The sequence below is a fragment of the Bos mutus genome, chromosome 13, assembly GCF_027580195.1.
Source record: "Bos mutus isolate GX-2022 chromosome 13, NWIPB_WYAK_1.1, whole genome shotgun sequence".
NCBI lineage: Eukaryota > Metazoa > Chordata > Mammalia > Artiodactyla > Bovidae > Bos > Bos mutus.
This window is the reverse complement of record NC_091629.1, coordinates 51,488,875-51,560,109: the sequence shown is the minus strand read 5'-3', so window position 1 is coordinate 51,560,109 and position 71,235 is coordinate 51,488,875. Positions and strand designations below refer to the sequence as shown.

The window sequence follows — 71,235 nt, the reverse complement described above, 5'->3', positions numbered from 1 at the left end:
GTGACCTCATATTTTAAAGTTGAACAGAGAAAGCCTTCTGCTTTTGATAAAAGACTGTGATTACTGTATAGGTCCATTCATGTACAAAGTGCAGAGCTGATCTTTGCTGGAAGAAGTAGGGAGGATGGTCACCCTTGAGGGACGGGTAGTGCCCGAAGGAGATGTGAGTGGACTCTGAAAGGCCAGTCATGTTCTGTGTATTGATCTGGAAGCTGGTAAGTGTGTGTGCTCAGTTTATGAAAAAATTGTAAAAACTCCACTTACAGTTTGAGCACTTTTCTCCCTGTATTGACTTCCACAAAAACGTTTTTAAAAATGAGATCAGTTTATATGTGATGATAGAAGAAAGATCTCCAAGGTATACAGGTTACAAAAGAATAATGTCTCTACTATTACAGACTAATGTATATATTCATAATTATGCATATTCACATATAATCACGAACAAAAGTAATTACATATGTGAATGTATGGTAGTGGTGGTGGTTTAGCTGCTAAGTTGTGTCTGACTCTTTGTGACCCCATGGACTGTAGCCCACCAGGCTCCTCTATCCAGGAGATTTCCCAGGCAAGAATACTGGAGTTGCCATTTATTTCTCCAGGGGATCCTCCCAGACCAGGGATTGAACTCCTGCATTGCAGGTGGATTCTTTTACTGATGAGCCACCAGGGAAGCCCATGTGAATGTATATTCATATGCTTATGTATGTATTTATTTATATTTGTACATGCAAAGGAAGTATCTTAGAGTACACACTCAAAACAGAGTTTACTTCTTGGAAGAAAATTTGGGGAGGAAAGGGGACTTTTAATTTTTACTTTTAACACTGCTGCTCCATGTAAGGTTTCATAAGATACATATTAATGTATGCACTTATAAAAATTAATGAGAATCAAGGATGGGTGGAGTGCCTTACCTGGCAGAGTTTGAAGATAAGGCTGTAGCTCAGAGGTCACCGAGTCCTCAATAATTTCGCAAATCTAAAAAATATGGGAAAAGAAAGCCCGAGTGAGTTTGCTGGCTTTTGTCTCGCCCTGTGCTAACTGCTTCGGTCCCATTTCACATCTTTGCTAGTTGGTCATTGATTCTACAAAAATTTATAAGTGCTTATGATATGGCAGGTACCGAGAAAATAGAAATGATCAAAAACATGTCTGCCCCCATGTGGACCCCAGTAGGGTCCAGTTGGGCCTGTTAAAGTCCATCACAGGACTGGAGATCGGAGCTAGGTAATTTGGCTGGAGGTACCGCCTGAAACTCTGTCATGAAAGACCTATTCCTTTGGGAAGCCCTAGTCTCTCAGGGTCTAGAATTGGACAGCAGAATTAGATAGTAAGTAGCAATAGCCACACAAATAAGTGTACACTTAATGCAGATACTTCTTAACAGATTAGCTGGATGGATCAATAGTCCTTGTGTTACCGAGTCCAAACTCGCTCTGCTTGCTGAACGCTGAACGTCAGGCCAGTGGATTGGAGACAGGTAGTAAGACAAGGAAATGTTATTCGGAGAGCCAGCTGAATGGCTGGCTAGAAGATGGCAGACTAATGCTTCAAAATAACTGTCTTCTCAGGGTCTGGATGTGGGGTTCTTTTATAGATCAGAGATGGGGGAGATGAGGAAACAAAGTAAAAAGGCCATCGATCTTGCAAATATCTCCTAGAATGGCAAGTCTTGGAAAGGGGATATGTTAATTTCTTCCTTCATGCCATCTACTAGTGGACTAGGGTTCTGAACAAAAGCACTTTAATTTAACAGTCGGGCAGAGGGGCAGGATTCTCTGAGGCAGGCCATTATGTACAATAACAAAAGCAAGGAAAAGCAAGTCAAAGAAACAGTTCCAACACAGAGTCAGAATTGGCTTTTCCCTGCAACACTTATTTCCCCAGCTGCTTGTGGAAGACTGAATCCTCCCATCCAACAGGCTACCACTCATAGTAAACACTCAGAATTTGTTGCCCCAGTTAAACTGTGTGCTTCTCAAGAAACGGAAATGCTCAAGAAATGTTCTCAAACCTGTTTGCTTTCCTTGCTATTGCAATCACTCAAATTATTTCTTATGTAGGGACTTCCCTGGTAATCCAGTGATTAAGAGTCCATCTTGCAATGCAGGGGATGTGGGTTCGATCCCTGGTTGGGGAACTGAGATGCTGTGGGGCAACTAAGCCTGCCTACCACAACTACTGAGCCCGTGTGCCACAACCAGAGAATCTGTGCACCACTACGAAAGATCCCACCTGCTGAAACCAAGACCCGATGTAGCCAAATAAATAAATAAATATTAAAAGTTATTTTTTATGTAAACCCATGAAATAATGACTGAGAAAAGAATTGTTTGTCAGAAAAACCTAAGGTAAGTGCTTTGGAAAGATGAGTTGCTTAAAAAAAAAATGTCAGTAAACTGCTGTGGACCAGAAAAGCTTCCCAGGAAAACAATTATAAAAATAAGGAAGGATTCTGCATGGAGGACGCTTTGCAAACATCTCTAGATTCTCACTGTGGTTAAAGAAATCTGAGCCGGAACCTGTAGCCGATGCATGTTAAATGTTGGAAGGACAGTGCTAGGCCAGTCAAGAGACTGTTTACAAAGAATGGTCCTGCGTCTTAGGTCAAAGGAATGTACGTTTACTGTATCTTAAAATATTTGGATCCGTATGTAAATATTTTCTTTGTTCAAGGCTGTGTGAGTCCTCTCCTCATTTGTTCCCCCATTTATTTATTTATTTTTATTTTTGGCTGTGCTGGGTCTCCATGCTGCACACGGGCTTTCTCTAGTCACAGAGAGCCGGGCTTACTCTTTGCTGCAGTGCACAGGCTTCTCATTGTGTTGGCTTCTCCTGTCGTGGAGCACAGGCTCTAGGGCATTGTGCTCAGTAGTCGCGGCTCCCAGGCTCTAGAGCACAGGCTCAACAGTAGTGGCCCACGGGCTTAGCTGCTCTGCAGCACGTGGTATCGTCCCAGACCAGGGATTGAAGCCTTGTCCCCTGCACTGGCAGGCCAACTCTTAACCACTGGACTACCAGGGAAGTCCGAGTCCTCATTTTAAACAACTTTTTTTTTTATTAACTAGCTATCACCTATCCTCCACAGATATAGTGGAGGAGAGGGACTTATGGCGGGGGGAGGTGTCCTAGAGCATGCATGTGGTCCTGGCCTAGTAAGAGGGTCACTGATGGCTCCTATGAGGAGGTGACATCTTCAGGGCAAGCTGTAGCTCAGATGGTAAAGAATCTGCCAGCCATGCAGGAGACCTTGGTTCACAGAACTTTTATTGTATAATATTGTTATTAATCATTATTGTCTCCATCATCAACAGGGCGGCATAAATCCACACCACTGAAGAATACTAGGTCCTACTAGAAACGCATGGAAACATGGCAACGGGGCGCATGAGGAGAGGACTGGCGTGTTTTCCAAGCTCACTTAGACCCTGGGACCTCAGAACAAGAAAAGGAAAGAACGGCTTGCCACGTCCAATCCTTGGGGTCTGCATGCTATTTTCACTTTAACCACCAGGAGGCACTCAAAGCCAAACCAGACTTGGATCAGGAGCGGTGTGTGTACCTGTGTTTCCCCTTTCCTCTTCTTTACTTTTTCTCTTCCCAAGCGGTCATCACTACAAATGCAGCTCCAGGTAGATGATACACCAGAGACAGGATTTTAGGGTGAAGTAGGTGAATGAGCAATGGCACCCCACTCCAATACTCTTGCCTGGAAAATCCCATGGATGGAGGAGCCTGGTAGGCTGCAGTCCATGAGGTCGCTAAGAGTCGGACACGACTGAGCTACTTCACTTTCACTTTTCACTTTCATGCCTTGGAGAAGGAAATGGCAACCCACTCCAGTGTTCTTGCCTGGAGAATCCCAGGGACAGAGGAGCCTGGTAGGAAGCCTTCTATGGGGTCGCACAGAGTCGGACACAACTGAAGCGACTTAGCAGCAGCAGCAGCAGCAGGTGAATAAGAGAACTGAAAGTTAACATAAACCTCTTTATTTTAGCTAGAGATTCCAAAATTTGGAGATTTCACAGGATTTTTTAAATGGGGAAAACTGACACTGTTGCTGTTTATACAAAGCAATACAAAGCAGGTGTTCATGAGTTCACCCAGGTAGGAACCAAGGGATCCTACATGGTCCACACACTCCCAAAGCTTCCTGCTTGGTCTCCACAGGCACCTAAGTGTTGATTTCCTTTTCGGCTTTTGTGGACTGCAGACCTGGGGCGGGCAGTGAGCAAGGCCAAGCCGACTTTTTCCCTGTTTTTTGACCCTTGGCCAAGCATCTGACCATTTGCTGTCTAACTGAACAGACTCGGCATCCAGACACCTACATCTTGCCCTCAGCTTTGCTGCACACCAGTTCCATGACCTTGATTTGTCCTCTCTGGGCCTTGAGCCCAAATATGCCTGGGCCAGCCCCTAGGGCTGTTCAAGTCCAGAGGTCACTGAGGACTTGCACCCAACACTTGAGAGGCTCAGCAATGCCAGCTGCTTGGACAAGCTTACCTTGCTCTCCAAGACCCTTCGGAACCTGGACTCGATCTGGTTATGGAAGAGATTCAGCAGCCACCTGGGGAGGGAAGCAACGGTGGATGGTCAGCTTGGTGGCACTGAATGCAGAGAAAGCGGGGCAGCAGGGAGAGTCAGGCCAGTTTCCAAGAGAGGGCTCCCCACCCCATCCTGGCCCCTGCTGTGTTCCAGAATCCTGAATGGAATGAGCATGCAGACTCCCATTTCCCAGCATACCCCATGATTCAGTGCATCTGACAGCCCAGCCCCAAATTCAATAGATTTAGAGGAGGGATTGGAGACCCCATGCGACTTTCCAGGTGGCTCAGTGGTAAAGAATCTACCTGCTAATGTGAGAGACAGGGAGACACAGTTTTGATCCCTGAATGAGTAAGATCCCCTGGAGTAGGTAATGGCAACCCATTCCAGTATTATCGCCTGGAAAATTCCACAGACAGAGGAACCTGGTAGGCTACAGTCCATGGGGTTGCAAAGAGTTGGACGTGACTGAGCACACACACACCACCACCACCACCACCTGGAGAATCCATGTTTTTCTTTTCCTTTTTGGGGGGAATATATCTTTATTTATTCTTATTTTTAAAATTTTTGGCTGTGCCTCACAGCAGCTGGGATCTCAGTTCCCCGACCAGGATCAAACCAGCCCCTCCTGCAGTGGAACCGCAGAGTCTGAAGCACTGGACCACCAGGGAAGTCCCAAATTCATGTTTTTCTAATCAAGGAAACTGAGACTTGAAGAGATTGGCTCAAAGGTTTGTGTATTTTTCACAAGCTCTCATTTGACCAAAAGCCTTTGTGTTCTCTCCGTAGCCAAACTGCACTTGTCTGATGGTGGTGAAGCTCTTTATTTTTTGGTGGAAATGGCACACCAATGCCTGCTCAGTCGTGTCTGACTCTTAGCGGTCCCTTTGTCTGTGGCCCACCATGCCCATGGGATTATCAGGTGAGAATACTCGAATAGGTGGCCATTTCTTTCCTCCAGGGGTTCTTCCAGACCCAGGGATTAAAACTGTGTCTCCTGCAGCTCCTGCACTGGCAGGCGTATTCTTTCTTTACCATTGAGCCACCGGGGAAGCCCGGCACACCACCAATACTCTGAGCTTAAATCTGCTTCTGTTCATCTCAGCAGGTCCCCCAAAGGATTACCTCCAAGTGCACATGATGGGCCCATGCAGTACCCTGGACCGTCGTGCTTATCAGAGGCCTTGGGCCTTGGGTTGGATAGGCCTCTGGCTCCTGCCAGGGGTCAAGCTGGTCAGTGTCCCCACAGTGACTTACCCCAAATCTCCTGATATGTGCACTTCCACATCGCGGATGTGGCTACTGCAGCTGGAGACAGCCACTTTGGGTCTCCCAGAGGGCTCACTGTCCAAGAGAAGATTGACTGAAATGGTGATGCCCTTGACCTTCACGTCAAAGGAGCCGTCTAGTCTCCTAGAGAAGAAAGGAGAAGTAGTAAGTGATTCGTAGACTATGGTCAGCCACCATTTGAGGGAAAATATAAATCTCAATTTCCAACTAAATGAAACCAGAGTAAGAAGTTAACTACAGAAATTATTACAAATATAGTTATTACAAGATAAAGATTTGTTATAAACAAGACCATAAAAGATCAAGAAGAAAGCTTGGGTCCATTTATTTATGGTCAGGGATGGGCAAAAGCCTTTCTAGGTCAAATCCAAGTCTCAGAGGCCATAAAGGAAATGGTTATGAGCTTAACAGCACTGAAAATTAAAACTTTAGAGAACAACAATGGCATATGCAAATTAAAACAATTGCATCGTGAGCTAGCCAAAGATCTAATTTGCTTAACACATGAGCTAATATATGAGTTAATTTCCTTAATACAAAAAGAACAAGCTTATACAGAGTAACAAGGAAAGGACAAAAGAGGAAAAAAAGAGAGGTTCAAGATGTTAACAGAAAGTTCAATTACAAATAAGCACATGCTGCTGCTGCTGCTAAGTCACGTCAGTCGTGTCGGACTCTGTGCGACCCCATAGAAGGCAGCCCACCAGGCTCCCCCGTCCCTGGGATTCTCCAGGCAAGAACACTGGAGTGGGTTGCCATTTCCTTCTCCAAGGCATGAAAGTGAAAAGTGAAAGTGAAGTCGCTCAGTCGTGTCTGACTCTTAGCGACCCCATGGACTTCAGCCTACCAGGCTCCTCCGCCCATGGGATTTTCCAGGCAAGAGTACTGGAGTGGGGTGCCATTGCCTTCTCCATAAGCACATGAGACGTGATTAAAAATGAAAATAACGATGCCAGTTTTCATCTATTGGAGAGATAAAAAGTTTAGCAGATTTTCATACCCAGTGCTTGTGAAGATATGAGGAAACCAAACACTGGTTGAGAGAACACATCAGGAACACAGATTGGTGGGGTCTATCCTTAGAAGAAATGGAGGAGTCCTCATAGTCAACAAGAGTCTGAAATGCAGTACTTGGATGCAATTTCAAAAATGACAGAATGATCTCTGTTCATTTCCAAGGCAAATCATTCAATATCACAGTAATCCAAGTCTGTGCCCCAACCAGTAATGCTGAAGAAGCTGAAGCTGAATGGTTCTAGAAGATCTACAAGAGCTTCTAGAACTAACACTCAAAAAAGATGTCCTTTTCATTATAGGGGACAGGAATGCAAAAGTAGGAAGTCAGGAGATACCTGGAGTAACAGGCAAATTTGACCTTGGAGTACAGAATGAAACAAGGCAAAGGCTAATAGAGTTCTGCCCAGAGAACACACTGGTCATAGCAAACACCCTCTTCCAAAAACAGAAGAGAAGACTCTACACATGTACATAACCAGATGGTCAATACCGAAATCAGATTGACTATATTCTTTGCAGCCAAAGATGGAGAAGCTCTATACAGTCAGCAAAAACAAGACCAGGAGCTCACTGTGGCTCAGATCATCAACTCCTTATTGCAAAATTCAGACTTAAATTGAAGAAAGTAGGGAAAACCACTAAACCATTCAGGTAGGGCCTAAATCAAATCCCTTATGATTACACAGTGGAAGTGAGAAATAGATTCAAGGGATTAGATCTGATAGAGTGCCTGATGAACTATGGATGGAGGTTCATGACATTGTACAGGAGGCAGTGATCAAGACCATCCCCAAGAAAAGAAATGGAAAAAGGCAAAATAGTTGTCTGAGGAGACCTTATAAATAGCTGAGAAAAGAAGAGAAGCTAAAGGCAAAGGAAAAAAGGAAAGATATACCCATTCGAATGCAGAGTTCCAAAGAATAGCAAGGAGAAATACAAAAGCTTTCCTCAGTGATCGATGCAAAGAAATAGAGGAAAACAATAGAATGGGAAAGACTAGAGATGTCTAAGGGAACATTTCATACAAAATTGGGCACAATAAAGGACAGAAATGGTATGGACCTAACAGAAGCAGAAGATATTAAGAAGAGGTGGCAAGAATACACAGAAGAACTATACAAAAAAGATCTTCGGGGCCCAGATAACCACGATGGTGTGATCACTCACCTAGAGCCAGATATCCTGGAATGTGAAGGCAAGTGGGCCTTAGGAAGTATCACTACGAACAAAGCTAGTGGAGGTGATAGAATTCCAGTTGAGCTATTTCAAATCCTAAAAGATGATGCTGTGAAAGTGCTGCACTCAATATGCCAGCAAATTTGGAAAACTCAGCAGTGGCCACAGGACTGGAAAATGTCAGTTTTCATTCCAGTCCCAAAGAAAGGCAATATCAAAGAATGTTCAAACTATTGCACAATTGCACTCATCTCACACACTAGTAAAGTAATGCTCAAAATTCTCCAAGCAAAATTCTTCAAAGTACTGAGAATTTCCAGATGTTCAATCTGGATTTAGAAAAGGCAAAAGAACCAAAGATCTAATTGCCAACATCCATTGGATCATCAAAAAAGCAGGAGAGTTCCAGAAAAACGTCTATTCTGCTTTATTGACTACACCAAAGTCTTTGACTGTGTGAATCACAACAAACTGGAAAATTCTTCAAGAGATGGGAATACCAGACCACCTGACCTGCCTCCTGATAAAACTGTATGCTGGTCAAGAAGCATCAGTTAGAACTGGACATGAAACAACAGACTGGTTCCAAACTGGGAAAGGAGTACACCAAGGCTGTATATTGTACCCTGCTTATTTAACTTCTATGCAGAGTACATCATGAGAAACGCTGGGCTGGAGGAAGCACAAGCTGGAATCAAGACTGCCAGGAGAAATATCAATAACCTCAGATGTGTGGATGATACCACCCTTATGGCAGAAAGTGAAGAGGAACTAAAGAGCTTTTTGATGAACGTGAAAGAGGAGAGTCAAAAAGTTGGCTTAAAACTCAACATTCAGAAAACTAAGATCATGGCATCAGGTCCCATCACTTCATGGCAAATAGATGGGGAAACAGTGGAAACAGTGAGAGACTTTATATTTTGGGGCTCCAAAATCACTGCAGATGGTGACTGCAGCCATGAAATTAAAAGACACTTTCTCCTTGAAAGAAAAGCTATGACCAACCTAGGCAGCATATTAAAAAACAGAAACAAAAGTCCATCTAGTTAAAGCTATGGTTTTTCCAGTAGTCAAGTATGGATGTGAGAGTTGGACTATAAAGAAAGCTTAGCGCCAAAGAATTGATACTTTTGAACTGTGGGTTTGGAGAAGACTCTTGAGAGTCCCTTGGACTGTAAGGAGATGAAACCTGTCAATCCTCAAGGAAATCAGTCCTGAACATTCATTGGAAGGACTGATGCTGAAGCTGAAACGTCAATACTTTGGCCACCTGATGGGAAGAACTGACTCATTGGAAAAGACCCTGATGCTGGGAAAGATTGAAGGTGGGAGGAGAAGGGGACGACAGAGGATGAGATGGTTGGATGGCATCACCGACTCGATGGACATGAGTTTGAGCAGGCTCCAGGAGTTGGTGATGGACAGGGAAGCCTGGTGTGCTTCAGTCCATGGGGTTGCAAAGAGTCAGACACGACTGAGTGACTGAAATGAGCTGAACTGATCCTGATTGTAACTACATAGCTTTGGTTCAGTAATTTTACTTCTAAGTCTTTAGTCTGTGGCTTATCCTGTCAAGATATTTGTGTGGGGAAGTTCACTGAAGCATCATGCGGAATAGCAAGAAATGAGGAATTAAGCTTAAATGTCAACTAGTCAGAACAGGTTCAATAAGTCGTGGGCATCTATGTGATGAAGCCTTTACAAAGAATGAGGTCAAATGTGGTCCAGTTATACAGTGAAATATTACTCATTCATACAAAGGAATAAAGCACCGATATGTGCTGTAGTGTGGATGAACCTCAAAAATATTATGCTGCATAAGGGACTTCCCTGGTGGTTCAGCGGCTCAGACTCTGCACTCCTAATGTAGGGGGTGTGGGTTTGATCCCTGGTCAGGGAGTAGAGTTTACTACATGACGTGGCTGAAGATACTGTGTACCATAACTGAGACCTGGTGCAGCCAAATTAATTAACCAATATTTTTAAAAAATATTATGCTGCATGACAAAAGCCAGAAAAATACGTGTGCTGTATGATGTCATGTATATGAAAGGTCCCAGATCGGCAAATCTATAGAGACAGAGGCTGACTGGCAGTGGCCCAGGGTTGGGGGAGGGGCAAATGGGGAGTGAGTGCTTAATGGGTATGGAGCATCTTTTGGGGAGATGGAAATATTGTGGAATTAGGCAGAGGTGGCGGTCGCACAACACTGTAAATGTAATAGATGCCACTGAATTGGGTACTTTAAAATGTCATGTGAATTTCACCTCGGTAAAAATATTACATTAAAAGAAGTTTAAAAAAAGAATGAGCTAGATATTCATATGGTCATATGAAGAGATCTTGAAGAGTATGGCCTGATTCCTGTCAAGGAAATTGAATTAATATGCAAATATTAATGACTGCTGACAAAGGTTCATGTAGTCAAAGCTATGGCTTTTCAGTAGTCAGGTTTGGATGTGAGTTGGATCATGAAGAAGGAAGGCTGAGCGCCAAAAAACTGATGCTTTTGAACTGTGGTGTTGGAGAAGACTCTTGAGAGTTCCTTGGACTGCAAGGAGATCCAATCAGTCAATCCTAAAGGAAATCAACCTTGAATATTCATTGGAAGGACTGTTGCTGAAGCTGAAACTCTAATACTTTGGCTACCTGATGTGAAGAGCTGACTCACTGGAAAAGACTCTGACCCTGGTAAAAATTTAAGGCAAAAGGAGAAAGGGTTGATAGAGAAAAAAGTGGTTAGATAGTATCACTGACTCAATGGGCACAAATCTGAGCAAACTCCAAGAGAAGTGGAGGACAGAGGAGCCTGGCATGCTGTAGTCCATGGGGTCACAAAGAGTTGGACAGGACTTAACTACTGAACAACAACAATTGATGACCTATATGAAAGTGTTAGTTGCTCAGTCGTGTCTGACCCTTCATGACCCCATGGACTGTAGCCCATCAGGCTCCTCTGCCATTGAGATTCTCCAGGCAAGAATACTGGAGTGGGTTGCCATTTCCTTCTCCAGGGGATCTTCCTGACTGAGGGATCGAACCCAGATCTCCCACCTTGCAGGCAGATTCATTACCATTTGAGCAACCAAGGAAGCCCAATATACTGATCTACATATTGAGCATCTTTCTAAAGCAGTGTTGTCCAACAGAAATACAATGTGAACTACATGGGTAAATTTAAAATTTTCTAGTAGCCACATTTAAAAAAAGCAAAATTAAAGGAGTGAGAATAATTTGAATAGTATATGATTATCATTTCAAAATGTGATCAACATAAACATTATTAATGCGATTTCTTATGTTCTTTTTTGTACTAAGTCTTCAAATCTAGTGTTTTACACTTACAATTGATCTCCATCTGTTCCGGCCACTTTTCATGTACTCAGTAAGGACGTGGGGGCAAAGGCTACTATATTGGACAGAGCAGGTCTACAGTGTCAGCATGGCCAGGTCACCCGTATTTGCCCTCCTGTTACGGGTTGAATTGTGTCCCCTGAATTTGTATGTTAAAGGCCACTTAGTTCCCGGAATTTGACCGTATTTGAGATAGAGCCTTTAAAGAAGTGATCCAGTTAAAATGAGGCCATTAGGGTGGCCTAGAGTCCAGTCTGTCCTCCTAAGAAGAGGAGATCTGGACACACAGAGAACCACCAGGGGTGCAGGCTCACAGAGGGATGGCCATGTGAGGACATGGTGACAGCAGCCATCTGCAAGCCCAGGAGAGAAGCCTCAGAGCAAACTCAATCTGCCCACATCTTGATCTTGAACTCCTAGCCTCCAGAAGTGTGAGAAAAAAAAAAATTCCCATTGTTTAACCACCCCTGCTCTGGCCCAGTCTGTGACATTCCATTATGGCAGCCTGAGGAGACTAACCCACCTTCCATCCAACGACCTCAGAAGTCAGAGAACAGTTCAAAATGCTGAAGAGGTCAGCCCACCCTTGACCAACGGCAAACAGGAGACTGGGGTAACTCAGAGGTGCGCTCTGCCTACAATGTCCCCAAGACGGTTGTCCCTGGGAGGGTTGAGCTCCAGTGGCTGCCAAGCCGACTCCTTTCTTCCCCACCTCACTTCTGTACAGTCCTTGGATGTTTCCCTGAATCACTCACCAGATAAAGTACTTGCACTTGAATTCTTGCCTTGGGGGTCTGCTGTGGGGAAAGCTAGGAACACCCTGGACCCAAGAAAGATGGAATGAAAGCCAAGGTCAAGGTTCCGAGGGCCTGGGAGCACAGCCAACTTACAGTATCCTCTTGCGCACCTTCCAGTCGCCCGTGACCTGGATGAAGGAGTCGGAGATAGAGAAATGCAGGCCCTGATTGGGGAGGAGCTTCAGAGCGGAGCCGAGCAGCTTACAGCTCTGAATGTTCAGGCTGGGGAGAGAGACCCACAGAAGAGGCATCAGCGTGGAGGCAGAGGCAGGTCTAGTCTCTGCAGGGGTCTTGCTCTCACCCTGGGACCTGGTACCCAACTCCTACTTACCTGCTGTGTGCCCTGAGCTAACCATGCAGCCTTGCCAAGTACTTTGCATGCACTGCATCACTTGGTCTCACAGAGGGGGTCAAAACTGTTCAGGTTCCCTTTTCACACAGGGGGAAAGAGAATTTCTTGGAAGGCATGCATTTGCCCAGAGTCACACAGTCAGGATCAGAGCCCACAGATCTCACGACCCTGGCTGGGACTCCAAGTAAGGTGCGAGATGCAGCCCATTATTGCTTTCCTCTCCACATGCAGGGGGGGACCTCATTCAGAGAAGGCTGAGGGAAGGCTCAAGAAGAGACACGAAAGGCCTGGGAGAAGCAAACCCAGACCATACGCATCCTCGGGCTGTCGGTGGGAAAGGAATGGTCAAGTTCCCTTTTCTTTGCCTGGTGCACAGTGGGTGCTTGATAGATGTTTAGTGACGGACTGAATAAAAGAAGGACTGGAAGAAGCCATCGGTGGTGAGCAGAGAGGGGTGTGATGAGTCATGGGCTCAGTTGTCCCTGCTCCGTTGTCAAGCCTTCAAAAAGTGATTGATGTCTTTTTAGAAGATATTTATTTATTTATTTTTGGCTGGGTTGGGTCTTCACTGCTGCATACAATTTTTCTCTGGTTGCGGTGAGGGTGAGTTACTTCCTAGTTGCGGTGCGAGGGCTTCTCATCACAGCGGCTTCTCTTGTTGCAGAGCACAGGCTCTAGCGCTCTCGGACTTCAGCAGTTGCAGCACACGAGCTCAGTAGTTGCGGCTCCCGGGCTCTAGAGCACAGCCTCAACAGTTATGGCACGCAGGTTTTGTTGCTCCGAGGCATGTGAGATCTTCCAGGATCAGAGATTGAACCCGTGTCTCTTGCTTTGCAGGTGGACTCTTTACCACTGAGATACCTGGAAAGCCTGATGCCTTTCTTTTTAAAGCATCAGCTGCTCTGGTCTAAATATCCTTTGAAGACTCAGGTGAAATGCCACTCCCTTCAGGAAGCCTTCCTTGACTCCTCCAGATGTGCCAACCTCAGCTTCAAGAGTTGGGTTACTATATCTAAATTTAAAGGTTTATTTACAAAAAAAACTTAAGGTCTATCTTCCCTTCCAGACTATATCCAGTGTCAGGCCAGAGCCTGGATTATCACTCCAAAGAGGCAGAAAGTTATCCCCATTTTACAGATAAGGAAACAAAGGCTCAGGTCACATAGCTAGTGGCTCTTCATTAATATTTGTTGTATGAGCAAATGAAGGGCCCAAGTTCCTTCCAGAACTTCCCTCTGAACTCTTTGAGGAGCCATCCCACCACTGCCTGCCCCAGAGAGGTCTTAAGCCATCCTGGGGATCTCTCTCCCTTCCTGTCTGGACACCACCCACAGGCCCTGCTCAGCCACCTCGGAGCCTCACCTGTGGAATCTATAGTCCACACTGCCAAAATGTTTGATCCTGACGTCCCCGTCGAAGTTGGGCAGTGTGACTCTGTGCAGCTTACTCTGCAGAGCCAACAGCTCCTCTTGGGCCACTGAGGACACAAAAAGGCTGGGAGTCAGCTTGATTGGCCTGCCTCCCTCCCTCTAAACCCTTCAGTGGCTCCTACCTGTCCTGGGGAAAGAGGTCAACTTTCTGTTTAGCATTATTATGGTTGCAGGTTATTGAGCCCCTCTAGAGCAGGGGACTAGAGGGGAACTCCATGGGTAAGCAATCTGCCTGCAATGCAGGAGTGGCAGGAGCCATAGGTTTGATCCCTGGGTCAGGAAGATCCCCTGGAGGAGGACAACCCACTTCAGGATTCTTGCCTGGAGAATCCCCATGGATGGACGAGCCTGGCAGGCTGCAATCCACGGGGTTGCAAGAGTTGGACACGGCTGAAGTGACTGAACACACACGCATGCCCAAGAGCACCAAGTGGCAGGAGAGATATTCAGGAGCATCTCGGCATTGCAGGTGGGGTGGTTATGTTCATGCCCATTTTATGGATGAGAAAACAGGTCTGTCTTTGTCAGCAGCTCCACGAGAGAGGAGTGCTGTGTGCTTGGTGGCTGGGCCTCTTTCCTTTCCTTCACATTGTCTGCCTGTGTAGAACAGACTGCAAGGATTTTAGGGCTAGGATCCTGGCATTTGTGTCTTTCTAGCTGGGTGACCTTGAGCAAGTCCTCAACCTTGGCATTCTCTGTCTGTCCAAAAGCAATGACAGCAATACTTTGCTCACTGGGGTGGCATGAGGATTAAAAGAGATCACTGCAGGACTGCCGTGGTGGTCCAGTGGTTAAGTCCTCCTGCCAATGCAGGGGACATGGGTTCAATCCCTAGTCTGGGAAGATTCCACCTGCCGAGGGTCCCATGTGCAACAACTACCGAGCCCGTGCACTTTAGAGCCTATGGTCCACGAGAGAAGCCACCACAGTCAGAAGCCCATGTGCCACAACGAGAGAGTAGGCCCCGCTTGCCAGAACGAGAGAAAGCCCGCACAGCAGTGAAGACTCAGCAAAGCCTAAATAAATGAATAAATAAAATTGTTAAACCAAAAAAAAAAAATCTAAGAAAAGAAAAACGTTTAAAAAAAGAGAGAGAGAGAGATCTTTGCAAAGCCAAAAGGAGTCTGGCAGGATAAAAAGCACTCTTGCATGGTGCCCGGCACACACGAAGCACTCAGTAAACACCCAGGAGGTCAAAGCAGGGTGGATCTTGTTTAAAAATATGGAAAGGAACCAAAATGTCCAGCTCTGGAGGACTGGTTACACTTACACAGCGGAAAGGAACAAGAGGAAAATTTTGCCTGATCTAGAGTTTCAATATAAACAGTATTCACACTAGGACTTTCTGTTTATTTGCAGGTATGAGAGACCCTGGATTGTACCACACCTTTGGAGTGGATGTGTGTACACAGATGACCACTGAGCTCCCCCACTCTGCCTCTTACCACTTTGCAGCTCTCCCTCCCGCACACACAGGAACTGGTACTCACCCAAAACGCTATCCCTTGTCCCTGGCTAACTCTCACGTATCATTTCTACCTCACCTCCTCCAAGAAGGCTTCCTTGATTGCCTTCTGTCTGTCTCCAGCCAATCTGGGCTCCCAACAACTCTTCCTGAGGGAATGTTATTATCCCATTTGAACTGATAAGGCAATTGAGGCTCCATATATGTGAGGAGCAGCTCTCCATCAAGTACTGTGGAGAGGGTTATATAAATACCACCAATCCCTTGCCCTTTGGACAGATGATTTCTGAGGCTTTGTTTTAGCATCTTAAAAAAAATTACAAATGAATTATTATACAAAACAGAAACAAGCTCACAGACATCGAAAACAGACATGATTATGGAATGTGGATGGTGGGACAAATTAGGAGTATGTGATTAGCAGATATGAACTATATATAAAATAAATAAGCAAAAAGGATTTACTGTATAGCACAGGGAATTATATTTAATGTCTTGTAATAATCTATAATGGAATATAATCTGCAAAGAACCGAATCATTTTGCTGTATACCTGAAACTAATACATTACTGTAAATCAACTATACATCAATAAAAAATAAAATACAGTTTTACTTTTGCTCATTCTTTAAAATTGAAATATAACATCTGTAGAAATACAACCTAAAAGGCACTTGTCTTATTAAAAGTGTTAGTCACTCAGTCCTGTCTGACTCTTTGTGACCCCATGGACTGTAGCCCACCAGGCTCCTCTGTTCATGGAATTTTCCAGGCAAGAATACTGGAGTGGGTTGCCATGCCCTTCTCCAGGGAATCTTCCCAACCCAGGGATCATTCGGGGTCTCCTGCATTGAAGGCAGATTCTTTACCATCTGAGTCACCAGGGAACCTACTGGGAGGTAATTCTTACATGTTTATGCACCCATGTAGCCAACACCCTGAGCAAAACACAGGGCATTCTCAGCACCCCTGCAGGCTCTCTGTGCCCCTTCTGGGTGGTCACCACCATTCTAACCTCTAGTTCTAAGGCGTGTGTTTTAGAACTTGAGCAAGAATTTTCCAGCAAAACTGTTCCCATCACAGGGGCAATAGCTGGCTCACTGACATGCCTCTCCTGGCTGTCCTCTGTCCCCATCTCATGTGACAATCCTGCTACAGCGTTTCCTGGAATCATCTCCCGAACCAAACATTCGCCCCCAAATCTTTATCTCTGTTTGGCTAGACAAGCAACATGCCCACGTGGTCCAATGTTTGGGTGACAAGGCCAGACCCCGAGCCAGGGCTGCCTGACCGGGAAGCCTGCACCACCCTGAGGGAGAGAGTCCCCTCTGTGTCCCCAGCTGTCCCCAGAGCAGCCTGGGGCCAAGCAGGTCAGCCAATCCAGCTGACAGCCGCGGCTCCCTACCGTACTCCAAGCCCTGGTCGGTGATCCTGACGACAAGGCCGGGATTGGCCCCCAGGGCCCCGGAGGTGAACGTGAGCAGGGTTCCCAGCAGGAGGGAGGGCAGGGTGCCCGTCGAGGTCACCATCCTGGATTCCCAGGGGGCTGGGCTGGATCTGTCGCAGCCTCCGACTGGGCCCAGCTCCCTTAAATAGCCAAGGCCTGAGGGCTGGGGCGGCTCCTGAGTGGGGCGGGTTCCTGGGACCAGGAAGGGGAGGCCAAGTGACTGGAACCTGCTTGCAACACTGTTGGGGTCACGGGTCATTTAAAAGCCCAGTTGGCACTGCCTGGGAGAGAGGGTGGGTTGGCCTGGGTCCAGATGACACTCCGTCCACCCTTCCCACAAAAAGGCCCCACGTTCATTTCCAGGAAGGCCTGGGTTTTATAGACAAGGAAGCTGAGGCTTCGAGAGGCCATGTCACCGGCTCAAGCTCACACACCCTGGCAGGTGGCAGAACTGGGAATCAAAGCCAGTTGAGTTATACTCAATTCTGTTTCTGTAAAAAAATTTCCCGCCCCATCCCACCCTCCCTGCCTCCTATTGGGAAACAGGTTTTCTCAAACCCCGCTGATGGTAAAAGTTGTTGGAAGGCAACTTGGCCAATCCCTGAACTCCTGCCTGCCCTCCTCCAGGGGATCTTCCCACCCCAGGGATCGAACGAGAATCTCCTGTCTCCTGGATTGGCAGGTGGGTTCTTTACCACTAGTGCCATCTGGGAAGCACTAGCCACTCTCTGCTTTTCTGTAATTGTGGTCTTTTAAAAATAAGTCCTTCTGGAGGAGGAAATGGCAGCCCACTCCAGTATTCTTGTCTGGAAAATCCCGTGGACGAGGAGCTTGGCGGGTTGTAGTCCATGGGGGTCACAAACAGTTGGACACTACCAAAGCAACTTAGCACAAAAATAAGTCCACAAATTCTTTGATACTCTTTCCATCAAAAGCTGAGGTCTCCTTGAAATTGAAATTGTGCCCGCTCCTTGAAATTGGATGGGTCTTTGGAGTGCCTCAACACCCTGACCGTGGCAGGGTCATAAAAGACACTGGAATTGGGCTTGGGATCTGAACTTCCACACTAAGTACAGGGAGGCCCATGCTGGGCTTCTCTGTGCCCTGTTGTTTGTATCTATCAGGCTGAGGATTTCGGACTGCACTGGCCTCACCCCAACCCCTGAAAGTAACCTAAGTGGTCCTGAGGGCAGTGCTCAACCTTTTGCGTCCTGTGTTTCTTCGAGCATTGGGTGAGAACTGGCAGGAAACCAGCATTTATTGAGCACCTACTACATGGGGGGCACCATGCTGCATATGCTACATTGCCGCCTCTCAGCCTGCACCAGCCCTTTATGGGATTTTAATCTCCTTTTGAGCTGAAGAAACAGGCTCAGAGGGGTGAAGTGATTAAGCCATCATCACCCATCAGGGATTTGAACCTGGCTTTGTGGGAGCCATTGCAGAACTATGGTTAGAGAAGCCTTCTCTGAGGTGATGTGCTGAGCAGGGACCCTAAGGATGAGGAGGAGTGGCCTTTAGGAAAAGCCATACCAGGCCAGCAAAGAGCAAGGACAAAGGCCTGGTGGCAGTGTGCCTGGGGGCCTCTGCTCCTTGGACTCAGCCTGCCAGGGCAGAGTGGGGGGCTCTGGGCTGGGAACCCGTAAACCAGGGTTCCCACCTTGCCCCACCTGGCCGTGGATCCCTCAGCACACCTTGTCTCCTAGAGTGCATCTGTTTCCCTTGTAAAATGAAGGGGATAAAGCAGGTGACTCCCAGGGCTTTTTCAGCTTGGAGATGGTGGGGAGGGGAGACAGTCTAAAGAGTGAGGACCTCATGGGGACACAGAAATTGCCCTTCCTTTGGCATCAGTCTCAGAATATCCAGATTGGGGGCTGTTTGCAGGGGCGGGAGTTCCTGTAGTAGTGAGCTTTGGACCTTAGACCTTCCCCCACCCTGACAGCCTGCCCCAGGGCCCCAGGCCTGGCCTCTACCCCCACAGATGTTGTGGACTTCAAAAATATTCACAGCCTGAAAGTTGAGAGTTATGTTTTATTTGATGTGAATTTTTAGGACTTCAAGCCTGGACCTCAAGCATCTCAAGGAACCCTGAGAGAACTGCTCCAAGCAGGCGAGGTAGGGACCCAGGTTATACAGAAGTTGTGCAATAAAGGGCAGGTAGTCTGAACATCAAAAGGTTATTGTTAAAGAAAACCAGATACCCCAAGTTAAGGAATTTAGCTCTTTTCTATGTATGGGAAGATACAAGAGTCTGGACTCACTGAAATCATTTATTTGACATGCACCTCAGCTCTCTGGGACCAGTATCCTGTGTTTTCACATCCAGAGTTTCCTTGGGGCTCACCTTCAGGAGTGACTGCGGTCTGATGGCTGCTAGATGACAGGTAGTCTTTGTTCATTCATATTGTTGCAGGGAGGAAGCCAATTCTGACTCTATGTTGGACACTGTTTCCTTGACTTGCTTTTCATTGCTCTTGTTATTATAATCATACTTACCAGCTTGCCTGGAGGACCCTGCCCCTCTGTTTGAACGTAAATTAAGGTGCCTTTGTTAGAATTACACAAAAAAGATCTTCAGAACCCAGATAACCACGATGGTGTGACCACTCATCTAGAGCCAGATATCCTGGAGTCCAAAGTCAGGTGGGCCTTAGGAAGCATCACTACAAACAAAGCTAGTTGAAGTGATGGAATTCCTGCAGAGCTGTTTCAACTCCTAAAAGATGATGCTGTTAAAGTGCTGCACTCAATATGCCAGCAAATTTGGAAAACTCAGCAGTGGCCACAGGACTGGAAAAGGTTAGTTTTCATTCCAATCCCAAAGAAGGGCAATGCCAAAGAAAGGCAATGCCAAAGAATGTTCAAACTACTGCACAATTGCACTCATCTCACACGCTGGCAAAGTAATGCTCAAAATTCTCTAAGCCAGGCCTCAACAGTCCACTGTGAACTTCCAGATGTTCAAGCTAGATTTAGAAAAGGCAGAGGAACCAGAGATCAAATTGCCAACATCCACTGGATCATAGAAAAAGCAAGAGAGTTCCAGAAATACATCTACTTCTGCTTTATTGACTACGCCAAAGCCTTTGACTGTGTGGATCACAACAAACTGTGGAAAATTCTTCAAGAGATGGGAATACCAGACCACCTGACCTACCTCCTGAGAAATCTGTACGCAGGTCAGGAAGCAACAGTTAGAACTGGACATGGAACAAGAGACTGGTTCCAAATAGGAAAAGGAGTACGTCAAGGCTGTATATTTTCACCCTGCTTATTTAACTTACATGCAGAGTACATCATGAGAAACGCTGGGCTGGATGAAGCACAAGCTGGAATCAAGATTGCAGGGAGAAATATCCATAACCTCAGATATGCAGATGATGCCACTCTTATGGCAGAAAGCAAAGAAGAACTGAGAAGCCTCTTGATGAAAGTGAAAGAGGAGAGTGGAAAAGCTGGCTTAAGACTCAACATTCAGAAAACTAAGATCATGGCATCTGGTCCCATCACTTCATGGCAAATAGATGGAGAAACAATGAAAACAGTGACCGACTTTATTTTCTTGGGCTCCAAAATCACTGCAGATGGTGACTGCAGCCATGAAATTAAAACATGCTTGTTCCTTGGAAGAAAAGCTATGACCAACCTAGGCAGCATATTAAGAAGCAGAGACATTATTTTGCCACCAAAGTCCGTCTAGTCAAAGCTATGGGTTTTCCAGTAGTCCTGTGTTGACATGAGAGTTGGACTAAAAGAAAGCTGAGCAACAAAGAATTGATGCTTTTGAACTATAATGTTGAAGACTCTTGAGCGTCTCTTGGGCTGCAAGGAGATCCAACCAGTCCATCCTAAAGGAAATCAGCTCTGAATATTCATTGAAAAGACTGATGCTGAAGCTGAAGCTCCAGTATTTTGACTACCTGATGTGAAGAGCTGACTCATTGGAAAAGACCCTGATGCTGGGAAAGATTGAAAGCAGGAGGAGACGGTGATGACAGAGGATGAGATAGTTGGATGGCATCACCGACTCGATGAATGGGAGTTTGAGCAGGCTCTGGGAATTGGTGATGGACAGGGAAGCTTGGCATGCTGCAGTTCATGAGGTCACAAAGAGTTGGAAATGACTGAACAACTGAACTGAACTGAACTTGTCCCTGCCCACCTGTGACTACAAGAGATTAGCACACCCCTTCCAAAGGCTGACCATTCCCTTGGAGATGTTTTACAAGACTGAAGACCCTTTCATTTTGCTTCCCCACTGCCTCGCTCTTTCTATTCTGCCTTTTGACTTTAGTTCCTCATTACTTCTTTCTCTCTGATCTATAAAATAACCTGGCACTCAAACCCCAATAAGTTGGTTATTTTAAGGCACTAGCCTGCCATCTTCTGGGTCATTTGCGTCCCATGTAAAGCCTCTTCCTTGCCTCAACACTTCGTCTCTCAGATTCATTGGCCTGTTGTGTGGCAAGCAGAGTGAGCTTGGACTAGGTAACAATACGGCAGGAAATACCCCATTTCACAGTGCTGATTCCCAGCTCAAGGTCCCTGCCAGTGACCCAGGACCAGCAGAGGCCCCTCGGAGCAGCATGAGCCCCACACTGGTCAGAACCCTTGGACTTTTCCTCTACCAGGCTGACCACCTCCTCCACAAAAGCCAAACCCACTTGTCACTCCCCCTACCATCAAGCCCTTCGGAAGAGAAAACCCTCTCCCTTTTAACACAATGGTGTTTACTATGTTCTGATGACCGAAGTCTCGAAAGGAAATCAGGAAACTCAGAATTTGGAAACCACAGTGCCTGGAATACTGAGCTGCACATAGTAGATAATTGAGTGAATGAACATAAAGAGAAAAAGTAAAGGGTTAAGGGCATGAACTCTGGGACCAGGTGGCCTGGGTTTGAATTGTGGCTCGCCCACTAAGTGACCTTGGGTGGGATGACTCAGTTTCCTTATCTGTAGTTGGGCTTAGCCATGGGACAGCAGGGCAAGAGGTCAGAGGTCAGGAAGAAAGCGGGTCAGGGCACTTCTTCCTGCTCTTTCTTTGCTTTGGATCTCAGTCTGGCTATGGCTGCATCATTCCTGACATCCTCTCCCCCTCGACTCCAGCATCCCCCCTCGCGCTGGGACACCTCACCTCCTTTCTTTGCTGCTTCAAGCCTAGGGAGGCTAGTTCCTGGAGGCTTCCCATCCTTCATGGGTTTCTTTCAGCCTGTCCCCCAGCTCTATAAATAGCCCCTTCATTCGAATCCTAAGAACCGTCTGAGCTGGATTCTGTTTCCTGCCTGGAGCCTGATCGACACAGTTGGGACACTGAGTATTTCAAGCAAATGCGGAGAGCTGGGGATTCTTCTCCGAGGTCAGCACAGGTCTCATGTGGGGACAGTAGCCTGTCAAAGACAGAAGAGGACACAGCAACTTTACTCTGCCACCAAGGATGTCTCTGGGGGCCACATTCTGCAGAGAGCTGACATCCTTTTGGGCCTTGAAGGTCACATGAGGTTTTGCAGAGGAGAGAGCCAAGAGCTGTCCAGGAGAAGGATGCAGCAGAAACACAGAGCCAAAACATGTGATGGGCTGGCAGCTAGGAAGCCTGGATCCCTGCCTACTCCTGATGGTCTGTGTGACACAGGGGAAAACCACGGCCTTCTCTGATCCTCACTTTGCCTCTGAAGGCAGGGAAAGGTGTTAGACTAGGACAGCATTTCTCAGATTCTGGGGATCTTGTTTATTGATCTATCTTATTTTAAAATGTATTTTCATTGAGATGTAATTGACAAATTTAAGGTGTACAGTGTGTTGACCTGACATATTTATATACTGTAATAGGATCGCCACTGTAACATCAGCTGACACTTCTACCAAGCATACAATTATCACTTCTTTTTTGTAGTGGGAACAATTAAGATCTAGTCTCTTAGCAACTCTGAAGTTTATGATAGAACATTGTTGTCTGTAATTCTATGCTGTGTGTTAGACCTACAGGATTTATTTTTCTATGAGTTCCAAGTTTGGAGCCTCAAACACTGTCTCCCTAATTTACCCCCACCCCTGGCTCCTGGTAATCACCATTCAACTCTGCTTTTACGAGCTTAACCTTTTTAGATTCCACATATAAATGGCATCACACAGTTATTTACTTATATTTTGCTTAGCATAATGTCTTCAAGGTCCATGTTGTTGCAAGTGGCAGGATTGCCTCCTTTCTTACAGCTGAATAATATATCATTGTGTATATATGTAAACTTCTGCATGTAGAGATAAGGGAATGCTTATAGACTGTTGGTGGGAATGCAAATTGGTATAGCCACTGGGGAAAGAATATGGATATCTCTCAAAAAATTTTTAAAAAGACCTACCAAAAAAAAAAGTAGACCTACCATATGATCCGGCAATTCCACTTCTGGATATACATGCAAAGGAAATGAAAACAGAATGTTGAAGCGATATCTGCACCCTCATGTTTATTACCCCATTATTCACAATAGCCAGGACATGGAAACAACCCAAGAGCCTGTCAGCGGCTGAACAGATAAGGAGGTTGTGGAATGCATAGATACGCCAGGGGTCTTGTTAATGCAAATTCTGATTCATTAGTTTCTTTTGGGAGCCGAGACTTTGTATTTCTAACAAGCTCCCAGGTGGCACCCATCTTGAACCGTACTTTGCAAACAAGAGACTAACTGGGATCCAAGTTCCCTCCAAGCTCAGGGATTCTACATCTCTGTTCATTCTTTATTTTCTGAGCAGTTTTCTATGATGGTGCCTGCACTCCTGAGCACATCGACTCTAGCTGAAGAGAAGGATGTTGTGAAGACCTGCCATTCTGGATCTCTGTAGGGCACTTCAGAGTTTGATATTAATATTTATGGCAGCCTCCTCCTCCAACCTGGTTACTTGCAAATCTGTGTGTGTGCATGGAAACACACACACACACACTTACACACATACACACGAGCCCCGAGGCATGTGGATTTACCAAAAAAGAAAATAAATAGTAGTCAGTGACGTTCAGTTTGGTTCAAGACTGTGTCCCCTACTTAGGATGTCAGGACACCTCTGGAGCAGGAAGGCATGAAGGCACACAACTCCCCCCCAGGAAACTATAAGGAACTCAAAGACCCTCCTGTGTCTCCCACCACTCCTTCTCTGCCTCTGCAATTGGCAGCATCTGAAATCCAATCTAGCCTCATTTCACCAGGACTTAATAGCTTTGGGGACCCTAAGGAGCTTCTGTTAAAGTGAAAATGTCTCAGCAAGAAAAAATTCTGTAATATTTGCCGGAGCTCACTTTATTGGATTCTTCTCGTGGAAGTCCAGAGGGCCCTTGCTTTTACAGATGGGGAGGCTGAGACCAAGAGAGGGAAGACCGGCCACACAGTGAATCCATCACTGAACCCAGATTTCCAACCAGGCCGTGGTTCTGATTCTTGGGGTCAGGCAGCCAGCCTTGGCTCATAATTTGAAAATCATCACAAACTGGCTTTGAGCCACGCAGAGGTGGATTCAGATCTGGACATTTTAAAAATAAATGCTTATTGAGTGTCAACCATATGGCAGGCATTGAGAATATACTGTGGCAAGTCAGATATAGTCCTTACGGTAGAGTGAAAATTAGTGGTTTGTTAATGTTTAATGCTGACTTTCATTACCGTTTGTCAGATCCCATAATACAGATTTCACACAGATCTGATTCTCATAACAGCTCCCCGAGGTGGTTAGCACTATTTGTTGTTGTTCAGTCGCTCAGTCGCTTCCGACTCTTTGTGACCCTGTGGACTGCAGCATGCCAGGTTTCCCTGTCCATCACTATCTCCCATTATTACTATGATCCTCATTTTACAGATGAGAAGACTGAAGGACAGGGATTTAATTGCTCAAAGTCACACAGCAGATAAATAGCGGAGCAGGGACTTGAACCCATGGTGTCTGGGACCACGGCCCCTGCTCTTAATCACCACATCACGAGCTTATCATTCTTCCCAACAACCTCACGCCAAAGAGGAGGGCAAGGTTTTATCTCTACTTTACAGAGGAGGAAATAGAGGATCAGAGAGATCCATTTGGAAAAGTTGTGCAGCTCAGGACGGCTTGGGTTGACACCTCCCCTTCTCTTGGGTACCCCTGCTTCATATTTAAGTCAGAATTGCTGGAAGGAACCCCAAGAGGGCAATGCTTAACCAGAAGTGAAGCCGCTCTGATGATGAGCTTTCAGGCAGTCCAGAGAGAGCAATTCTTTTTTTTTTCCTTCCTTTCCAACACCTTTGTTGACATGCATCTCACACTCCGTAACATTCACCCATTTCAAGGGTAAGTTGAGTGGTTTTTAGCATATTCACAGGGTTGTGCAAGCACCACCACAATCTAATTTTAGAAGATTTTCAGCATCCCCCAAAGAAACCCCGTACCCATTAGCCACCACTTGGAGCGAGCAGTGCTCAGCCTGAAGGGAGAAGCTGCTCCAGCAGTGGTTTTTCAGGCAGTGTGGCAGATAATTGGGAGTGTCCTGGGGGATGCTCTTCACACCAGACCCCCAAACAACTGCCTATTTCTCAGCCAGTAGCGAGACCTCCCCAGGGCACACTGAGTTCCACTCAACAGTGTTTAGATACAAGAGATAATTGCACTTATTTCTATAGATAGTGGGGACAGGGGCTGCCTGAATGTCTTGGAAAGCAGAGGGCAGGAATGGGAGCGGGCTGACCATCTCCACAGAGAGTAATGGGAGAGGAAGTGGTGGTTTTGGTGGGGGGTAAGGGGAGGCTGGGTTATGTCCCCTACTTAGCAGCTGTGCTCCCACCCCAGGCAGAGGGGTCTTTAAAAAATGTGATATGGAGCGTGTCCTTCTCTTGCTCAGAACTCTCCAACGGCTTCCCTTACTTTTTGGAACAAAATTCAGAGCCCTTCACTTCAGTTCAGTTCAGTCGCTCAGTCGTGTCCGACTCTTTGCGACCCCATGAACCACAGCATGCCAGGCCTGCCTGTCCATCACCAACTCCCGGAGTCTACCCAAATCCATGTCCATCGAGTCAGTGATGCCATCCGACCATCTCATCCTCTGTCGTCCCCTTTTCCTCCTGCCCTCAATCTTTCCCAGCATTAGGGTCTTTTCCAGTGAGTCAGCTCTTCACATCAGGTGGCCAAAGTATTGGAGTTTCAGCTTCAACATCGGTCCTTCCAATGAACACCTAGGACTGATCTCTTTTAGGATGGACTGCAAGGTTGGATCTCCTTGCAGTCCAAGGGACTCTAAAGAGTCTTCTCCAAAACTACAGTTCAAAAGCATCAATTCTTAGGCGCTCAGCTTTCTTTATAGTCCAACTCTCACATCCATACACGACCACTGGAAAAACCATAACCTTGACTAGATGGACCTTTGTTGGCAAAGTAATGTCTCTGCTTTTTAATATGCTGTCTAGGTTGGTCATAACTTTCCTTCCAAGGAGTAAGTGTCTTTTAATTTCATGGCTGCAATCACCATCTGCAATGATTTTGGAACCCAGAAAAATAAAGTCTGACACTGTTTCCACTGTTTCACCATCTATTTGCCATGAAGTGATGGGACAGGATGTCGTGATCTTAGTTTTCTGAATGTTGAGCTTTTTTTTTTTTTAATTTTATTTTATTTTTAAACTTTACATAATTGTATTAGTTTTGCCAAATATCAAAATGAATCCACCACAGGTATACATGTGTTCCCCATCCTGAACCTTCCCCTCTCCTCCCTCCCCATACCATCCCTCTGGGTCGTCCCAGTGCACGAGCCCCAAGCATCCAGTATCGTGCATCGAACCTGGACTGGCAACTCGTTTCATACATGATATTTTACATGTTTCAATGCCATTCTCCCAAATCTTCCCACCCTCTCCCTCTCCCACAGAGTCCATAAGACTGTTCTATACATCAGTGTCTCTAATGAGGCTCCAGTTTCATCCACCTCATTAGAACTGATTCAAATGTATTCTTTTTAATGGCTGAGTAATACTCCATTGTGTATATGTACCACAGATTTCTTATCCATTCATCTGCTGATGGACATCTAGGTTGCTTCCATGTCCTGGCTATTATAAACAGTGCTGCGATGAACACTGGGGTACACGTGTCTCTTTCCCTTCTGGTTTCCTCAGTGTGTATGCCCAGCAGTGGGATTACTGGATCATACGGCAGTTCTATTTCCAGTTTTTTAAGGAATCTCCACACTGTTCTCCATAGTGGCTGTACTAGTTTGCATTCCCACCAACAGTGTAAGAGGGTTCCCTTTTCTCCACACCCTCGCCAGCATTTATTATTTGTAGACTTTTGGATCGCAGCCTGAATGTTGAGCTTTAAGCCAACTTTTTCACTCTCTTCTTTCACTTTCATTAAGAGGCTCTTTAGTTCTTCTTCACTTTCTGCCATAAGGATGGTGTCATCTCAGTATCTGAGGTTATTGATATTTCTCCTGGCAATCTTGATTCCAGCTTGTGCTTCTTCCAGCCCAGCGTTTCTCATGATGTACTCTGCATAGAAGTTAAATAAGCAGGGTGAAAATATACAGCCTTGACGTACTCCTTTTCCTATTTGGAACCAGTCTGTTGTTCCATGTCCAGTTCTAACTTGCTTCCTGACCTGCATACAGGCTTCTCAAGAGGCAGGTCAGGTGGTCTGGTATGTCCATGTCTTTCAGAATTTTCCAGTTTATTGTGATTCACACAGTCAAAGGCTTTGGCATAATCAATAAAGCAGAAATAGATGTTTTTCTGGAACTCTCTTGCTTTTTCCATGATCCAGCAGATGTTGGCAATTTGATCTCTGGTTCCTCTGCCTTTTCTAAAACCAGCTTGAACATCTGGAAGTTCACAGTTCCCCTATTGCTGAAGCCTGGCTTGGAGAATTTTAAACATTACTTTACTAGCATGTGAGATGAGTGCAATTGTGTGGTAGTTTGAGCATTCTTTGGCATTGCCTTTCTTTGGGATTGGAATGAAAACTGGCCTTTTCCAGTCCTGTGGCCACTGCTGAGTTTTCCAAATTTGCTGGCATATTGAGTGCAGCACTTTCACAGCATTGTCTTTCAGGATTTGAAAGAGCTCAACTGGAATTCCATCACCTCCACTAGCTTTGTTTGTAGTGATGCTTCCTAAGGCCCACTTGACTTCACATTCCAGGATGTCTGGCTCTAGATGAGTGATCACACCATCGTGATTATCTGGGTTGTGAAGATCTTTTTTGTACAGTTCTTCTGTGTATTCTTGCCACCTCTTCTTAATATCTTTTGCTTCTGTTAGGTCCATACCATTTCTGTCCTTTATTGAGCCCTTAACAGTCTTAAAAGCCTCCTGGCCTCATCCCATGCTGTGCTCCTACTTGTCCTCTTCTTCCAACCTAACACGCTGCTTTTTTCTGTTCCTATTCAGTGCTTCCATTAAGTGTAAATAGAAAAAGGTGCACCTTCTTGGGGGATATATTAGAGAAAGGATTTTGTTCCTTCAGCCTGGTGTCTTTTTACAGTGCACGACCTAGGCCCCCGAGCCCAGGAGTCCTGCCTTTAACATGCCACGCCCCAAACAGTCAAGATTTGGACATCTGGGAGGAGTGGAAAGAGCCTGGGCTCTGATGGCAGAAAGGGCAGGGATCCCAGCTCTGCCACTTGCCAGATGTGTAAGCTGGGACATGACTCAATCGGAAAGGATTGAACAGGTCCCACTCTGGGGGATGGAAAGTGTTGTGAGGATTAAATGAAATCATTAGTGTGCTGTGCTTGATCAATATCCCTCCCTTCCGCTGTGTGGCCCCAGAGTGTCTACCTCTATTAACGGAGAATCAATGCTGTTAGCAGAAGCATGTACATTTTTCTTTTTAAATTAAAAAAAAAAACAAAAACCTTTTATCTGCTTTTTTTCCAATACAAATGCTTCTTTCTGTTTTTACTACCATCAGCCTGGAAGAAGTCTGCATGACAACAGACTCCTAATTTGTTCCCGCCCCCTTCCACTCTTGCCTTTCCAGTGCTTTCAGAAGTCACAACTTTATAACTAAATCTGGTCATGTCATGCTAAACCCTGCTACCTGTGTCAAACTCTTCCTCATCCTTCTGGTCTCAGACCAAATGTCAGCAGCTAAGGAGGACCGCTTTATCACTTTCAAGTTAGAATCCATCTAATGGCCTAAGACGGCCACACCTGGTGTCCCACAGCAGAAAATGGCCCATGGTTTCCAAGAAATTCACCAAGAGTCCAAGGATGGTCCGGGCTGGTGACCTTGCTTTCTCACCAGCCTGGAGAGTCATGCGTGCATGCCAAGTCGCTTCAGTCATGTCTGACTCTTTGTGACCCCATGGACTGTAGCCCGTCAGGCTCTTTTTCGGTCCATGGGAGTCTCCGGGTAATAATACTGAAGTGGGCTGCAATGCCCTCCTCCAGGGAACCTTCCCCACCCAGGACGACTCCCGCATTGGCAGGCGGGTTCTTTACCACTAGCACCACCTAGGTATCCCCACCTGGAGAGTCATGGGGAAATGTTAATTTTAGCTGAGGATGTGATGGACTAAAAACTCCAATGGCGTCTGTCTCCTAGCCTAGTGTTCTGCTTTAGGCACAACGGCTGGGCAGAAAGCATGGACTAAGGGAGCCATCAAGGTGGAGCCCAAGTATGGAGCAGAGAGAACAGTCTGTGGGGGCTAGCTGCTCAACAGCGTCACCATGTGGTGGTGAGAAGAGCAGCAGTCGCAGTAAATACACAGGACGGTGGACTGTGAGGAATCACTGCTCAACAGCGACACCATCTTGCAGTGGCAGGAACAACACCCCAATGAACAGACTACGGACCGCGGCCTGACATTAGAAAGCAAGACGCACTCCTTTTGGACTAAGTAAATCCCAATTATTCTTGGGCAGTGTGGAATGAGGGGTGTCCTCAAAAAGGGACAGTGGGGCTTTCTGCTCAGGAAGGCATGTGGGAGCTCAAAAGGTTTATTAGAGAACTAAAAAGAGATGATTGTATCTTGGCCACACCAGGTACAGGCAATAAATGAATGAATGAACATAAAACAAGAAGAAACAACATGATCACCAGAATTTCAAAGAAAAAAAAAGGTTTTTTTTTTTTTGTTTTTTAATGTAGTATGAAGCACAAAGAGAAATATTGTGATTACCATTGAAATGCAATTCTTGGAGGAAATGTCCCTGCAGCCTTAGCCCTTGGAAGAAACAATTCCTAAAATACACACCTCTCAGTTTTCCAAAAGACCAAGTTTCATGTTTGGATCATTTCTGAATCTGAGTTCAGAGAAGTTTGCAAGAGTCTCTGAGTCCTGAGCTAGAGAGGGAAGCCTAGAGAGGGGGCAGCCTGTGCCCCAGGGGCGTGTCAGGAACGGGTGCTGACAACCCTGCACCTCCTGATTGACGGCCCCCGGCACCCATGGGGTCTTCAGCTGTAGTGGACATCTGCACCGAACAGCAGGAAATCCTGGGGGAGAGATGAGAACGCCGTCATCTGCCGGAACAGTAACCCTCATTTGTGAGGGTGGGAATGCTGGGGTTTTTAGAAGAAAACTTTGGGAGCTTGCCTGCTGGGAAAGAGAGAGCCTCTCTGCTGACAGAAAGGCAAGAGTGAGTGGGGGCAGGGGGCTGGCATCCCGCCCCTACGGTCTGCATATTAGCGGCTGCCCATGCCCGCGAATCTGTCAGCAGTTTCCCTGGCAGCTGTTTTCCGCTCAGACGTGGAGACCCCCGGGCTGCCTTCATCTGTCATCCCTGCCTCTTGGCAGCTCCAGGGAGCCCCCTGCCGTCAAGGCTGCAAAACCACTTCTCTTTTGCTCCTTCCTGCCCTGCACTCAAGAATGTTCGGAAAGGAATTCAGTTGTGCCCAGGGGGTCGTTTTTTATTTTAAGGATGAACTGGGTTAGATGTGGGGGATGTGGGGGATGTGTTTCCTCTGCTCACTCAATTAACTTCTCTATTGTCTCTTAGCCCTGGGAGTTCTCCAGTTAGGTTGAAAGAATTGGGGACTGGTGGACTGGATGTTGGGGGTGAGGGAGAGCGAGGAATCTGGGTGGGGGTTTCCCATGAGGGTCATCAGAAAGCCCTGGACTGAGGTAAGGAATGCAAGAGTGGGTGATGGCTTCCTTGTAGAGTTATCAGCTCTTTGGGACATAGTGGGTGTAAGGAGCTTTAGAGTGGAGACACTGAAGAAGCCAGTATGTGTACTTTGGGCACATAGAAGAGACTGGAACCTCGGCCGGGTCACACGGAGATGACTGTTGTGCTTATGCTGATGAAAGTGACCAGGGAGGAACTTCTTTGGTGGCCCAGTGGCTGAAACTCCATGCTGGTCAGGGAAATAGATCCCACATGTCATAACTAAAGAGTTCACACGAAGCAACTAAAGATCCTGCATACCGCAACTAAGACCCAGTGCAGCCAAATGAATAAATATTAAGAAAAAGAAGACGACAGTGACCAGGGAAAGCAATTGTGGGGGAAGGGCAGAGGCCGGGGCAGGAACCCTGGAGAACTCTCTCTGGGAGGGGAAGAAGGAACCAGTAAAGGAGACCAAATAACACAGTGAGAGGTGGCTGGAAAACCTGGAGAAGGAATCGTCAAAGCTAAGAGAAGAAAGTGTTCCAAGGATGGGGAAAATAGTGTCAGATGCTGTTGGGGTCAGACCAGGGAAAAGGGAAGAGAAGGCTGTCCATTCCGGTGTCTTAATCTGCCAGACACTGACCAAGGGCCTGGAAGGATGCTGGATGCAAAGGAAGGCATGCGTCACATATCTGTCAAATATTTAAATGCATCCACCTTATAAAGGAGGCTTGGGGCCACTAAGTGAGTTCCATTTCTACCAAGTATTGTGTGGGAGTGGTACAACTCAGGGGTTAAAAACCGGGACCTGGCTTTGACTTTGGACTTCATTTAATGGCGGTGTGGCGTCCCTGAGTCTTATCCTCTCTTCTGTTTAGCAACATACCCTGTGGGAGTGTTGGAAGGGTCGACAGCGCTTGATCCAGAGCTGGAGGAAGGTGGCTATCGAAGTAGGAGATTTGGCGAAGGAGACCCTGGGGACTCACCTGGTAAGGCTGAAGGGTCAGGTTGAAGAGCTCGATGTAGGCGGGCAGCGGGAGAGGGAAGCCTTTCTGTAGCTTCTCTGCATTGGAGGTTAAGGCAGAGGTTAAGGTGAAGGTACCACCTCTGATGGGAGGGGCCGGGGGAGGGAGAGGGTGGGGCCGGGACTCAGGCAGCCAGTCCACAGCCTCCCTGGACCCTCTGGGAAGAAACCTAGGCAGGAAGAGTCCGCCCAGAGTCTCCTCTTCTCTCTCCTCCACTAACCTCCGGACACTGCGGACACAGGAATTCCGGCCCCCTCAGCCCCAAGACCGCCCGCCTGAGGGTACCAGCACTGCTGGTGCACCCCTGGCCCGAGTGACAGCCGGGGCAACTGCTTGCTGGGGCGTGGAGGCCTGGAGACACCTGACGGATATGCACATGTAGCCCCTCGATGTTTCGGATGAAACCAGAAATGGGTGGTAGCCAGGACCAGCTCCCCCATCCCACCACACTCTGGCATGGAACCCTGGAGAATTCTAAGCTCCAGCCTAGTCCCTCAGGTCATTATGAAGCTGCACTTGTGAAGGCAGGAGGAGAAGCCAGAGTCTATATGTAACAATTCGTTGTCTTCATTTATAATTTCTAAGTGGCCTAAATCAGGGGTCCCCAACCTCCGGTGATGTGAGGTGGAGCCGATGTAATAATAATAGAAATAAAGTGCACAATAAAAGTAATGCGCGTGAATCATTCTGAAACCATCCTCTCCCACCCCGTGCATGGAAAAACTGTCTTCCATGAAACCAGTCCCTGGTACCCAAAAGGGTGGGGGCCGCCGGCCTAAATGTTCTCATCGTAGGGTGGGTGGGCCTCTATTTGCACCCTTGCACCCGGCTCTGCAAAGGTCAGGGGTTTCACCAGTGAGTGAGCTGAGTGGAAGTGTTGTTAGCCCAGGTTAGCCCTTCTTCCTTAGCCCTTCTCTCTTGGAAAAAGACCAAAGATTCTGGCTTCAGAGCTGGGATCGAATTCCAGCTTCATCTCTTACCTTCTCTGGGACCTGAGAACCACTCATTCTCTGATCTCCCATTTCCTCCCATGAAAACTGGAGGTATTATTCTCCGTCTCAATGGACGGTCTCATAGTTCACGAAGGAGGAACTCAACCCTTTTCCCCTCCCTTTTCTGGGCCAGGTGTCACTTGAGGTTCATTTGAGGAGACCACCTCCAGCCTCCACACCAGGGGCCCGATAACCCATGGCTCTAAGATCCACCCCCCTCACTGGGACTGAAAATCAATCCTTTCCCCAAAACTCCTTACTGTTAATCACGGGAAGCACGATGGTGGGCATAACGTAGTTGATGACAGACTGCAGCGACTCAACCTGGGGATCGGGAGGACAGGACCCACGTCAGGGCACTGGGGCATCAGCCGTCCTCCGTCACCTGCCCTCCCACCCAGAACAACCTCAGGAAGAACCGCTGAGAGACAGACCAAGGGGTGACCTGGAAACACTGCAGCTCAAGGTCACCAAAGCACTCTTTTGCTTTAAAGGTTCCAGATGCAAACCACATTCTAGACTTGTAGGGGGCAAGGCGGAAGCAAGGAAGGTCATCACAGAGCACTGAAATGTGAAAACTTTTGTGCAAGAACATGCACTCTCTCAGGCTAGGGGGGCAAATTCATTCAACCTTTCAGAGGGCTATTTGGTGATGCTCATCAGAAGCCTTAACAATGTGTGTGCCAGGTGGGCCAGCAAACATGCCTCCAAGGCATTTATCCTAAAGAAATGAGGTAGTGCATTAAATAGACCCAAAATGATAAAAGCAACCTGCAGGTCCAGCAATTGTGGAATCATCTGGGGGGTGGCCGGGCGCGGTAGCACTTGGATAACAAGAGATACTATGTAACTATTTAGGGCTTCCCTGGTGGCTTAGGTGGTAAACAATCTGCCTGCGATGCGGAAGGTTCAGGTTAGATCCCTGCGTCAGGAAGATCCCTTGGAAAAGGGAATGGCTACCCACTCTAGTACTCTGGCCTAGAGAATTCCACAGACAGAGGAGCCTGGTCCATGGGGTTACAAAGAGTCAGACACCACTGAGCCACTAAAACTTTCACTTTTCATGTGTAATTATTAACAATGATCTGGCAGAAATATAGCATCAGGGACTCAATGGACATGACTTTGGGCAAACTCTGAGAGATAGTGGAAGACAGAGGAGCCTACAGTCCATGGGGTAGAAAAGTACTGGACACGACTTAGTGACTGAACCCACAACAACAACAGAAATATATTGGGTTGGCCAAAAAATTCATTTGGGTTTTTCCATAACATCTTACAGTAAAGCCTGAACAAACTTTTTGGCCCACCCGAGAATTATCAACATAAACTTTTTTGTGATCTATTTTTGAGTTTAAAAAAAGCAGGCTAATGTATAACTAATTCACTTTGCTCTACAGCAGAAACTAACACAACACTGTAAATCAACTGCACTCCAATAAAAATTTAAAAAAAAGAAAAATCAGGTTACAGAAACCACGTAATTCCATCCTGTTATTAAACATGCATCGAAAAAAGTCAGGAAGGATATACACCAAATTATTAAGTAAGTGGTGAAAACAGGAGTGATTTTTATATTTTGTTTTGCAAATCTGTAGGTTCTGACTGTTCTATAATGTACATGTTTTGCTTTTGCAGTAATAAAAAAATTCAAAAATAACGTAACACCTTCAAGATGATGGCCTGTAGTGGTGACATTTACAACCTGACAATATGTACATTTTTGTTTCTGGAACAATTGAGTTTCCTTCCCCGGGCTGTAATTCCTGGGGCTTATCAAACGTGGTGCCCTTCTTCCCATGAATCTGGGAACTTAAAATTTTTATTTTCTGCAGAAGCAGAAGTTAGTTATTGACTGAGTCCAGCTGCTGCCAGGAGAGCCCTGGCATCAGTAAATCCATGAAAATACAATGAGGTTGCTTTGGGTCTTTCTGTTTGTTGTAATCTTATCAGATGGGAACGGCTGGCTGGATTTCCATCGGATTTGGAGGGGATGTTGGGACTGACTTCAGGGTTGGGTGATGGGGCTGCATTTCAGAGATCTAAGGAAATATTCTCCAGAGGTTTGGCAAGAGGCTCTCTGGCAGATTCCGGCCATGAGCAGTAAGACACTGTGGGCAGAATTAGCATCTTTTAATAGAGAAGGGAACAACCCACTCCAGTATTGTTGCCTGGAAAATCCCATAGACAGAGCAGCCTGGTGGGGTCGCTTAGAGTCAAACAGGACTCAGCGGACAGGACTTAGCAACTAAATAACAGCAACAGTGGAAGTCACAAGAGCAAGGCTCATTCAGGTCGGCTGTTGAAGAGCATCTGACCTGCTGTTTACAAGGGCAGCTCCCCATCAGGGCCAGAAGGTATGGTAGGAGGAGAAGGAGCAGTGAACTGCGGGGAGCGAGCTCCGCCTCTGGCAAAGGTCATGAGGAAGGAGGCTTGGCATACGCAAAGGCGGGATCAAGCCTCAGGAGTCTCCCTGGAAATTCTCGAGCAATCTACCCCCAAAACCAGAGTCTGCCTACTTTCTGCTTTGTGCTTTCACCTACACCTCTGACTTTACGGGGGGGCTGTCCCCCACTACCTCTCTGAAAAAAGTTAGCTTACAGCTCCAGTTAATAATTCCTGGGTGTGACAGTGTTTAACCTACAAACTCCTTTGGAAATCCTCTAGCCTGCCTGAATAGGTTTTTCCGGCCACACGTGATTGTTCAGAGCCTCCCAACTGTGAGAGGCAGGAGATGTTCTAAACTGTCTAAACACAGATTCTTTTGAGTAGCTAAAAGATTGATTAGAAATTGTATTGGTGAAGGGATTTTCACTTGTTGGGCCAATGTTTGCTGCCAAGTTTCCATATCCCTTACCTGCTGTGTCCCTGGCAGTGTATTGATTAATATAATTGGTGTAAGTAGTAGCTTTAATGTTTGTAACCTGGGACCCTTGAGTTAATTCTTTTTCTTGTTATAGCCCACCACACCTTTGCTCTGTAGGAATGCAACTTTATCTAATGCTTTTGGAGGGTGGCTCTGACCAATCACCTTTAGAGAAAAATAAGTTTTCTGAAGAAAAGGTCTTAAAATGTTAACAGGCCTCCGGCCAGAAGATGATGCAAATCACCTAAGCTTTTGCATATGATAAGTTTGCAGGAAGAAAGCCTGGTTTGCTGCAAGACTCTACCCTTTCCCCCATTATCCTCTATGCATAACTTAAGGTATAAAAACTACTTTGGAAAATAAAGTGCGGGCCTTGTTCACCTAAACTTGGTCTCACCATGTCGTTCTTTCTCTTACCTTCTGGCTGAATTATTCAGCCTCTTTTCTCCACTGAATTTCCTCACTGAGCTATCCTTATTTCAGCCTCTTTTCTTCACTGAATTTTACTGAGCTATCCTCATTCTATTACTCTTTATATCCTTAATTAACATTTAATTAAGCAATTGTTTCCTGATCTTCGCCTACGCCGTCTCTCCTTCAAATACCCTGGATCAGCCGGGGCTGGTCCCCAGCAGTGAACCTCCTGTTTTTAAAAATAGATTTTGGGGGGATGTGGACCATTTTTAAGGCCTTTATTGGATTCGTTACAATATTGCTTCTGCTTTATATTTTGTTCTGTTTTGTTTTGGCTGTGAGGCACCTGAGATCTTAGCTCCCCGACCAGAAACTGAACCCGCATCCCCTGTATTGGAAGGTGAAGCTGTAACCACTGGATGGACCGCCTGGGAACTCCCAGTGGTGAGTCTATTTGATGACAATGATTCCATGTAGTGGAATCATCTCTGTGGGCTGGCGAGATACCTGTCATCTCCCTCCCATCTGCCCTACCGTTCATTCACTTAGCTGCTCAAGTCAAAAATCTGGGAGTCATTCTTCATTGCCTTTCCCCCGCACCATGCACAGAAAATCTCTCACCAAGTTCTAATTCTGCTTCCAAAGTTTGTCTCCCATCTGCCATCTTTCTCTTCCTTTCTGGCCTCGTCCCAGCCTCCATCATCTCTCACGTGGACAATGCACCAGCCTCCCCAAGGCAAGGATCCTTATGCTCTGACTCATCCCCCATAGTCCATTCCCCTCATTTCTGCAGGGGCATCTTTTATAAAGTGGAAATGGATCATGTCCCTCCCTGCATGAAACAGTTCGCTGGCTTCTCACTGTCCTCTGAACACAAGCTACTCTAGCCTAGAAGGCTCAGGGTGGGCCCACCCCTGCCTGCCCGCCTGCCTCTCTCTGCCCCCAACTTCTCATCTTGTTTCTCCAGCCACACTGCTTGCCCCCACTGCCCGAACAAGCCAAGCGGTTCACCACAGGGCCTTCGCTCCTGCTGCTCCCTCTGCCTGCCACACCTTCACCTTGTGGGCTCCTTCAGCCCAAATATCACCTCCCCAGAGAGGCTTCTCCTGATCACAGGCTCTAACCGTTAACCTGCCCCATCACTTTCTCCCCCACCTCCACTTAGTTTTTCAAAGCATTGATCTTGACCAAAATGATCTTCATTTCTCATTGTCTGTTTCTCCCCTACAATGGAAGCTCTAGAGGAGTTGTTTTCTTGTCTAACTCATCAGCACATCCCCATCCGTGGAACAGGGCCTGCCACATAGTAGGTACTCAAGAAGGTAATTCACTTGTTCATTCAACACACATCTGTTGAGCAGATTCTCTGTACCTGATTGTGTACAATTAATCCCATTTAAAACTCACTGCACTAACTCAGGCAGAAATTATTATCCTTGATTTGTAGGGAAGGTATGAAATTTGTTGAGTGGAAGTGACTTGCTCAGGGCCCATAGTTAGTAGGTTTGGAGCTGCAATTCTAGCTCAGGTCTCTGTGCCTGCAATTGTGTGTGTGTGTGTGTGTGTGTGCGTGCACGCGCTCAGTCATGTCCGATTCTTTGTGACCCTATGGACTGTAACCCACCTGGTCCTCTGTCCATGGAATTTCCCAGGCAAGAATATTGGAGTGGGTTGCCATTTCCTCCTCCAGGGGATCTTCCCAACCCAGAGGTCAGCACCCTATCTCCTGTGTTTCCTTAGTATAGGAAAAAGCATAGTATATGTAGAGTTCCCTTCTATCTGTGGTTTCAAGCAACCCCAAGGTCTTGGAATATATCTGCTGTGAATAAGGGGGACTACTGTATTCAGTTAAGCTGTTTAAGAGGAAATAAAGATTTCATCACACAATTCATTGTGACAAAACCCTAGACTATCCCACTTTGCTCAAAGGCAGTATGACAGTATATATCTTTTATGATGCTACGTCTCCAAATGTACTTGTCTCTACTTGGTCATAGAGACATGGAAGGCAGTTGTACACAAAACCCACAGTGTTCCTCCCCTCATTATTTCACATGCAAATTATATGCAAACTAATCAGTAGTCTGTTGAAATGATGTTATGAGCCCAGGTGGCCCTCAGGACAGTTATCTCAAGATCAGAGGAAGGAAGGAGCCACCAAGGGCCTCAGACTCACCGAGAAGGGGCCGATGTCTGAGTGCTTCAGTTCCAGGAGCAGCCTGTGAGAAGGGGAGGGTAAAATTGAGACCACCATTTGCCTGACCCATATTAGAATTCAATTACTGGGGAGAAGGGCTTCCCAGATGGCGCTAGTGGTAAAGAACCTGTGTGCCAGTGCAGGAGACATAAGAGATGGGTTTGATCCCTGGGTTGGGAAGATCCCCTGGAGGAGGGCATGGCAACCCACTCCAGGATTCTTGCCTGGAGAATCTCCTGACAGAGGACCCTGGGTTGACAGAGTCAGACACAACCGAAGCAACTTAGCACAGCATTGAGGAGAAGGGACACTCACTGGTGGGTGTTGTCCGCTCTTCCCATCCTGTATCCATTCCTCCTTCCTCTGGTGACAGCTCCCTGATTTTTTCTTTGGGACAGTCATCTGTTCCCTACATTGTTAATTCTGGGTTCTGGGGTGGGCTGGCCAAAGGGCAGAGTCTACCTCCGCTGCCATGGTGATTGCTTCGAGAATTGACCACTAACCCATGCTGGTCCAAGGACTTCTGCTGGAAATATTGGGAGTGAGGTATTCTCTTTTCTCCAGCAAAATTAGCTGGTGACCATTTTTGCCACCACTCGGTGACAGGCTGCTGGGAAATGAAGCCAGTATGGGGGAGAGCAGAGCCAAGAAGAGAGTCAGAGCCCTAAGGATATCATTGGAGCACCTGGATCTACCTGTGTCTGAAACCCTCAGACTTTTGAATAATTTGAGCCCATAAACAATCCCCTGAAACGAGTCGCCAGTCCAGGTTCGATGCACAATACTGGATGCTTGGGGCTGGTGCACTGGGACGACCCAGAGGGATGGTATGGGGAGGGGGGAGGGAGGAGGGTTCAGGATGGGGAACACATGTATACCTGTGGCGGATTCATTTTGATATATGGCAAAACCAATACAATATTGTAAAGTTAAATAAAAATAAAATCCCCTATTTATGGACTTCATGACATCTTAACAATGATCCAGGGGAAAGGTAAATAAATGGCTATTTAATGAATCCCTTTTATTCACTATGTTGGATGCTATATCCTACTGAATTCCTGTAACACCCAAGAGGCAAGGGCCATCACACTCCCATTTTACAGATGATGTCCTTGACAATCAGAGAAGACAAGCAATCTGCCCAAGGGCACGCAGTTGACAATCAGCCAAGTAGAATTTCAACCAGGTCTCCCTGATGCCAAAGCTTCTGTTGTCTCCAGTACCCTGCAAAGCTTGAAAACTCTCGCCCTGTGGAGTCTCACCACTCCCTATTCCTGTATATTTTAGGAAGTCTGTGCTCAGCCATCACCCAGCTGTATTTTCTCCAGCTCCTCCACTTGAGAGGCCCACAGGTGTTTCCAGGAAAATGAAATCCACATGTTTCCAAAGCAGTAACACTTGTCAAAATGATGCCAGGAGAAATAAGCAGCATGCAAACCTCTGGAGCCAAGCTCAAGGTTAAGAAGGACAGCTCTGTGCCAGAGAGAAGGCAGAAACAGACAGGAATGTGGGTCAAGACTCAATTTAAGCAGAGTGAAAGTGAAGAAGAGGTAGACGCCAGGTTGGAATTCGGGGGTCATCACGTCTGCTCTGCTCGTCTCCCTCTCTTTCCCTCTTGCCTCCTTTGGTGTCTTTCTGTCTCTCTGATGGTCTCCCTATTACTGTGTCTCTGCATGCATCTGTCTGTCTTGCTCTACTTTCTTTCTCAGTGTCTCTCCCTGCCTTACTGTGTCTCTCTGTGTTTCCCCATCTCTTTCTGTCTCTCCCCCATTTCTGTATTGCTCTTCTGTGTGCCCCTCTGTCTTTCTCTCTTCCTCTTGCTTGTTGAGCACTTATTATATCCTTCAAAGCGTTCTAAACATCACAACACATATTAATACAATGATTACGGCTGGCAAAGAACAGTAGTAATTGGGCTTATTTTACCAGCCAGGGAAAACGGCTGAAGTCTGAAGAGTTCTGTGCTTGCCAAAGGTGAGCCGCACTTGAAAGGCAGCCGCCTCAGCCTCCGAGCCCATGTTCCTAACCCCCACCTCCTCTGCTGGGATTCAAACCCAGGCACGGGTTCCAGAGTCTCCTGGCAGGAGGTGGCTGATGAAGCCCCAAGGATGGGGTGTGAAGAAGTTGAAGTGGGTTTCCAAATGTCAAGGAAGGCCAGGGACGTGGGGTGGCTGGAGGCTGGAGCAGATTTATCAACTGGCACTGCCCAGTCATGAATGGACTAGGATAGGGGCGTGACCTGGGATGCGGGGGTTTCAGTGCTAAAGCTGGGTCACTGCAGACAAGCCGAGATGGCTGATCACCCTATGACGGGTGGTCTTGGGTGGGTCACTTCATCTTTGAGCACCAGTTTCACTATCTGCAAAATGGGGATATTGTACGTACTGTGCTCTGTCTGAGGTTTAAATGGGATGAATGAACACGAAAGCTTGGAACTTGGTAAGGTCATTGTGAACTCACAGGCACCAAGACTGGATGGGAAGGACTTCCCCAGTGGTCCAGTGGATAAGAATCTGTCTGCCAATGCAGGGGACATGAGTTCGATCCCTGGTCCAGGGAGATTCCACATGCCATGGGACAACTACTGAGCCTGAGCTCGAGCCACAACTACTGATTCACATGCCCTAGAGTCTATGCTCCCAACAAGAGAAGCCCGAACACCGCAACTAGAGAGTAGCCCATGCTTGCCGCAATTAGAGAAAGCACACTCGCAGCAACAAAGCCAAAAAAAGAATGGATGGGCAGTCCCCTCCTCCCATGCCCATCGCCCCACTTACTTGTCCAATCTGAGCTCTCCATTAAGTCTGTCGGACTTGGCACCAACAACCACAGAAAGGTTCAAGTTCTGCAAAGCAACAAGCCAGGGAATGAAGTCCACTGACCCAGAATCCTGGGGCTCTGCAAAGCCTCTAAGACCAGAAGGTCTGCTTCACGAAGACCCAGCAGAAGAGCCCACATTGCTGGGTCAGACCCACAGAACCCACAGAAGGGAGGAGTCTTCCTTTCGTCAATTTTGTGCTTGTTATGAGTCCTGGACTGTCAAACAATTACCATTTTTCTCCCCTTGCTTCTGGGACCAGTTTAGATTCGCAGGCCACTCCCATGGGCTGTAGGAGACAGGCTGTGAGGTAGGTGTCCAGGCCAGCTCTATTTCACATTCATTCATTGAGTCATTCAACAAATGAGGTTCCCAACCTCAGCTTTCCTGTCCACTGTCTGTGTGACCTTGGGCGACCCCCTTAGAACCCACTGAATCTGCAAAGTGAGGAAAATGGGTCTCAACTTGAGGCTGGACAGACCTGAGTACCTGCTGTTGGGGAGAGTCTGGCCCTCACCTCCAGTAGCCAGAGTGGGTGTCACCAATATTTGTGGAGTGACAGAGTGATCAGATGAATGAATGTACAAGTCAACCATGGGATGAAAACTTAAATAAGTGAAGGATTAAATGCACAAAGGAAGGAATAAATAAAGATAGGTATGGATGAATACATGATTAATGAATGAATGAACAAATACACAAAGGAATGATCCATTGAACAAAGATATAATAAATGAATAATGGAATAAATGCATGTATGAGCCAGCAAAGATACAGTAGATTTCAAGTTAGCAGTTGAATGAATAATTGAATGACTAAATAAATGAATGAACAAACCCACAGGTGCATAATTGAATGGCCAAAGATATGCATGAACAGATTGGAAATAGTATACCTATTTCAAGCCAACCACAGAATGAATAATGGAATGAATGAAGAAATCAGAAGACAGTGGCTCTGGACACACACAATGCAGGTTTGAGTCTGGGTAGGCTTTACGCCAGTCCCCCTGGCTCTCAGGGCAGTGCTCTGAGCCCTGTCCAGGGCTGCCTGTCTGCTCAGACCTGGGATCAGCTTACCATCTCAAGCAGGAAGAGGGGGTCCAAGGAGGAGTTTGGGAGGATGGCAAAGGCCTGGGTGTCCAGGACAAAGATGAGGTCAAGGCCGCTGGGCTTCATGGTGAGTTTCGGAGGCAAAGAGGCCCAGATGAAGAGCTGCATCTGCATGTCAGGGAACATCTTGGCCACCTGCAACCCACAGGGGACGACCAACAAAAGAGGCCATTGATTAAAAAGCGTCTAAATCCTATCTTGTCCTGGTCCTGCAGAAGCACTTCCAATGTCTTCCCACTGTTGTTTTTTGGCAGTGCTGGATCTTCAATGCTGCACGAACTACTCTCCTCTGGTTGTGGTGAGTCGGGGCTACTCCTCTTTGTGATGCACAGGCTTCTCATTACAGTGGCTTCTCTTGTTGCAGAGCACAGGCTCAAGGGCACATGGGCTTCAGTACTGTGGCTCCCTGGCTCGACAGCACAGGCTCAATAGTTGTGGCGCACGGACTGAGCTGCTCCGTGGCGTGTAGGGTCTTCCCAGATCAGGGGTCACTGAACCTGTGTCTCTTCCATTGGCAGGCAGATTCTTTGCCACTGAGTCACCAGGGAAGCCTCCCCATTGCTTTCAGAATAAATTGTAAAGACTGTATAATTCAGCACCTGGCACCCTGCCAGCCTCACCCCATGCCCACCCCCTCCATCGCTTCTACCACTTGCCCTCTAACTCCACCCACAAGGGACTTCTTTTCCTCAAATGTGACTTGCTGTCTTTGTATACATCAACTCAATTAATCAATTGCAGCTTTATGAGGTGAAGTTGTTATTACTGCATTTTATGTATGAGAATACTGAGATACAGGCAGAACATGCTCAGGAACATAAAACTAGTAAGTAAGGACCAGAGTTCAAACCCAGATAGATCCCAGGAAGAGATTTATAATTCAAAACATCTTTTTGGATGGAATAAAAGTATCCTGAAATTAACTAAAAAAACTGCACTCTACTCTCTTTCTGTCTAAAACTCCTTGCATTCTCTGTTCCCTCTCCCTGAGTGTTGATCCTGTATTCCTCCTTAGCTTGGCTCTTTCCCTTCCTTCAAGTCTAGAGAGCAGTGGTGGGTTCAAGGAGGATCAAAGGAGAGCTTTGACAACACCCCCATCTCAGCTAGCCTGCAGTCCTCCTCCAGGTAAACTCACAGTCTGAGTAAAAAGAATGCAATTGCTATGCAAATTAAGTTTCCCTTTCCCTTTCCCTGATCCCTCTACGCGTTGCAGCTCCTCCATACCAGTACTGCCTATATATAAATTTCTGGAAGTGTCACCATTAAAGAGGCTATTATGGACTGAATGTTTGTGTCCCACCTGCTCAGCAAATTCATATACTTAAGCCCTAACCACCAGCATGGGCATTCCAGGTGGCTCCGAGGTAGAGAATCTGTTTGCCAAAGCAGGAGCTGCAGGAGACACAGGTTTGATCCCTAGATTGGGAAGATCCCCTGGAAGAGGAAATGGCAACCCGCTCCAGTAGTCTTGCCTGGGAAATCTCATGGACAGAGGAGCCTGGAGGGCTACAATCCATGGAGTTGCAAAGAATATGACACAGTTGAATGACTAACACTTTCACTTTTTCACTTATCACAGTCTGTTTTCTTTATTGTTTCGGGTGTCTGAACAATAATTTCCTCTCTCTCCACTGGACGGGAGCTCCAGGAGGGCTGGGATATGATCTGTTTTGCTGGATGCCCTGCACAGGGCCCCAGAAATGCAGTGGGCACTCAGAAACTATTTGTTGAATGGATGCGCCCTCAGGATCTACTCACACCTGGTCACATGAGTGCTTGGGGCCTTTCTCCGCACTGGGGATGAGCTGCACAAAGCTGTGTCCACAGGCTCAGGCTGGGTTGCCTCTTGATCTGGACAGGGGCAGCTCTCAGCAGAGCTGTTCTCAGCTCCCCCCAGGCCTCCTCACGAGATGACTAAAGGGGAACAAGTCCTTTCTCACCTGGGGTATCAGGATTCCAAAGAATTTGGTTGTCAGGCGGAACTTGGATTCCTTTGGAATCTGTAGCGAGGGAGGAAGAGAAAAGGATCTTGGAAGATTATGTTATAGATTGGGGGGCAAATTCTATATGAGGGGTGAGAGAATGAATACACAAACAAACCGTGGCCAGATCACGTATGACCGAAGAATGCTGACCCAGAATGGTCAGTGACTGCCAGCTTCCCTAACACTGGAAAAATCAAATATGCTTTTCAAACCAATCACATAAGATGTCTGGCTTCTGTTAGTCCCGCCTCCAGCTTGCCCACACCAACAACCTCTGTAAGAGCCTACCCAGCCCTTTCCCTTTATTTAATATAAAGCGTTCCCACCCCTCGCCCGCCCCCCCCCCACCGTGTGCCTTTGAGTCTGCCAAAGGCAAGAGTTCTCATTGGGATGGTCTTTGTTTATCTCCACAGGGGGACAAGTCAGGGCTCAGCATCTCTTTGATGCCTCTACAGAGGGGGAGGATCTGGCATCTCTTCTGAGAGCAGCAGAGGAGGAACCCGTGTGGCTGGTGAGCAGGGTGGGTCCTGTTGCCCCTAGACTCTGGGGAGGATGGTCATTTGCTCATTCTATAGATGGGCAAACCGAGGCCCAGAGCAGGACTCAGCCACAGATACGGAGACAAAGTCATGGAGGATGATGACCATAATGTTGATATGATGGTAAGACTGGATTACGGACAGACACACAGCAGGGACACGGTCAATGTTAGCTGTTATCATTAGGATGCAGGGGACTTCCTCCACACTCATAAGCCTGTGCTGGGGCTGCCAAGTAATCATATCTCATTCAACCTTCCTTACACCCTTTGGAGGAAGATACTATTATTGGTGTTTTACAGATGAGGTTCTTAGAGGCTGAATAACCAACCTAAGGTCACCAGGATGGAAAAGAGGGGATCTGGGGTTTGAACTCAGGTCTGGCTGACTCCAGAGTTCAGAACTCGATGTTCCTGGCTGTGAACCAAGACTCAGAACCAGACCATCTACTGCACTCTCTTCCCACATTCACTCCCATTTGGCCTTACCATGTCGTCTCTGAGGGTCAGATTCAGGGCTCCAGCCTTCTGATACACGAACCCGGCCGTGTTGAAAAAATACTCAGAGATGCCCAGGTACACCATGCGGTCGTGGTCTGAGGGAAAGGCCAGCGCTGGCGGGGCAAAGGGCGGGGGGCTGCGGTGGGCCAGACTGAAAAACTCCCCCTGCGGGCAGAGGCAGTAGAGTGAGCCTGGGCATCCTTCAAGAATTACAATTCAATGTCTCCATTCCAGGAAAAAAATGCGCTAAGGATAGTAATCATGGATTCACAGAGGAGAAAGCCATGGCCTGAGACTAACAACAGCATTGCATGCCTCCTTGTGCTAATTTCTAAGTGCTTCTCCACCAAGGCTGTGTGGTAGATGAGATCACCCGCATTTTACAAGACAGGATGCTGGTTTCCCAGGTGGCTCAGTGGTAACGAATCTGCCTGCCAATGCAGGAGATGCAGGTTTGATTCCTGGGTTGGGAAGATTCCCCTGGAGAAGGAAATGGCAACCCACTCCAGTATTCTTGCCCGGAAAATTCCATGGAGGAGTCTGGTGAGCTACAGTCCACGAGGTCACAAAGAATCGGACACAACTGAGTGAGTGAGCACACAAACACACTCTGAGGCTTGGGAAGGTGAAGTGGCTTGCCCAAGCTCACTTAAAAGGGTGAGTGCCAGAGTCAGTGATTGAACCCAGACATCTGGATTCTGGCAAGCACATTCCTAACCATGCCATGGTCTCTGCCTCAACCTTGCAAATAAGTGCAGAAATTCTCCTAAAAGAACAAGGAGAATTCTGTTTGTTTTCACTTATCAAATTAGCAAAATATTCAAGAGAGAGGTAAATTGTTTTAAACGTGTGTGTATTTTAAACTGATACTATCCAGTTTTTGGTGAGAGTATTCATGGGCTCCTGGGGAATATGTTTACATTTCTGAAGAGCAATTTGGCTACGCATTGCAAAAAACAGATCATTCACTTAGCTGAAAAACAATAATGTTGCGTTATAAAATAGCAAATTGTCGATGGATACATATGTTAGAATACCATTTATGTAAATTGTGCTTTAGTCACTAAGTCGTGTCTGGCTCTTTGTGACCCCATGTACTATAATCCACCAGGCTTCTCTGTCCATGGGATTCTCCAGGCAAGAATATTGGAGTGGGTTGCCATTTCCTTCTCCAGGGAATCTTCCCGACCCAGGGATTGAACCCGGGTCTCCTGCATTGCACGCAGATTCTTTACCGACTGAGCTATGAGGGAAGCCATTTATGTAAAATTAAAGGCCTAGAAAACATACTATATAAGAATTATTGACACCAGAGATAGATAGCAAAAGTATAAAAAGTCAGGCGAGGACACACAGGGACATCATCCACGTGATTCCCTGCGGGGTAGAGGGTCCCCAAGGGGGCCTCAGCTATTTACTTCTACAGTATTTCATCTCAAGAAATATTAAAGGTAAATACGACAAAGTAGTAACACTTCTAAAATCTGGGTAGTGGGTATGTGATAATGCGTAATATTCTCTGTACTTTTGGATCATTATTTGCCGTTAATGACCATGACACCCATCTTATAGAGTAAATATCATAAGCAACTCTTAAAAATAGCTGCAAAAAAGACAAAAAATAAAAATAACGGGTGGACTTATGTACCAACCAGGAACCATCTCTAATATATATCACTAGGTGAGAAAAGAAAGTGAAGAACAATGCAAACAGATTCTCAGTAAAACTAGATGGGCTTTCGTGTAAGTGTATATGAATGCTCAGGACCAGATTAATACCTGCCATGGCTGACAGCTATCACCTCTGGGCAGGAGCCCCGAGTGGGGGTGGGGGGGGGCCAGTAAACAGGACATTCTCATTCGCTAGGGATAATCAGGTATTGTTTTAATCCTTTGTTCCATCTTATCACTTAGATTTTTTTTACAAGTATGCTATTTGGTCCAGCAATTTCACTTCCAGAAAGTAATCAAAGATGGGCAGAGACACAGCTACAAGGATACTCATGGCAGTTCTGGTTACACTTGTGGAAAAAAGGGAAAGAGCCCAGACATCCCAAGAGGGGGCACTGTCTACGTAGCTTATCACAAGCTATCCACTGAAAGACCCAAGAGCCAGTGAAGGGACTAGGGGAGGACATTTCACTGATGGATGTATACCTTGCACCGTTCTGGTTTTAAAAGTTGTAAAACATGACTTGTATACATATATATGTTTATATATGTTGTTTCTGTGTGTATTTGTTTCCAGGCCTACATGTGTGTATTTTTGTTTCTGCTTCTTTTACATGTGTGCATGTGTGTGTGTGATTTTCTGTGTCTAAGCAGAGGAAAGGATTGGCGGGTTGGAGAAGTGTAATTTGTGTGTCAACATACAGGCCTCAGTCATATTATTAGGGTAATTTCTCTTTCCTTCTCCCCTTCTTTCCTCCCTATTTATTTCTTCTGCTCCTATGTGGTTTCTACATTTTCTTCCAGACTTTAAATGTGTTTTAGAGAAAACAAGCAAAAATAGTAAACAGACACACCCCTTGTGGAGGGATTGAGGTACATCCGGAGGGGATTCAGAAAGTGGGACTTATTCCAGCTGAGATGGGGGACGGCTGCTTGGGGAGTGACATCCCAGCCCAGACCCACTGGAGGATAAGAAGAAGATGGCTGGGAAGAGGAGGGGAAGGAGGAGAGGGGAGTCCAAGCAGAGGGAATGGACAGGATGAAGGCCCTAAGGCGGAAATTAGCTGGAAGTGTTGAGGAGGTACAAGGCCAGTGAGCCTGATTGGAGGGTAGAGAGTGAGAGGGAAAGTGGCGTGAAATGAAACTCACTCACTCCATCCATCCATCCATCCAACCATCTAACCATCCATCCATCCAATACACATTTACAGAACGGTTATTACACGCCAAGCATAGTTCTAGGTGCTGTGTATGGTAAAGAACAAAACAATCACAGCCCCTTCTCTTTCATCGTATTGAGGGAGACAGGCTTGTGACTGCGGTGTGTGTACATGAGTAATAAGTGCGGCTGAGAAAAATAAAGCAGGATATAGGGGAAGAGGAGGGTACTGTTTTAGCAATGCTGGTCTGGGAGGGCTTCTCTAGGGAGAGGATACTTGAGCAAAGACTTGAAGGAGGAAAGAGAGAGCTGCTGTCGATATCTGGGTGAGAGCCTCCTGGCTAGAAGGAGCAACAAGTGCAAAGGTCCTGGGGAGGCAGCAGTCATGGTGCATTTCAGGACTAGCAGGAAGGTCAGTGTGATTGGAGCCAGGAGAAGGCATGGAAGGTGGACTGGGGAGAGTGGTGAGGATGGATAGGAAGAGGGTGGGGTCATTGTAAGATTTGTTTCCAAGGACGATGGGAAGCCGCCAGGTGTGGGGGTTCTGAGGCAAAGGCGTGAGGGTGTATGATTCTTGATATGAGTCTCACCTTCAGCAGCCAATCCAGGTTATTGGCTGTGGCTCTTGGAGGTGCCACCAGTGAATAATCGACCCCAGCCACTTTGTCTAGTTTGGTTGTCACTAGGGGAAAGAAGATGGACCATGAGCTGGCTCCCCATGGCAGCATCTTTGGAGCCTGGGATGCAGACTCAGCATCTCCTTACAGACCTGCAGTGCTAATTCCATTCCCACTGCCTCCAAGGAGCCCTCCTCCCTGCGCGCCCCTCAAAGGAAAATGAGCCCACACCCCACATTCCCAGAATCATCAGCTCCCTCCCTTCTTCCAACAGCTCTGAGACATGGCCAAAGCAGAGTCAAGGAACAGAATGACTTGGGCTTAACTGAACTCTGTGTGACCTTGGACAAGTCCTTTCACTTCCTCTGAGCCACTTGTTTTCATTTGTAGGATGGGGTACTAACGACTTTGCAGATGCTCTGTACATGGTAGGGGCTCAAAAGCCAGAAAGAGTCATTATTGCAGTGATAACATCCCAGGCAGAGCCCAAACTGGCTTCAAGTCTGATTGGTTTCTTTGTTTCCAGCATTAATCAATGAAGATTAAATGAATATTGGTTTCTCCTTTAGCCCTGCTTTCCCATGTTAGAGGGAATAAACTGAGTCTCAGAATACGTAATTAGTCCTGGATGGCAAAGCTTGTGAGTGACAAGGCTGGGACTCAAACCAAAATCTTTTTCCTGCCCAGTGAGGCTAAACCTGGGACCCTGAAACTGCGTTGAATACACCCAGGATGAGCTCTGCACCTGGAGGGGCTGGGACAGTGCCCGGAAGAAGGAAATGTATCTGAAATGGACAAGTACCACGTGCAGGCCACATTAGGCTCTGTGGGGAGGCAGCCCTGGTAGAAGTTTGGGGCACAGGCTCTGGAGTAGGAAAACCTGAATTTGGATCATATTTCTGCTTCTTACTGGCCCTGTGAATTTGGGCAAGTCATGGCTCCTGTTTCCTGGTGTAAATTTGGCAGAAAACAGTGATCTCAGTGTGGCATTGGGAGGCCAAGAGGAAACATTACTGCTGGGTACATGACACATGTTGACACTTGGCCAGATGGGTCTTCCTGCACCTTCTGCAACCCTTCACAATTTACTGAGCACTTGGGGAAAGAGAAGATTGTGTCCATTTTAAAGATATGGAAACTGAGTCCTTGAGAGGGCAAGTGACCAACCTCAGATCTCAGATCAGCTATGTACCTCTGGCTTCAGGGGGCTGTGGGTACTTGTTGTTTGTAGGGAAACCTTGTAGGGTTTCTCTTCCATTTAACTCCCAGACCTGCTACAAGGACCTGGCCCCAAGGGATCTGATACTAATTACCATTTGAAAATAACCTGCTCTACTCATTCGCACCCAAGCCTGGCCTGCCTAGGAAACTTGCTGGCTCCATCACACTCTCCCTATCTCCCTTCTATCCCAACTTCCCCTTCCCCCTTCTACCCCAGGTTCCCCCCTTCCACCCCAGCCTTCTTAGCCCTGCCCATTTCTTACCTGGCAGCGTCTGGAAATAAGGCTGCAGCTTGGAGGACACGGTACTAGTCACCACCTCGCAGATCTTGGGAGAATAAAAGAAAAAATCAGCGAAGGCTTCCCATAGTGGACAGTGTCCTTTAGGAATAATTATCTGGACAGGTTTTGCTTGTCTTGAATGTTTCCTTGAAAATCATGTAGCTACTCAAGCTTCCCTTTTCTCTTTGGCCACCAGGAAGCTCAGAGTCCAACATATAGCCTGGAAATAGTAGCTGTATATGACTGTATGGGGCTTCCCAGGTGGTGCTAGTGACAAAGAACCTGCCTACCAATGCAGGAGGTGCAAGAGACGTGGGTTCTATCCCTGGGTCGGGAAGATCCCCTGGAGAAGGAAGTAGCAACCCGCTCCAGTTATCTTGCCTGGAAGACCTCATGGACAGAGGAGCCTGGCGGGCTACGGTCCATGGGGTCATAAAGAGTTGGACATGACTGAACAACTGAGCACACATACGACTGTATGAGATGCATATCTGCGTTTTATTTCCTACTCAGATTCTAAAACCCATTTTATAATCTACTATGCTGTGCATTTTGACCACCATGCATGGGTATTTTTTTCTCTTAATATTTGACAGAGTGCTTTCAGATAGATGGTTGATATCTCCTTACCCACATTGTCAGCGTCTTTGACTGGAAGACCAAGGTCTCCCATCTGGAAGACTGCACAAGCCTCCTTGGTTTCCCCAAGACTCCTGCCCTGCTCTTGGCCCCTCCAGCCATTCTCATGGCAGCTAGACTAATTGATCTAAAGCACAGATCTGGCCAGGTCATCCCCTTGCCTAATACCTTCAATGGCTCCCCACTACCCTCTGGAGAAAACCCAAGCTCACTTGGCTTGGAAGACAGGCTCTGGGGTTTCCTGGAAGCTGATGGTTTATTAATGGGAAGCTAGCTCAAGAAACTACCCCTTTTCTCAGCTGAAGAGGTTGGCTTGTAGGGGATGGGGGTTAGAGTGAAAGCAGAGCTGGGGGGACACACTGGTCTGTGTCTGTCCTTCATACCAGTTCCAGCCTCAGGACATAGCTTGGCTACACTCTAGTCTAGCAGCTTCATCAGCTGCACGTTTTCTGGGTGGGGCTTACCACCAAGGTGAAGAAGGCAATGGCACCCCAGTCCAGTACTCTTGCCTGGAAAATCCCATGGACGGAGGAGCCTGGTAGGCTGCAGTCCATGGGGTCGCTAAAAGTCGGACCTGACTGAGAGACTTCACTTTCACTTTCGTGCACTGGAGAAGGCAGTGGCAACCCACACCAGTACTCTTGCCTGGAGTATCCCATGGACGGAGGAGCCTGGTGGGCTGCCGTCTATGGGGTCACACAGAGTTGGACACTACTGAAGCGACTTAGCAGCAGCAGCACCACCACCAAGGGGGTTCTGGGGTGGGGGATGAGAAAGGAGGCCGGAGGGATATGAGGGTTCAGCAGGAAAGAACAGTAGTTTCTCTGCAGGGAGGGACGACGTCGGGGAAGGCAGAGGTGACTCAAGTGTGGGGCAGTTTGCTGAGGGTGCGTGACATGAACCTTAGTCTCTTGCTAGATTCCCAGGAAAATTGACATGACACATTGTAGAGCTGGACTTGCGCTCCCTAAGGGCTGTAGGAGACTGCTGAAGAGGTCTGGATGAGAGCGAAAGTGTCCCGCGATGCGTGAGGTTTGCGGACACCGCGGGCCCCACCCACCGCGGGCCCCACCCACTTTGACGGGAGCGGGCTGAAACTCTAAGCCCCTCCTACCTTTCTGGTCATGGACTTTTGGAGCAAAGACTCGATTCGTTTGCGGAAGAGTTGGATCAGCCACCTGGATTGACATGTGGGGACAGGCGTGAGGCTTTCCAGGTACTCCCCAGGCTGTGCTCAGAAGGCTGCCTCATCTGGGAAGCCTTCCTCCCTCTCCTGAAGAGGCCTAACCGCCCTCATCCCTGGGCTCCGACTCTGTACACCCCCATCAGACCCTTCTTCTGCTGTGTTCAGTGACTGGTCATGAGGTTATTTCTTACACAGGTGCACAGCGGGAACCCTGCCCCGTCCCAGCCTCATTCCTCACCACTCCCTCTCTCTCTGTCCTCCAGCCCCAGCTCGTCCATGTCCTCCTGTGTCCTCTGCTTCCTCCCACCACAGGACCTTTGCACACGCTGTTCACTCTGCTTAAAACACCCACTGTCCCCAGTCTAATTAACTTCTACTTCTTTTCATCTCAATTCAAATGTCATTTCATCAAAGAACTGGGCAACCGCCAGACTAGGTCAGAACCTTCTGTTCTATGTGTTCATCACACGTTGTACCTCTTTTTCCTACTTCTAATATCCTTTTGTAATTCCTTGTGAGCCATTCATTAATGCAATGATTTGATTAATGTCTGTCTTCCCCACAGGCTGAAGCTTCAAGAGAACCGGGACTGTGAAGCTAAGAATCCGGGGGCTGGGAGTCCTGGATTGAATCCCTTCTCAATTCTCATTAGGTATGAAAACTCAGGCTACTTCCTATTCTTTCTGTGCCTTGATCTTCTCCTCTGAAAGTGGGGGTAATAATAGACTAACCTCATAGAGTCTTTGTGTGGACAGGATGGGATAAGGCTCATGTCTGAACAGTGCTAGGCATCCATCAGCCCTCCAATCACTGTCAGCAAGGCCAGATTTTTAGTGACCACTGCTTTTTCTTGAACACAATGAACAAGCCTCATGCACAGCAGTTTCTTAGTTGATATTTGTTAGTTGGATGGAGAGATGAATGCCTACAGGCTTGTGATAAGGATTAATAACTTGGTGCACTGAAAGTGTTTAGTGCAGAGCCTGCAGCATAATAAGTGCTCAGTAAAAGTTTGCTGAATGAATATTGAATGAGCAAGGGACCCTTCAAGGCAGGGAGGGGGTGTTCCATCTGTGAACCTTTGTATCTTCCTTACATCTGAGACCTTTGGACAAGGCTGACATGGAAGTGGCATTTGGGATGTGCTTTCTGAATACAAGAATGATTAGGATAATCCTGTTCCTCCTCCCAGGACTTCCCAGGTGGCTCAGTGGTAAAGAATCCACCTGCAGTGCAGGAGATGTGGGTTCAATCCCTGAGTCGGGAAGATCCCCTGGAGGAGGAAATGGCAACCCACTCCAGTATTCTTGCCTGGAGAATCCCATGAACAGAGGAGCCTGGTGGGCTACAGTCCATAGGGTCTCAAAGAGTCGGACATGACTGAGTGATTGAGCACGCATACACATTCATCCCTCCTCCCATCCACAGCCCCAGGAGGTCATACCCCAGGCTGCTGCCAGAGATGTGTATGCGGACGGTGTTGATGCCACTGCTGCAGCTGGAGCAGGTAACAGTGGAGTGGCCCGAGGCAGGGTCATAGCCCAGATTCAGACCCGCCAAAATAGAGATGCCCTCCACACTCAGGTCAAAGTTGCCACCGAGTTTGCTGAAGGGAAACACAAAGACAAGACTTGGAGCAAGCATTTTCTCCCCTCTGCCAGTCAAACTTCACACCAATGCTGGAAGGTAGGTTTTGCTATTATCCCCGCTCAGGATGAGGAGATGGAGTTCAGAGAGGGAAGGCCGCTTGCCCAATGTCACACAGCAGCTGAGTGAAAGAACCAGAATCCCAACTCAAAGTTTGAAGCCATGTCTGCCTGGCAGAACCTCCTCTTATCCACTGCCTCAGCCTCTGCTTGTGCTGTGTGGCACGGGGAGTGTTTCTCAACCTCTCTGAGCTTCAGTTTCCTTACTCAGACCTTGGACCAGCAGTGGGACACTGGTTTTGCCACTAGAAAGCTGAGTTTTGGGAAGGGACGTGTCTTTAATTAATTAATGACTTGGTTCATTAAATGGGGTTAATAACTACTCCCTCCTGAAATGAGTTTGGGATAAGACAGTGGATGTGAATGTAATTTGTCAACTCTTCTATAACGTGAGGAAGTATTGCTATTTATTTGTTTATGATCAGTAAGTGAAATGATAGATGTGAAAGAGCTCACATGAAAAATTAAGCAAGTCCCTCTGCTGTATAACACAGGGAACCCTGCTCAATGTTATGTGGTAGCCTGGAATGGGAGGGAAGTTTGGGGGAGAATGGATGCATGTATATGTATGGCTGAGTCCCTTTGCTGTCCACCTGAAACTATAACAGCATTGTTAATATAAAATAAAAAGCTAAAAAAAAAGAAAAATGAAGCAATGCTTATTGTGGGGAATGCCAGATCAGCAGTCCTTATAACGAAGGGCAGACCTACGCCTCTGTCCTCATCAAAGGGTCTGTTTGCTCCCTGGATTCCCCACAAAGGAGAAGTTGCTAACATGACAGGTCAGTCTGGGCCACTGTCACCACTGCACAGTCACCGCAGTGAGAGCCCAATATTTAGATTCACAGTTGTGGTTTGGATGATTGGCCCCAATTTTCACCCTCCCTGCGTCCATACCCTCTCCATTGCCTGTCTTGGGAGGATACGTGTGTAATTCCATGTTCTTGACTTTGGACTTGGGCACGTGACTTGTTTTGGCCAATGGTATATGAGTAGAAGTGACTATGGACCAGTTCAAAGTCTAGGGCTTAGCATGCTTCTGGTTACCCTTTTTGCACCTCTGCTGTCACTAAGAACATGCTCTGTGTAGCTCATTCATTGGTCCAGGGAAGACGAGGAGATACATGTTGAACAGGGCCACCCCTAGCTGAGGCCAACCTATGGCAGGGAACCCCAGCCAACACATAGATACATAAGTGAAGATATATGACTTGCTTTAGGTCACTGAGTTTGGGATGGTTTGTAATGCAGCAATTGCTAACTGATAAAGGGGTAAAGTAAAGGTCCCACTTAGCCTTCCCTCCTAAGCCATATGTACCAACTCAGCCTTGCTGGTGTCCTGCATTGAGATGTGGGAACATGCTCAGCTATTAACCAAGAGTTATGTTAAAACTTCGGAGAAGGCAGTGGCACCCCACTCCAGTACTCTTGCCTGGAAAATCCCAGGGACGGGGGAGCCTGGTGGGCTGCCGTCTATGGGGTTGCATAGAGTCGGACATGACTGAAGCTACTTAGCAGCAGCAGCAGCAGCATGTTAAAACTTCTTTTGTGAAAAATTTTCCCAGTAGCTCTGAGGGGGCAGATGGTATTTGGCCAGGCGAAAATTCGGCATACTTGAGATCTTGGCTCTCCTCTCTTCCAAGTATCACCAAGAGCTTACCCCCACACTCAACAAACAACAAGCTTGGAAACTCACATGAAATTCTTTCGTGCCTTCCATTTTCCTCTGATCTTGATACTGGCATCTCTGATAGAGAGATCAAGGCCCTTATCTGGCAACGGTCTTATCTGGGAATTGGGAAGATTGAATCCTTGAATAACCATGCTGCAAGGAAGAAACGATCAGTTAGTCTCCTCGGGGTCCCCACAAGGACTCAGTCAATGGTCAGTGCAGACTCATTCCCCTCCAGCCTGGTCCTTTATCCCATCCATTTTAAGAGAGCCCAAAAGTTATGATGAGAGCAGCCTTGGGAACTCTGTGGCTAGGCTTTAAAGTCAGACAAATCTGCATTTGAATCCTGCTCTTCAATTTACTTTTGTGTGATCCTGGCCACATCGCTTAATCATCCTGAGTCTCAGTTTCCTCATTTGTAAAGTGGGCACAATAACTTCTGTCTTGCAGGGTGTGTGATAATCAGTGAAGATAACAAATGTAATTCCATTGACTACATGTTCTGTAAGGGGTGGAATGTGTCTGTCTTTTTTTCCCTATTGTACAATAGCAAAGCCTGCTGAATCAGACACATAGTAGGTGCTCAAAAATATCTGCTAAGTGAGTGCATAAAATTCGTTAGAGGACATTTATGGGTTTTCTCCCCAGCACCCACATCCCTCTCTTGTTGATAACAGAACTGCCATTTTTACTTTGGAGGAACTCTTCCCCACATCTAGCCCATGCTGCTCCCAAGAAAGTTGACTTCACAGGTCATCTTCAGGGGGTGGAGCTTGAGACTTCAGTACAAGCTCATTCGTGTTTTCTATTCCCTGGCCACAGTGATTGGTCCAGCACTGTGTATGGACCTAAAATGGACCAATCAGAGTGAATCTTAGGAGTTTTGCTTGAGTGGTAAGAAGATGGTACCTTCCTCCTATAGGGCTGGAAGTGCTGAGAAGATGCTGATGGCCTCTTTACAGGGACATCCTACCCGAGAATTAGCCTTTCCAGAGGGAAGAGATGCTGAGAGATGGCAAGAGAAAAACAAGGTCCAGTGATATTTGAGCCTTCCTCAAGCTGAACCTGAAGCCAGATGATCCCAGGGACATCTCAGTCCTCTGAGCCCCTACATTCTGGTTAAGGTCATTTCTGATTAGGTTTTCTGTCATAGAAACCTCACCTCCGCCCCTAATCCCAATTAACATAAGGGCTTGGCACAGAGTTTGGGGATTTATGACATCCCCTCGGGAGTCACAGTGAGTGTCTGAAAGACAGTTTGGGTGGTTTCTTCCACACGCAGCTTGGGGACTGTATCCCCTCGGAATGATGTGAACATTAGCTTTGGGATCCTCTAACCTCTCTTAGTTTAGGAATTTGTGGCTCTATGAATCTACGTCTTGGTGGCCCCAACACACGACAGTCCTGAACACGGAGGACTGAGCAGGACAGGGCTTACCTGAAGAAGCTGTATTGCCCTTTCCCGAGGTACTTTATCTTAAAGTTTCCTGAGAAATTGGGAATTGTTATCTTCTCCAACTCCTTCTGCAGAGTAAGCACTCCCTGCTGGCAGGCTGAGAGGAGAGAGAGGAGGCAGAGGTCAGAGGCATGTAGCTGGTTCATAGCAGAGACGGTGGGATTGGAGGGTCTATAGCAGGGCTCAGTTAAGGGCTCTTGTCAATGCCCCGATAATAAATATTTTCTGCTTTTTAGATCTTACTATCTCCGTCACAACCACTCAGCTCAGATGTTATTGTACAAAAGCAGTCATAGACAGTAAGTCAATGAATAGGTATGGCTTTGTTACAATAAAACTTTACTGATAGAAAATGAAACTTGAATTTCACATCAGTGTCACTAGTGGTAAAGAACCCGCCTGCCAATGCAAGACACATGAGAGACATGGGTTCAATCCCTGGGTCAGGAAGATCCTCTGGAGGAGGGCATGGCTACCCACCCCAGTATTCTTGCCTGGAGAAACCCATGGACAGAGGAGTCTGGCTAGCTGAAGTCCATGGGGTCGCAAAGACTTGGACACTGAAGACTGAAGTGACTTAGCATACACAGCACACACATCGTTTTCACACGGCCTGAGACCAGATTCTCCTTTTGATTTTTTTCCCAGCCATTTAAAAATGTAAAAGCCATGCTTAGTCCCTGGGCCATACAAAAACGTGGTGACCCAGATTTGGCCTACAGGCTATTGTTTGCCAACACTTAGTTTGAAATATCACCCACTTCAAACACCCAGTCATGCATCCTATGGGTGTTTATTGATCATCTGCTCTGTGCTCTGCCTTCACAGATACTGCGTCTCTCCGGGTTTTGGACTCTCTCGCCACAGGATCTTTGCATGCACCTTTCCCACTGCCTGGGAAACCTTTTCCTCTCATCTTCACCTGGTCAGCTTCTAGTCATCATTTCTTCTAGGAACTTTCTCTGGTCTATCAGAAGAGTGCGATCCTGCTTGTTATCATTCTCACGATGCTGTGGGTATCTCTTTTGGAGCTCGCATTACCTTTTGTAATTATGCAACTATTCATGTGATTTTCCGATTAATATCTCTCTCCCCTACTAGATGTAAGCCGCCCAAGGCCAGGGACGGATGTCACAGACATCCGCCACATTTACCACAGGGACTAGAACCTAATACCTAATACCTAATACCTAGATGGATGACTAAATGAATGAATGTCCCCAGGGTCAGGAATTCTGCCATCTGTTATTACGTGGTTAACAGCGTCAGAGAACCAGTTAGATGGCAAACACGTTAAATGAGAAGAGTAAGCAGTAAAATGATGAATCCCAGGATTTGTGTTTTTCCAAGAGCCAGTTAAGCATACTAATAATAACAATAGTAATAATAATAGTAACAACAACAACATTTATCAGGTTCTTACTCTGTTCCTGGCACAGTTCTGGGCTCCATGCATGTATTAAGTTACATACGTGTAACTGAACATACGCGAATCTGAACAATCCTGGGTAGTAGGTCTTGTTGAAAAGAACTGGTTTGGAACCCGGGTCTCCCACACTGCAGGAAGTCTTTACCAACCGAGCCACCAGGGAAGAAGCCCAGTGGGTCTTGTTACACCTCCCAATTCACAGACAAGGAAACAGGCTCAGAAAGGTGACCACACAGCTGACAGGTGAGGGAGGCAGCATCTGAATTCAGGCCTTCTGTTCCCAGAGCCCATGCCCTGGGACAGGCCTTCTGGGGATCCAAAAGTAAACCAAGCACAGACTGGCACTGCCCAGAGAGAAATGGAAATGTGGGATGGCCACCGTCTGTGGAGCTGCAGGGGCTGGGTCTCGAAGGGTCTCTAATGCCAAGCCCAGGACGCCTTCTGAAGGCACTCGGGAGCCACTGAATGGTGTCAGTAATGAGGGTCCTGAACCGATATGCTGCACCTCAGGACACTCACTGGTGGCTGAATGGGGTGTGAGTAGAAGGAGGGACTGAGGCTGCTCTGACAGAATGTGAAGACGTTTGGGCTTAAAGGTTGAGCCCAAGTCTCTGCTCCCGGGAAGCAACCAGAGGCACCCCAGGTCTGGGTACAGGGCAGGGGCATAATCCTTTCTCCTAGCTCACGGGGAGTCTTCCGTCTGCAACCCTGGGATTCACAGGTGTCCTGCCTGGGCTGGGGTAGGAATTCAGGGATGGAATACCAGGTCTCCTTGGTCCTGTCCGGGGCTTCCCTGATAGCTCAATTAGTAAAGAATCCACCTGCAATCCAGGAGACCCTGATTCGACTCCTGGGTCAGGAGGATCATCTGGAGAAGGGATAGGCTACTCACTCCAGTATTCTTGGGCTTCCCTTGTGGCTCAGCTGGTAAAGAATCCACCTGTAATGCAGGAGTCCTGGGTTCGATCCCTGGGTTGGGAAGATCCTCTGGAGAAGGGAAAGGCTTCCCACTTCAATATTCTGGCCTAGAGAATTCCATGGACTGGATAGTCCATGGGGTTGTAAAGAGTCGGACATGACTGAGCGACTATCACTTCACTTCGGTCATGTCCTGATTCCTCCGGGGGTCCACCGCCCCTGAGAGCCTGCCTTCTCCTGGGTCTGATGTCTCTGGCACCGGCTGTCCCCCACTGTTCTGCAGGTCATCTCTCTGCCACAGAGAGGCAGCATTGAGCAGCCCCACGCTGATACTTCACAGACCAGAGCTCAGATCCAGGCCACCCCCTTCCCCTTCCCTCCTTCCAGTCTGTCTGCTCATCTGTAAAGGTCACTAGTAACATTTTGTGCTTTTAGCATAGTGCCTAGACCGATATGAGCAGGTCAGGAGGCTGCTTCATAACATTCTCTGCCGTGTCTGGGCCTGAGGGAGTGGCCTGGGGGGATCGTCTCTGTGGCACCCGGGTGGCTACTGTGCAGAGTGTGGCTGCCAAGCACCACCGCTCCTCACGGAGCCTGAGCTCGGCCCACGCTGAGGACTGAGCCAGGGGCTGCCAGACGAGTATCAGGGCTGAGAACCAGCTAGGAAGGAAGTGAAGGGCCCAAGCCCGAATCGGTTATTGGGTAGAGGGAGGGGGACCCTGAGGGGCCTGAGCACTGGACTCAGAGTCCTCCAGACTAGGGTTCCATCCCCCCTGCTGCGGCCTCCCAGCTCTGTGACCTTGGGTAACTCACCCTGGCCCAGCTTCTTGCTCTGTAAGACGGGGTGAGAGGGTCACCTTGAAGGAGCAGTGAGCAGGCCATACCCTGGATTTAAGGGCTGCACACGGCAGGTGCTCAGTCAGTGATGGGAGAGAAGGAAAGGAAGGCAGCCAGTTACCGTAGTCCAGGCCCTTCTGGGTGATCCTGGCCACGATGCCAGGGTTGGTAGTCGTCACAGCCGTGCCCAGGGCGGCCAGCACCACCAGGGTTGCCCACCTCCGCGCGGTGTCAGGGCCTCTGGCCATGTCTTCGTCCTGCAGAGCTGCCAAAACCTCGAGGTCTTGGAGGGGAACCAGGGACCTATAAAGGAGGCAGCTGTGGAAATGCAAGTCAGGAGAATGGAGAAAGGAGGAAGGAACATGAGCAGGGGCGGAAGAGGGGGTGGGCGGCTGCCTGCCTGCGGTTCCCCACCGTATGGTGGGGCCACAGCCCCAGAACAGCCAGCAGTGGAGCCTGGGAGCCCTGTGCGTGTGCATGTGCTGTGTGTGTATGTATGTGTGGCATGTGTGTATGTATGTGTGTTGTGTGTGTGGTTGCATTTGGTGTGTGTGTGGTGTGGTATATTGTATGTATGTGTGGTGTGTTTGTGTATGTATGCTTGGGGTGTGTGTGGTATGGTATATGTGTACGTATTGTGGTGTGTGTATGTATGCATGTGTGATGTGTGTATGATGTGTGGTCTATGTGTATGTATGTGTGGTCTATGTGTATGTATGTGTGGTGTGCGGTGTGCATGTATGTGTGTTGTGTGTGGGATTGTGTTTGGTGTGTGTGCGTATGTGGTGTGGTATGTTGTATATATGTATGTGTGATGTGTTTGTGTGTGGTGTGTGTATATATGTTTAGGGTATGTGTGGTATGGTGTGTGTGTATGTATTGTGGTGTGTGTATGTATGTGTGGTGTGTGTATGCATGCGTGATGTGTGTATGGTGTGGTGTGGTGTATGTGTATGTATGTGTGGTGTGTGGTTGTTTGTTGTGTGTGTATGTATGTGATGTGGTGTATTATGTGTGTGATGTGTGTATGCATGTGTGGTGTGTTTGTGTGTGGTGTGTGTGTATGCATGTGTGGTGTGTTTGTGTGTGGTGTGTGTGTATGCGTGTGTGGTGTGTTTGTGTGTGGTGTGTGTATGCATGTGTGGTGTGTTTTGTGTATGGTGTGTGTGTATGCATGTGTGGTGTATTATGTGTGTGATGTGTGTATGCATGTGTGGTGTGTTTGTGTGTGGTGTGTGTGTATGCATGTGTGGTGTGTTTGTGTGTGGTGTGTGTGTATGCGTGTGTGGTGTGTTTGTGTGTGGTGTGTGTGTATGCGTGTGTGGTGTGTTTGTGTATGGTGTGTGTGTATGCATGTGTGGTGTATTGTGTGTGTGATGTGTGTATGCATGTGTGGTGTGTTTGTGTGTGGTGTGTGTGTATGTATGTGTGGTGTGTGGTTGTGTGTGGTGTGTGTGTATGTATGTGTGGTGCGTGGTTGTGTGTGGTGTGGTGTGTGTTTGTATATGTGGTGTGTGTGTGTGGTGTGTATGGTGTGTGTAAGTCAAGACCTGGCTCTGAGCGTCATTCCCCTCCCCTTCCCCGCTCCCTGAACCCTCCACCCAAATCCCTCCACCCAAGGACTTCCTGGAAGCTGGGTGGCAGGTATATCAGAGTTGATTATATTTTTGTCTCCTTTTTTATGCTCTACTGAGGTATAATTGGCAAAATTGTGCACAGCTGCTCCTTGAACAGCACAGGTCTGAACTGTGCAGGTGCATTTGTATATGGATTTCCTTCAATAAATACATACTGCCGTCCTGCACCACCTGTGGGTGGTTGAATCCAGAGATGTGGGACCTCGCATATGATGGAACTGCGTATATGGAGGTCTGACGCTAAATTATACTCGAGTTTTTGACTGCTTGGGATGTCAGCACCCCTAGCCCCTGCATTGTTTAAGGTCAAGTGTACATTTAAAGTGTACAATGTGATAATTCAGTATGCGTACACATTGTGAAGAGATTGCCACAACCAAACTAATTAGCTCATCTCTCTCTTCACGTGGTTATCATTTGGTGTGTGTAGGGAGAATGAAGATTTACTCTCTTAACAAATTCCAAGTATATAGTATTCTTAACTGCAGTTATCATGCTATACATTAGATCCCCAGAACTTACTCATTTTATAACTGAGAATCGTATTTTTCTTTCTACTTTTGATTTCCTTGGTGTTTTCCACAGTAAAACCTTTAAGGAAACAGAAGCATTTTCTTGTCCTGAGAGGCAATAGTGGTAATAATTAAATGCTTGAATTTTGAGTCTGGTATTTTAACTGGTTTTAAAGCTCAGCTTTGCCACTCTGTGGTGGTTTGACCTTGGTCAAGCCCGGTAACCTTTCTGAACCTCAGTTCCTCTTTGTAAAGTGACGATAACCAGAGTACACTCCCCACCTCAGGTTATTGTGAAGACATAAAGGGTTTTAAATCATATAAAGCACTTAACACAATACCCCATGCGTAATATGTTCACAAATGGTAGCTATTACTGTCACTCTGACTTTCAAAGCAATCCATGTTCACGGGCCAAAATTTGAGAAAGAACCAAAAAAAATATAAATAAAAATTACGTGCAATCCCTAGTTCCAGAGAGGACAAGCAGAAGTGTATTTTAGAGTATTTCTCTCCTCGCTCCCCACTTTTGGTAAGCATAGATCAGATGTGTCTTTCAACACAGAAATATGTAATCAACGCCAGTTTTGTGAAGTTCCCTTTTTTAAGAACAGTATGTGCGGTTCTCTGTATTTCATTGCTTCCTTACCCTACAGTTTTCTTCACCAGGCTTTTGTTCTTATACCTTTTCCCCTTTCCTTTGACATATGTGAAGCCTGAGGCTTCGAGAGGGGAAGTGTTCTTTCCACAGTCACGCAGCTAGGCTGCTAGCAGAGCTGGGATTCCAGCGCAGACGCATCCCACACTAACCTGAGTCCTTCAGCATCTTGGGAGCTGGGACGGGGTGGGGGTGGGGGTGGCATCAGCACACACACTCCCCACCCTCCCTCCAACTTTCCAGACGGAATTCTGTCTGCTAGGCCCCTGCCCCTCCCTTTGCAGCAGCCTCAGGCCCAGTGTGGGCGGAAACCCCACCAGGCAGCATGGCACCGTCTCCATGGTGATGAGAGGAGGGGCGGGGCTGCAGAGAGGGAGGCCAGCTTCTCTCCTCCTGGGTCCTCATCAGCCCCCTGACGCCCTGTCTCCCCGACTCTGATTTGATGAAAATCTAATGAAGCCCATTGAGCCTGGAGGACATGAGACTTTCTGAGTTTTTTTTCTTTCTTCTCTTTCCACTGTTTCTGAAAGGATCTCCCTTCCTGCCGCCACCCACCACAACCAAGAATCCTTCTGGCTTGCTGTAGAATGAAAACAGTGGCTATGGACAGAGCATCTACTATGACACTTTATTTATATTGTCTTCAAGCCTTTAAATAACCAGTGAAAAGTGAAGAAATTGTTAATCCCTCAGTGTGTCCCATGGATAGTAGCCTGCCAGGCTCTTCTGTCCATGGGATTTCTTAGCCAAGAACACTGGAGTGGGTTGCCATTCCCTGCTCCAGGGGATCTCCCCAACCCAGGGATCAAGCCCGAGTCTCCTGCATTGCAGGTGGATTCTTTACCGTCTGAGCTACCAGGGAAACCCCAAGTAACCTGTGAGAGAGGAATAATTATCCTCCATTTTGAAGATAAGGAAACAGAGTCACAAGGCAATTATGTCCCTGTCAAGGTCGCAGTGCCTTTCATGGAGAGAAATATTCTCCTCTCTTCTTGGGGTAGTTTCTAAGAGAACTTGTCACCCTGGGTCTTCACCCTAGCTCTGCGTTCCTGGGCCCCCAGATTCCCATGTCTGTATCCGTACAAGGAAGACACAGGCCAAAACACACAGACTAATGACTTGTCAGAAAATCCATTTTTTGAAAAGTTATCTTACACAGTTTGGAATACCTGCAGCTCTAACTGCCCCAAATTCCTGAGTCCCCTGGGTCCAGGCAGATATTGCCTCCCTGAGGATATCAGACAGGAAAGGGGTATTACAAGGAAACTCACAGAATGATAACTTAAATTGCCACAATGTAAGAATCTTAAAACCAACTGGCAATAAGCCAGCCCCACTGGCTTCTGATGCTTATGCTCAGTCAAATCCAGAAGCGTCCATCAGCAAACCTCTGACCTCCTTTTTGGTTCTGCCCCTGGCCATGGTGGGGCCCCACTGCTTCAGACCTGACTCTTTACTTGGTGTGAGTGACAGTGTTTTCAACCCAAGCAACAGAAATCCTCAGCTCACATTGGCTTCAACAGTCTACCCGTATCTCAGAGATGAAGCCCAGAGAGAGAGCAGGTTTGAGGATCTGATTAATTCAACAGCTAACAAGACTTCCCTGGCTATCCAGTGGTTAAGACTCTGCACTTTCACAATAAGAGCTGTGGATTTGATCCCTGGTTGGGGCACCTTTATGATCCCACATGCTGTTTGGCCAGGAAAAAAAAAAAAAACCACCAAATTTGCAACAAAAATGCTAATTTAAAAAATTCATTAATTAACAGGCATTTACCATCTCTCCACACCTGTCTGCTCTGCCACCCTAGTATCTCAAATTTACCCTTACACTGGCTTCTTTCATAGTTGTGTGAAATAAAATTCATATTTTATGGCAAGACAAGAAAAATTTAAACATAAAAAATTTATTTCTGTCCTTTGGCTTCCTCTTTCCCTTCTACTGTGCATTGTGTATCTGCATTAGGCATCGACTAAATCTTCGCTGTTGGCAGAAACACCAGCTCAGCCCTAAAGAGAAGCATTCTCCCAGCATCAAGAAGACAACTCTTCTTGATGGAAAGGTAACATTCCTTCTTGATCTTGTAAGGGGATCACATCATCACCTTGTACTTGCATATCTGAATTGTGTAAAATGTCAGTGATTCATCATGTAATTTACAGTCCTCTGTCTCAAAAAACTTATGTAACTGTGTTTTGACTTCTCATGGTAGAACAGCCCTCAGAGCTTTCTGAGATGCTGTTCCTGTTTTTGTTTGAGATTGAAACAATACAAGTTTTATTCAGTGGCCAAAGAATGGAGAAGGGGAAACTAAGTTCACAGATTAATTTCTCATATTCCTGGGTTATAATCCTCAGTTTGGCTCAAATAAAAATCTTCATTTCTTTCTTAGATTGACTGAGTAATTTTTCATTGACAGTTGCAAGATGACTGCAGCAGCTCCAGCCATTGCACCTAAACAGGCTTTTTCCAGTGTCTCCTCCTTCTCCTCTTCTTTTTCTTCTTCCTCTTTTTTGGCCTTTTTGTTATTATTGTAAAATCTTTCAAATATAAAGGTAAGAACAGACTACCCAAATTTGTAAAATCTTAACATTATGCCATATTTACTTCATATAGTTTCTTTTAGCTCTATGAATCGTTAATACACGTACAGCTATGTATAACCAGGATCACCATAGAAATATAGAATATTTCTGTCATCCATTCAAACTCTCTCCTGTTGTCCCAACTCACAACATAGGAAAATACACTACCTCAGCAGAAATTTAGAGGTGGGATGGGTCAAGAGTGGATGATTCATGGGCTGGTTCTTTCCGTCTTTCTAATCCATGCTCCTTAGGATGTTGATTTTTTTTCCAAAAGAAAGTGCATTTGGCTTGGAGCCCTGAGTTTATAGTTCCAGCCAAGTTATTTGCTCTGGTCAAGTTATTTGACCCTTCTGAAATTTGGGTTCCTCATTTAAACATGGGGAAACAATGCCCAGCATGGGGGTTGTTCTGGGGATTAAATAATAGGCGTGAATCGATTGGCATGGAGAAAGTGCTCAAGAAATAGTCCTAATTTAACCATCATGGCCAGCTGGTTGGAGAGTCCTGGAATCCCCAGGAAAACACACTAGGGCACCACGCACTGAGCCCTCGCTTGTCAGGTCTTTGGGTCTGGGCTGGACCTGTGCAGAGGGAGAGGTCTAGTGCTCCCATGGCCTCTGTGAGCTGCCACTCAGCCAGGCACTGCGGGGAGAAACGCCCCCTCCCAGCACAGCAAGGCAGTTAGGAGTGTGGGCTGAAACCTTACGGACCTGGGCACAGATCCCAGCTTGCCACTTACTTGCTTTGTGAGCTTGACTTTGTTGCTTAACCTTGCTGCACCTGTCTCCGTCCCCACACTCCATCCTCGGGGGCAGCTCTTCTTCGGGCCCCTCCCAGTGTTAGGATGAGGCCATCCTTGTGGTTAGTGGAAGTCCCGGAAACGACTCCCTCTCCCTCTGCCCCTGATCCTCCAGCTCTTTCCCTCCTGGCCCCACATCCTCTGGGTGTCTGGCTTCCTGTGTATGTTGTCAGTTATTTACTGACCCTGGATTTGGGGTGCAGGAACAGGAAGGGGTTCGTGGAGGGTCCTGGGGGGTGGAGGAGAAGGGAGGAATAGGACTTCATGGAGATCAGGCCTCAGGGTGTGTAGTATCTAAAAGGCAATCATAGGACTTCCCTGGTGGCCTAGTGGTCAAGAATCCACCTTCCAATGCAGACGACAGGGGTTTGATACCTGGTTAGGGAACTAAGATCCCATGTGCTGAGGGGCATCTAAAATCTGTGCACTGCAGCTACTGAGCCTGGGCTCTCTAGAGCCCGTGCTCCGCTAGAGAAAGCCCTTGCACCGTGATGAACTAAGACCCAGAGCAGCCAAAAGAAAAAAAAGATGTTTTGTACTATGGCAATAACCTCTTGCTGGAGAAGGGCACGGCAACCCACTCCAGTATTCTTGCCTGGAGAATCCCACGGACAGAGGAGCCTGGCAGGCTACAGTCCATGGGGTTGCCAAGAATCGGACATGACTGAGCGACCGAACAACAACAACAACCTCTTGAGAGGGTGTCTCCCCTACCTTGTTAGCTAACAAAAGTCTCTTCCAGAGCCTTGAGTCTCATAAAAAGGCCCCTTTGGGTACCTTGTCTTAGAGGTGAATGTAAATCTTTCTCTTATTATTTTATTACTAGTGCAGTTCTTAGAGTAGATCACAAGATATATTCAGTAGTGAGTAAATGAATACAACAAACTAGTGAATATAATATAAAAGAAGCAGATTCATAGAGAACAAACTGGTGGTTACCAGTGGGAAGGGAGGAGGGGTAATAGAGAGTGGGGGAGTGGGGGGCATAAACTACTGGGTGTAAGATGGGTTCAAGGATGCACTGAACAACATGGGGAATCTAGCCAATATTTTGTCATAGCTGTAAATGGAAAGCAACTGAGAGGGTAACAGGCAGGAAGCCCAGGGGTCTCCAAACAGAGGACATAGGCTGCAAGTGTCAGACATTTTTTATCTCTCTCTCAGGCGGCAGGAGGAAAAAAACAAGTATCAGATTTTTTTTCCCCTTCTCTATACAAAATTAAAAGGAGGTTTCTCTTAAAATATGTGTTGCCATGATACCTGGCTCCACCTGAACTTAACTTTTCTCAAACCTTGAGCTAACCAGTGTGTGTCTTTCTTATGGAAATGTTTGTCTTAAATCTATGTTAATGAACTACTTATTTACCCTGCTGCTGCTAAGTCGCTTCAGTCGTGTCCGACTCTGTGCGACCCCAGAGATGGCAGCCCACCAGGCTCCCCCGTCCCTGGGATTCTCCAGGCAAGAACACTGGAGTGGGCATGTATTTACCCTAGACTCTGTTTTTCTCCAAGTCAGTTCCGCTTAAGATGCAGAACCCATAAGTGAAGTGAAGTGAAAGTGGCTCAGAATACTGAGTGGGTAGCCTTTCCCTTCTCCAGGGTATCTTCTCAACCCAGGGATCGAACCCAGGTCTTCTGCATTGCAGGTGGATTCTTTACCAGCTGAGCCACAAGGGAAGCCACAGAACCGATAGTTCAGTCGCTCAGTCGTGTCTGACTCTTTGTGACCCCGTGGACTGAAGCACACCAGGTGTCCCTGTCCATTACCAACTCCCGGAGCTTACTCAAACTCACATCCATAACGTCGGTGATGCCATCCAACCATCTCATTCTCTGTTGTCCCCTTCTCCTTCTGCCTTCAGTCTTGCCCAGCATCAGGGTCTTTTCCAATGAGTCAGTTCTTCGCATCAGGTGGCCAAAATATTGGAGTTTCAGCTTCAGCATCAGTTCTTCCAATGAATATTTGGGACTGATTTCCTTTAGGATGGACTGGTTTGATCTCCTTGCAGTCCAAGGGACTCTCAAGAGCCTTCTCCAACACCACAGTTCAAAAGCATCAATTCTTTGGTGCTTAGCTTTCTTTATGGTCCAACTCTCACATCCATGCATGACTACTGGAAAAACCATAGCTTAAACTAGATGGACTTTTGTCTCTGTTTTTTAATATGCTGCCTAGGTTGGTCATAGCTTTTCTTCCAAGGAGTTAGCATCTTTTAATTTCATGGCTGCAGTCACCATCTGCAGTGATTTTGGAGCCCCAGAAAATAAAGTATGTCACTGTTTCCACTGTTTCCCCATCTATTTGCCATGAAGTGATGGGACTGGATGTCATGATCTTAGTTTTTTGAATGTTGAGTTTTAAGCCAACTTTTTCACTCTCCTCTTTCATGTTCATCAGGAGGCTCTTTAGTTCTTCTTCACTTTCTGCCATGAGGGTGGTGTCATCTGCATATCTGAGGTTATTGATATTTTTCCTGGCAATCTTGATTACAGCTTGGGCTTCATCCAGCCCAGCGTTTCTCATGATGTACTCTGCATAGAAGTTAAATAAGCAGGGTGACAATATACAGCCTTGACGTACTCCTTTTCCTATTTGGAACCAGTCTGTGGTTCCATGTCCAGTTCTAACTTTGCTTCTTGATCTGCATACAGAGTTCTCAGGAGGCAGGGCAGGTGGTCTGGTATTCCCATCTCTTAAAGAATTTTCCACAGTTTGTTGTGATCCACACAGCAAAGGCTTTGGCTTAGTCAATAAAGGAGAAGTAGATATTTTTCTGGAACTCTCCTTTTTCAATGATCCGACAGATATTGACAATTTGATCTCTGGTTTTTCTGCCTTTTCTGAATCCAGCTTGAACATCTGGAAGTTCACGGTTCACATACTGTTGAAGCCTGGATTGGAGAATTTTGAGCATTATTTTGCTAGCGTGTGAGATAAGTGCAATTGTGAGGTGGTTTGAACATTATTTGGCATTGCCTTTCTTTGGGATTGGAATGAAAACTGACCTTTTCCAGTCCTGTGGCCACTGCTGAGTTTTCCAAATTTGCTGGCATATTGAGTGCAGCACTTTCACAGCATCATCTTTCAGGATTTGAAATAGCTCAACTGGAATTCCATCACCTCCAATAGCTTTGTTCACAGTGATGCTTCCTAAAGCCCAACTGACTTTGCATTCCAGGATGTCTGGCTCTAGGTGAGTGATCACACTACCGTGATCATCTGGGTCATGAAGATCTTTTTTGTATAGTTCTTCTGTGTATTCTTGCCACCTCCTCTTAATATCTTCTGCTTTTATTAGGTCAATACCATTTCTGCCCTTTATTATGCCCATCTTTGCATGAAATGTTCAACCAATAAGGGCCCAACAAACCTGTATGTTCTACTCATGCATTGTTCCCCTGATCTATGTTAATGAATCTCCATATTTACTTGGAAACCTGCCTTTCTTTAAGATTTATGTCAGTCGTTTTAAGGCCGGGGATGACTCACCTGGTGCCGCTGTTATCTCAAAGTCCATGTTGTGGGTGAGGGGCCTGGTGCCACTCTGAGTTTTGAGACCTCGCCTTTCTCTAATTAACAGCTTGCTGATAGGTATATAACATCCTGCTAAAGGAGAAATATCAATAACCTCAGATATGCAGATGATACCATCCTTATGGCAGAAAGTGAAGAGGAACTAAAAAGCCTCTTGATGAAAGTGAAAGAAGAGAGTGAAAAAGTTGGCTTAAAGCTCAACATTCAGAAAACTAAGATCATGGCATCTGGTCCCATCACTTCATGGCAGATAGATGGGGAAACAGTGGAAACAGTGGCTGACTTTATTTTTTGGGGCTCCAAAATCACTGCAGATGGTGATTGCAGCTATGAAATTAAAAGACACTTACTTCTTGGAAGGAAAGTTATGACCAACCTAGATAGCATATTCAAAAGCAGAGACATTACTTTGCCAACAAAGGTCCGTCTAGTCAAGGCTATGGTTTTTCCTGTGGTCATGTATGGATGTGAGAGTTGGACTGTGAAGAAGGCTGAGGGCCGAAGAATTGATGCTTTTGAACTGTGGTGTTGGAGAAGACTCTTCAGAGTCCCGTGGACTGCAAGGAGATCCAACCAGTCCATTCTGAAGGAGACCAGTCCTGGGTGTTCATTGGAAGGACTGATGCTGAGGCTAAAACTCCAGTACTTTAGCCACCTCATACGGAGAGTTGACTCATTGGAAAAGACCCTGATGCTGGGAGGGATTGGGGGCAGGAGGAGAAGGGACGACAGAAGATGAGATGACTGGATGGCATCACCAACTCGATGCACATGAGTTTGGGTGAACTCCAGGAGTTGGTGATGGACAGGGAGGCCTGGCGTGCTGAGATTTATGGGGTCCCAAAGAGTCGGACACAACTGAGCGACTGAACTGAACTGAACTGAAAGGCTAGCAGGGGGCACTCTTTCTACCCCCTTCTGATGTCTATGTCTGAAGCTTTCTCTATCTCTTTTATACTTTGATAAAACTTTATTACACAAAAGCTCTGAGCAATCAAGCCTGGCCCCAGATTGAATTCCTCTACTCTGGAGGCCAAGAATCCCAGCATCTTTCATGGCTCAGCAACAACCTTTCACAACCTTTAAAATTTTATAAAAATTGAAAGTTTAGGAGAATTCCCTGATGGTGCAGTAGTCAGGACTCAGCGTGGCAGTTTAAACTGCTGTAGGCCCAGTTCAAGCCTGGTAGAGGAACTAAGATCCTTGCAAGCAATTTTTAAAATTAAAATTAAAAAAAAATATATTGTCAGTAAATGAAAGAAGAGTCAGAGCCCAGAGCATAAATTCCAGACAATAAGTTGTTTGGAGCCTAAGGAGAACAAGT

At 46.9% G+C, this 71,235-nt stretch overlaps 2 protein-coding genes across 3 annotated transcripts in view; both read right to left on the bottom strand.

Annotated features, from left to right (window-relative positions):
• Nucleotides 1-16,983, bottom strand: part of LBP (lipopolysaccharide binding protein) — a 32,733-nt gene extending 15,750 nt beyond the window's left edge. For both annotated transcript variants that reach the window (XM_005895990.3, XM_070382124.1), the window contains exons 1-6: nt 16,838-16,983; nt 13,900-14,014; nt 12,279-12,407; nt 5,809-5,964; nt 4,507-4,570; nt 918-981 (exon numbers count right to left, since the gene is read on the bottom strand). In XM_005895990.3, coding sequence (XP_005896052.2) covers nt 918-981; nt 4,507-4,570; nt 5,809-5,964; nt 12,279-12,407; nt 13,900-14,014; nt 16,838-16,961 — 652 coding nt within the window. In that variant the 5' untranslated portion in view covers nt 16,962-16,983. The remainder of the gene's footprint in view (nt 1-917; nt 982-4,506; nt 4,571-5,808; nt 5,965-12,278; nt 12,408-13,899; nt 14,015-16,837) is intronic.
• A 12,981-nt stretch (nt 16,984-29,964) lies between these two features.
• On the bottom strand, nt 29,965-60,517 carry BPI (bactericidal permeability increasing protein). Its single transcript, XM_005895991.3, has 15 exons — nt 60,303-60,517; nt 56,980-57,094; nt 55,566-55,694; nt 53,608-53,769; nt 52,092-52,155; nt 50,321-50,384; nt 48,810-48,901; nt 45,378-45,554; nt 44,306-44,365; nt 42,333-42,500; nt 41,213-41,280; nt 38,412-38,454; nt 33,216-33,279; nt 31,925-32,001; nt 29,965-30,324 (listed from the first exon to the last, which is right to left on the bottom strand). Exons 1-15 carry the CDS (start codon nt 60,427-60,429, stop codon nt 30,286-30,288), a joined length of 1,449 nt encoding a protein of 482 aa, XP_005896053.3. The 5' UTR covers nt 60,430-60,517; the 3' UTR covers nt 29,965-30,285.
• Between the last annotated feature and the right edge of the window lie 10,718 nt (nt 60,518-71,235).

What these genes read in the sequence shown, in the direction of transcription:
- BPI (XM_005895991.3), bottom strand. Translation starts at nt 60,429, where the DNA reads ATGGCCAGAGGCCCTGACACCGCGCGGAGGTGGGCAACCCTGGTGGTG. An exon ending in TGACCCTCAGAGACGACATG is followed by an intron (nt 44,366 to 45,377) that starts GTAAGGCCAAAT and finishes CCCTCGCTACAG; the next exon opens with ATTCCAAAGGAATCCAAGTT. An exon ending in CGTGCTTCCCGTGATTAACA is followed by an intron (nt 32,002 to 33,215) that starts GTAAGGAGTTTT and finishes CCTCCAATGCAG; the next exon opens with AGAAGCTACAGAAAGGCTTC.